The sequence below is a fragment of the Cyanistes caeruleus genome, chromosome 14 (assembly GCF_971803275.1).
Source record: "Cyanistes caeruleus chromosome 14, bCyaCae1.hap1.1, whole genome shotgun sequence".
Lineage (NCBI taxonomy): Eukaryota > Metazoa > Chordata > Aves > Passeriformes > Paridae > Cyanistes > Cyanistes caeruleus.
Window position 1 is genome coordinate 14901593 of NC_141714.1, and position 69920 is coordinate 14971512.

The window sequence follows — 69920 nt, forward strand, 5'->3', positions numbered from 1 at the left end:
CCCAGCTTTGTTGGGTTTCTTTGGGAAGTGGGAGCTCTGTGACAGTGGCCCAGGGCTGGGAGCAGCCAAGGGGCTGCCAGAGCAGGGTGGGGAATATGAAAAAGCGGAGCACTTGGAAAAGGGTCGGGAAGGCTTTAACCCAGGAGCAGTCCTTTGGAGGAGAACAGGGAGTAGCCTGAGCGGGGAGGGAGCACCGATGAGCTTTGACCTTGGTGTGAAATATCTTAGAACATATTTAGGGCTTGGTGATCAAAATATTCCTGCTGCCCCTGGATTCCAAGGGCAGAAACATGCTCATGCTTGAATTCCCAGCCCAGGGCTGTGGGCTGGCAGCTCCTGCACCCCCTTTTGCATGGAAGAGTCTCCCAGTGCAGGAGGCTTTGCCAGCGGAGCTGTCAGTGCTGGGTAATCTCCTCTTTTCCCAGGAAGCCAGCACGCATTAGGATGAAAACCCTTGCGGAGTCAGGTGAGCCCAGGTGTAATCCCATAAACCGTGTTCCAGAGCCCTTCAAAGCTGCTCATCCGCACTCAGATTTCCAGAGCTCTGCGGAGATCATTTACAGGGAGCGAGAGAGAACTGGGAACAGGGACTGGCATGTCCTAGCCCTGCCCTGCTTGCTGATCCCAGCCTGTCCCTGTCCCAGGCTGCCACTCCCAGGGTCAGGAGCAGCCCTTGGACGTGACCCTGCTTGGTGAGGGATGAGAGGAGCCCTGGGGTGCACTGGGCTGCCAGAGCTCCACTTCTCCCAGGAACGGGAGAGATCCCAACAAGCCTCTCAGTTTCCTCCCAGATGCCGAGCCCTAAACCTGCTTCTCCCCGTTCCAGACCTTGGCCCCAAGGTGAGGCTTTTCCGAGGACAGGGAGAGCAGCTGGCACCAAGCTGGACAGGGGGGCTGGACCTGGGCTGAGCTGGGCCCAGCACCTCAACTTGGGACCATCAGCAGCCGAGGGTTCCCAGGGGAGCAGCCAAATTCCAGTGGGCACCCAATCCAACTCCTCCCTTCTCCTTGGAGAGCAACTTTTTACATGGGCAGAGGGTCATAGGAAAGGGGGAATGTTTTCAAACTGAAAGAGGACATTTAGATTGGATATTGGGAAGGAACTTTTCCATGTGAGGGTGGGGGAGGCCCTGGCACAGGGTGCCCAGAGAAGCTGTGGCTGCCCCTGGATCCCTGGAGTGCCCAAGTCCAGGTTGGATGGGGCTTGGAGCAACCTGGGAGAGTGAAAGGTGTCCCTGCCCATGGCAGGGGGTGAGAACGAGATGAGCTTTAAGGTCTTTTCCAACACGAACCATTCCATGATGATTCCATGATGTTTTCCCCAGAGCTGCAGACGAGCCATCCTGCCTGCAGATCCCTTATGGAGAGCACAGCGGGATGTCAGGAACCTGCTCCTTCCCGGACAGCAAAGAGCCTCTGCTTCCCAACCACTCCACTTCATGGAAACTCTATCCCTGCAAACACTTGCTCCCTTTATATCTTCCTCCTTTATTTTTTATGGAGAGGCCTTGGAGGAGAGGGAATCAGAGGGGGGCTGGCACATCCCCCCTCCCCCGGCCTCTCGGAAATAAAGGGATGCAGCTGGAGGGGCAGGAGTTTCTGGAGCAGTATGGATGGGGTGAGAAAATCATTACCTGCCTTGGGTTTCACTGTGGGAATGGCTGCACCTTTCCCTGGGAATCGCTCGTGTCTGGGGGCACGGAGAGGGGGGAGAGGGGGAGGAGGGAGCAAAGGGGCAGAGAAAGGCCTGGAAGCAGCATGGGAAGAAAGGAAAAGGGAAAGGAGATTTTTTTTTTCTTTGCATGTAGCCATAGAGGGGCTGAAATGAATTACCTGTCTCCAAAGCTGGGGTGTTCGGGGAATAATCGATTGAACACGCCACAAACTCGGATTTTATGGCTTCAGGAGCCCGGCTGGGGCTGGGGGAAGTGGAGGAAGAGGGAAACTGTTCCACACTGAGGGGACACCTCAGGGGGATGGGTTTGTCTGGCATTTTCTTTTTTTTCTTTCTTCTTTCTTTCTTCTTTTTTTTCTCCCTCTCCTCTCTCAGTTTGGAGTTCTTTGGGTTGGTTGTTGTTTCCCTTTTTCCAATCTTCCCTTGGGGACTTTCCCTGTTGTTCTGCAGGGGGGGAGCAGAACTGGATTGTGTTTCTCCTGCTCTCGACTGCAAGGAATGACATCAGCCCGAGGTGTTCCAGCATCTCCTCCCTCTACACTCCTTCCCAACCCCAAACTGCTCTGGAATTCAGAGTTTAATAAGGAATTATTACTTCTCCTGATCCATGATTGGGCCTGGAATGGCAGTGGCTGCGAGGGAGCAGTAGATGCATCCAACTGGTTTCTCTTGGCAGCTTGCAGTGATCCTTGAGGAGCATCCCAAACCCTTGCTGCTCCAGCACCCCTGGATCCCAGCCCTTCCACAGGGACAGCTTTCCTGCATCCCTTGGCACCAGTGCCAAGTGTTCCTGGAGCTTTCCCTGGAGAGGTGGCAGCAGGAACAGGTCCTCAGGTGTTCCAAGGGCCTGGATTCTGCATCCCCATTCCCAGAGCCACTGGACACATCCCTGCCTCACCAGTATGTGACTGAGGAGCAGGAGGCAGCCCTCAGACCCCCCAGGCAGAGAACAAAGGTGCAGAAATTAAAAGACAATTTCCAGAGCCACAAATAAATTAATGGAAAAGAGCAGGAACACGGCAATGCTTGGGGGGACGTGAGGATTCCTGACAAGCTCCCAGTGATATTTGCCAGGAGAGTCATTAACTCCTGCCATGGGAGGAGGGATCCAGCTTTTCCAGAAGGCCCTGGGTCAATTCCTGGGGTTTCTCTACCTCCCTGGTGCTGTTTTCCAGCATCCCGACAGGCTGGGATCACAGCCGGCTCTGCCCCAGGGACGCAGGCTGCAGGAGCAGAGAGCCATGCTCCCGTGGAACCACCTGCAATCCCGATCCCTGTGATTCCAAGTCCTCTGGCAGCTCTCTGAGCAGGGTCTGGAGGCAGCAGTGCTCCTTTGGTGATTGTGCAGAATTCCCAGCTGCAGTGGAAATGCTCAAAGCAAATGGGAAGAGCAGAGACTGAAGGAAGGATTCCAGCCTTGGAGCAAAGCAGGGCTGAAGGTAGCACAGACTTCCCAGTTTTCTCAGTCCAAGGAGCCACAAAGTGGCCAGATTCCATGGAACCCAGGCAGGCAATTCTGAGTTGCTCAGCTGAGCAGGGATTTGGGGCCGCACTCCTTTTCCACTGGGAAGTGATGCTGCTGGTGCAGCAATGGGGAGCCAGGAGAGCTCAGCTCCCCCCAGGGCACGGGAGCCAGGCATCCAGCCAGCCTTGGCATTCCCAGCGCTCCACATCTCCCTACAACACCACAACAACCTCTGGGAGGCCCAAGGTCACATTGCAGACCTGGAGCCAGACACGCCAACCACAGGTGAGTCAGCAGCTCTGGGAAGAACCTGTGCCTTTGCCCCAGGGCTCTCCACAGGATTCATCCTTAACCTCCAGGATCCAGCCGCCTCCATCCCCTGCGTGTGTTCTCCATAATTAAAGCTGCACTGAGAAAATAAATCCTGCTCCTCACTAATAGGACGGAGGAGGTGTTAAATTATGGCTCCGTTTATCCAAGGATTGCCCAATGCAGCTCCTGCTTTAATAAGTGCCGATAAAACATGTCAGGAAATGATTTGGGAATTAATCCCTCCTGGATGAGGCGGTGACAAACTGCTCTAATATGTTTCACTCCGGGAAGTTGCGTCTTCCCGTTTCATTGAAAGGAGCTGCAAGTGGATTTAGGATTCATGGAAATAAGGGAATGATTGACAGGTGAGGGCTTAAGAGAGCCCGTGGGTGGAAGGAGAGAATTGCCCTCCCAGCCCTGCTGGCATTGCCTTCCCATGTGCCTCACTTCCACGCTTTTCCAGCCATACCTGGTGGATTCCAGCCCAGTTTCTGCCATGTGCCATCCCTGCATCCCACGTTCCCATCTCTGATAACCTCCGGGATGGCAGGAAATGAGTTCAGCCCCTCCAGGACCAGGCAGGGGGGATCGACCTACTTCATCCTGCAGTCCTGTTAATAACTGGAGGTTGATGCCATGAGCTCCACCTTGTCCTCACTTGGAAGTGTTTCCAAGTGGTTTGAAGGTCTTTGTCAAAATGCAGCCATTGGGAATCGCTTCATTTGCCAAAAACCCTCCTCCCCACTGTTTTTCATCTGGGGAGAGTTTGGAATTTCATTTCCCTGTTCCATTCCAGCCCCCTCCCTCCCGTGTTTGGATCTCAGGAGCTGTCCCAGCTCATCTGACACAGAGGATGAGTTTGGGAGCCCCCACCCACCCCTCATCCCCACTCCAGGCAGCCCCTGCCTGCCTCTCCACTCCTCCTCAGCAGCCTGGCATGTGCCAGGGCTGGGGAGAGCCCAAAAAGGGGGTTTTGAAGGAAGGGAGCTGGGATCCAGCAAATCCCCCTCTCTCCAGGCAGGACGTGGGGGTGTCCCTGCACATCCCACCCACCCCAGACGCTGATGCCAGGACAGGGAGGGTGCCCACAGGGAGGGGAGCTGGTGCAGAGGGGGCAGAGGGGAGGGACCCCTAAACAGGATCCTCAAATCCCACCAAGACCACATTTCCCCATGGACCTGCTGACCCCCTGTGGGTCTGGGGGCCCCCTGTGTGCCCACCTGCCCCTCAGAGGGGTCACTCCCTCCTCATTCCCAAGGCAGGGGGTGGAGGCACAGCCAGGGCAGCATCTCCACAGCTCTCACAAAAGGACATTTGAGCGTTGCCTAAGCCCATTTAAAACCTGCTCTGATCCCATAAACTCTGCCTACCTTAACTTGAATTAAAGGGAATTGTCTGGAACTGTGTCAGAGCCAAGGAGGGAGTCAGTTCATCCCAATCCTTCCCAGCTCCTCGAAATGGGGGCTTAGGGGAAAGGAGCCATCCAGGAGCTCAAAGCCTCATAATGGGGTTATGTTGCAGTGAAGAAAATGAAAGTTAAACATTAAGGAAACCTTTATAGCTCTGACAAGAGTTCAGCCAGTGGAACGCTGTGGAATTGCTTTCCCCGGAGATATCCAAGGATAAGGCTAAACACACGTCTGACAGGGATGGTTTACCAGCCTGATGTGCAGGATAAAGTGGAGCAGGTGAGCTGGGCGAGCTTCCTTCCAGCCCTAATAACCCTGGGATCAGTGCAGGGCCTCTCTGCACAGGATCATCCCAGATCATTCCTCATTTTCCACAGCCTCCTGGAGCACTTCCAGCACTGGTGACACAGGAACAATGCTGCCCTGGCAGGCACTCAGTGGCCGGTGCTCAGGCACTCCAGAGGCTGCAGGAAATGGAAAAGCTCAGAACAAAGGAATCCCTAACAATGCCAGTCTGAGGGAATTGCTGGACAACGGGAGTGCTTCCAGGAGGATTTGAAGCCTCTGCTCAGATGGCTGGACTGCTGGAAGAGCAGAACCAGAACCCAGTGTTTGAAGGCTTTCTTGTGAAAATCCATCATCCATCTGCCTTCGCATGGTTTTGTTCTTAAGCTGAAATCCATGGAGCAGGCAGAGGGATGCTGGAGTTGGGCCCTGGGAGGGCTTGGAGAGGCTCTGCCCCTCCTGTCCCAGTACAGGTCACCCCTGCCCCGGGGGCTGGCGGCTTCCTGGGCCAGCAGGAGCCACTTTGGAGAGTTGGGCTGTGCCATATTTTGGGGTGCAGAACATGGGAAGACTCCTCACCTCTGCAGAGCTGGGATGTTGGTTCCTCACTGAAACACCCAAAAAAAACCCCTCAGTGAGAGAGAGAGGAAAGAAGAGGAAGGAAGAAAGGATGTTTTCCAGAACCCCACGGAGGAGACAGAGGAAGCAGAGGGAGCGTGGATCAGGAGCACCAGGGGAGCCCCACCTCCATTCCCAGTAGGGATCCCAGAAGGGGAAGGGCTGGAAGGCTGCCAGGCTCCCCATCCATCCTCCCTGGCTAATTTGTAAGGAATTACAGATATGAGGATGGGACATTGGACAGTGTTAAGTCAAGTGGAAGGTTTGCTCCGAAGTGATTATCAGGAGGCTCCAGGGAAGGGGAAAAGCTCAGCAGATAAGGGCAGGGATCCGACACCACAAGTGCTGCTGACAACGGGATGAGGATCCTGCTCAGGATGGGGTCAGGACTTCTCTCATTCCTTCGCTGTCGCATCCCACACAGCCCATGGGAAACTTGGCTATTGATGTTTGCCCTGTTTCTCCCAGAATTTCACCCAGAGGGGGAGTGAGATGTGAAGGAAAGTGTGGAGCAAAAAGGATCCAGCTCAGGGGTTTTCCTTTCAGGCTGCTCTGGGTGATTTCCTCCACCAACAGCTCCCTGTCCCTGCTGTTCCCAGCACAGCTGGAAAACCTCTGGCCTGAGCCTGGGTTCTCTGCATCCACTCCCCTTCACTCTGACCATCCAGGAACCCTCTCTTGGATTTATCCCAGTGCTGTGGCTTTGAAACTCCGGGAGAAAGAGAGAGAGGAGGAGAGAAGTTTTTGCAAAGCCAGCAGATCCCTCCCAGGACATCAAAACCTCTTGGATTCATCCCAAAACAAAATAAGATTTCTCTAATTTTCCAGCAGGCTGGGGGAGAGGCCTCCCTGCCAACCTTCCCAGAGCCAGGAGCTGGACAGCCACACTCCCCCTTCCCACACCTCCTGAGGGAAAAGGACCTCGGCTGCTCCCACCTCGGCTGCGAGCAGGGGCAGAGGGTGGAATGCCAGAAAGACTGGCAGCAGGAAGCGGAATTTCTCCTTCATTCCAGCAATTTGATCCATACACGTGCGGCCGGCCTGGCTTTCGGTAGCACCAGGATCCGTCAGCGGGAGAGCAGCCCCAGTTCCAGCTGCTCCAGAGGCAGGAGGGGGCTCGTGTTTAATGGCTCTCATATTAGCACTTGCTATTTAATATTGCATGTTTAGTCTGCTTGGTCTGCTGCTCCCTTTAGGATCAGGTCTATCCCAAACAATCTCAGAGAGGAATCAGGTTCAAAGATGGACTCAAATTGGTTTCAGACCGGCCCAGTTAATGTCCCATTCCACCCAAAATTGGGACCAACTGCTATGGACTGGGGTCCTCAGGCCTCTCAGTGCTGCTGCAGGGAACAGACAGATCTGAGTCCAAGGTCTGGGGCTGTTCCATCTCCCCATCTGGAGTCTGTGAGGATGAAGAGGCCTTGGAATGGTTTTCCTAGAGAAGCTAGGCTGCCCCAGGATCCCTGGAAGTGCCTAAGACCAGGCTGGATGGGGCTTGGAGCAGACTGGGATGGTGGAAGGTGTCTCAACCCATGGCAGGGGGTGGAACTGGATGATCTGTAAGGTCCCTTCCAACCCACAGCACTCTGGGGTTCTGTGACACCACCCTTCCAGGGTGGCACCTGCTGCAGCTGCTGCTGGCAGTGGTCCCACTTGCCTTGTCCTACCTTTGCCAAGGAGTGACACCCACCCAGCCTGGGGAGCAGCCCCACATTGCAGCTCCTGCAGAAAAAAAATCACCCCTGGCAGGGATTTCCTCCAAGCTCTAAAAATCATTTCAAAAAACCCCAAAAAACAACCCAGGAATCCCAGCATCACTGGCATCTCCTTGGTGAGGTGGGGAGGTTTAACATCAGTGCGTGTTTTATGGATCCAGAGCTCCAGACAGCTGGAAAAGCAGTTAATGTTCCTGTTTGACGTGTTCCAGCCTGGTTTGGAGGGAGCAGATCCAGCAGCTGAGCTCTGCCAAGACAGGGAATCACAGGTATTTCACAGGAGAGGGACAGCTGGAGCTGGGAACTGCAGGTTTTTAGCTGGAGAATGAGAGCTGGATCAGGGACCTGCAGGTATTTCATGGGGGAAGGGAAGCTGGACACTTCTGCACTGAAATCTCTGAGGTTTCTGAGCACGGTGGAATCACAGGCAGCATCTGGCTCAGCCTTCAGGAAGAGATGAACCCACTGCTTTGTGATTAGGGTACAGCACGGGCAGCAGGAAATACCTGGATTTAAGGGGATACCTGGATGAAAGGACAAGAATGAGGGTGAGTGTGCAGTGTCCAGGCCCTCTCTGTCCTCCCAGCTCAGGTCCTGGGATGCAGCGAGGCTCCCGGCCACCAGGAAAATCCAGCCTGGCTCTTCCCAGGACTCCCAGCCTCAGTCCATCCCTTCCATCTGGTGGCAGAGGACATCCCACCTGTGGCTCACAGGTCACTCAGCCCACTCCCCCTTCACAGCCCAGGGGCTGGCAGAGCCAGATTTATTTTCCCTGGCCTAAATGAGGAGCAGAGTAACCCTAAGGTGACCCCAGATGCCTGAGGTGACCCAGTGAGCTCTTGGAGCCCAGAGCACCACAGACACCCCAGAGCCAGGGGTGGTGGGGCAGGGTTAGGAGCCAAAACACCCCAAAATATTCTTGCTGGGCCTCCCCCGTGATGTCACCGCTGCTGCAGGGCTCAGCTGAGGGACAGCTGTGGGGGTAGAACAGGGTGAGTTGTGGCTGGGTGGATCTGAGCACCAGCCAGCTCCCACTTGAAATGTGAAATTTGGGAGAGATCAAGCATCGTGGGAATGGCTTTTTTGGTATAATCCAGTGTCTAGATCCCATTTGGAGTGAGGAGGAGGGTGGGGGAGATTGGGTACAAGGCACCTTCCCACTTCTCTGCACATGTAAGTGATTTATGCTTCTACTGGTGATGCCCAGTGCAGGGCAGGAGGGATCCCAGGGCAGCTAAGCACAGGCTTTGGGCAGAAAACTTTGGGCAGCTCCCCACCTCTCCTTTGGGTGACAGATCCGCTGTGGGGGCATCTCAGCTGCTCCTCCTGCTGTTCCTCAGCAGTCAGGCTTGAGAGATGATCCAGCTGGAAATCATCCTGGTGAGAAAAAAATAATAGTTGATAAAGTCTGATCTTGAAGAAGGTTTGATGGGAGTGGTGAGGTCCTGGCACACAGGTTTCCCAGAGAAGCTGTGGCTGCACCATCCTTGGAAGTGTCTGAGGCCAGGTTGGATGGGGCTTGGAGCAGCCTGGGAAAGGGGAAGAGGGGTGGAATGGGATGAACTTCAAAGCCACTTCCAACCCAAAGGATCTTGTGATTCCATGATTCTATTCTGTCATCAAGTGCCCGACCCAGCTTTGTCTGCTCCAGTTCTGCTGCTGCTATAGGGAGGAGGGGAGAGGGGCTGGGAAATAGAACAGGTGGGATCAGTACTTCCAGCAAGGCGTGACGTCAGCCCTGTGCGAGCGCAGATTCCAGCTCTGGCTCCTGCTCCGGGCAGTGTTTCCTGAGTGTGGAGCTGGAGGTGACCTGGTGAACTCGGAATGTCCCACAGCCTCCAGCCTTCACACTGCCACCAGCCCCGCAAGGATGCAGCACGAGGAGAGGGAACACGAGGGTGGAATTTATTATCATATCAAACAACGTTCCTCGAGCAGCAGCACAGGGCAAATCAAGGGATGGATAAAAGGCACAAAGCGCCTGCAAAGCCTGGTTTAAAATAACCCTTGAAGTAGGAAGCAGCAGCATGAATCATAGTGCATTGCAAACAAGGACGGGATGTGTTTAATTTCCAGTTTATGAAGGCAGTTTTATTTATTTATGATTCTGCTCCAGTGTTTAGCTTATACACAAAGTCATGACTCACTGCTGAAGGAGCTCCAAGCCCTCTTTGGAACAGCACATTTCCTCCTTGAGGAAATGACACAAACCCATTCTGTCCCATCAGCTGAGCAGCACAGGAGGAAGGAGCAGGAGGCATCAGGAGACTTCCCTGCCACCAAACCCACTTGTGGGACCCACCTTCCTGTGGGAAGGAAACTCCTGTGGGTAGGAATCTCCTGGGTTGTTCAGTGGCCGTGCTGGGAAATGAGGGTCAGCAGCAGAGCTGGGCTCCAAGGCTGCAGAGCTGTCCCTTGACACATCAGCAGCTGTGCCACCAGCAGGGCAGAGCAGGGATTCTGAGGCAAAGCAGCCTGGTTTTGCTGGAGTGGATCAAATCCGCAGGCTTCGGCTACAGGGTCCATCCTCCTTGGCTCAGTGGGAGTGGGAAGTGCCCCATCACTGCCCGGCGCTGGAATTTGTTCACAGCTTGTTCTCTTTGCTACCCTGTGGCCTCAGAGCACTCCTGGTGTTCCAAATTTGCAACAATTAATGCCACAATTTCCCTGACAATTAAACTTCTCCCTTTGGAAAAATGATATTTTAATGGAAACAAATGAGGTCCTGGCATGAAGATGATCCTTCCCCTGCTCCATGCCACGGATCCAGGGTATGTCCCAGCAATGTGATCCACTGGGCTGAGCCCACCCTTCCCAGCCTTGTTCCCACCTCTTCTACCACTCTCTGGCTGCTCTGGGAGCACGTCCTGCTCAGGGGTCCTGTGCAGCATCAGGGATGTGTTTCCACGGGTCTGGATGTGTTCCTGAGGATGCTCAACTTCCACTGTGCACTTCCAGCTCTCTGCTGAGCAGGAGCGGCTGTGCCTGCTGGCAGGGATGAGGGTGGACTTGGAGAGGCTGGAGAAGGGCTGGGATGAAGCAGCAGAGCCCAGAAATTCCTCAGGCCGGGCTTGGTGAAGGGCTGCAGAGCTGATCTTCCTCTCCCAGCGGCTGAACCACCGGGAGCTGCTTCAGGCACGGGGAATGGGGACAGCAGAGCCCAGGTGGGAGCAGGACATGGAAGGAAGGAAGGACATCACAGTGAGGACATCACAGTGAGGACATCACAGTGAGGACATCACAGTGAGGACATGACAACCAGGACCGCCAAGCAACCACTGCTTTTCCTTTCTTTTTCCCCAAAAAACGGAGCCAGCAGCACCACCCTCCACAGGAGCACCCCGAACATCCCCAGCCCGGTCACTTCCCGGCCCGGTGGCCCCGAGCCGCTCGCCGGGGCTGGGAGGGAGCCGCCACAGCCGTGAAGGAAGCGCAATCAGCCGCTATTTAGGGCCGATTATCTCAGCCCTGCTCCGGCTTCCCAATAATTCCCTGAATTAGCTGCACGCTTTGTTCGGGAGTGTTGTTGTCAGATATCTCGGACTACAGGGAAGGGGGATGGGACCCAGGTGGGGGAGCAACAGGCAGCGCTGAGTGTTTACAAGTTCCCAAGCAGGAACTACAAGGCTAATTAATTTCTCATTAAGGAAGAAGTCGAAGGATAAAGAAGCATAAACCTCGAGCTTTGGGAGATGCTGCGGATCCAAAGACACGCACATCTCCCTTGTATCCCTGGGAATGAGGCCCCTTCATACCCCAAACACCTCATTTCCTGCTCTTCCCTCTATCCCCAACACTCCCCTTCACCGAGACAGTCAGGATCACCCCAGCCCCATGTGTCACACAAATATGGGGGACTTTTCTGGGAAAATGCACAGAATTTCAGTGTTACAAGGCGACAGCAGATGGGATCTGATCCCAGAGTTCTCAGAATGGATTTGCATCCCTGGAAGTGTCCACGACCTGGTTGGACAGAGCTTGGACCTGGATCAGTAGGAGGTGTCTCTACCATGGCAAGGGACTGGATGAGCTTCAGGGTCCCTCCCAACACAAACCATCCAATGTTTCTCTGATCCACATTTTGGGCACCACCGGAGCTCCATCCATCCCCCGGCCATGGCACCACCCAGCCCCATCCTTCCCTGCTGCCAGCTGTGGAACGGGGTCCCAGCAGAGACCCCACTGCAGAGCACCACGGAGGAGCTCGGAACTCTTCCCTGGTGGTGCCATCTCTGTTCCTGACACTTCTGTAAAGCCAGGAGAGAGGAGAGCTCCAGAATCTTCCCATGGCTTCCAGGAAAGCTGCCTGCTCAGGTTTCCCTGGGAGCTGTGCTGGCTCCAGGACCATTCTCTTTAATAAACAGGGGGATCTTGAAGGGTGACCCAGGTGGGAAACACCTGAGAAGAACCAGGTACATCCTCCTTGCTGGGCAAGGTTTTGGTTTTGGATGCTACAACAGCACCCAGGGGTCTGGAAGCCCGGATCCCATTTTAGCTGAGATCATTTCCTGTCCTCACGGGAAGACCCAAGGCCGGGGTGAGCTCCCAGGAGCAGGCAGAGCTCTGTCCCCTCTGCTGGTCAGGTCACCACGAGCAGCCTGGTGACAGGAATGGGTCACCCAGTGGGCACTGACCCCACAGCCCAGCCCCATCCCACCACTCCAGCTTGTCCAGGGAAAAAGAAACTCGTTTCCAAAGTTTTGTTTGGCCCTGCTGCTGCCAAGCCTCCGTGAACCCCCAGCTCCTGTGCTGTGGCTGGAGGCCGTGGGCTGCCACAAGCACTTCCACCAGGCATCTTTCTCCTGGATGGGAATTGCTCCAGGCCATCGATTTTAAATCCTGGGAAAATTGGCCCATTTGCTGTGCTCACTGAGTGTGTATTTTATAGGATACCTTGTCTCAAAGCCATTAACCAAGCAAACATTGCATTTTATAATCAAATAACAAACCAGAAGATAATGGAGGTGTGTTTCCTACCTTCACTGCTCGGAATGCACCAGGGTAAGGGGTGATTCCTCAGGGTGGAGAGGAGCTGGAGATGGGAGGGTTCTCCTGGAATGAGGGAGCTTCTCATACATGAGCTTCTCCTTCTTGGATGTCTGGTGGGGAGGAATCTCCATCAGCAGGCCAGGGGGTGCTGCCAGCCCCGGGCAGAGGGAAGGACCATGGAGCTTTTCCCTTCCCACAACCCCCAAAGCTCACGAGTGCTTGTGCAGAACTCATGAAGCTCTTTCTCCTCGCTGCTTCACAGGAGGGTTTTTATTTTCCCCCAGCTTGGAATTCAGTTAGCAGCCGTTTTCCTGCAGAAAGTGCAGGAATTGGCCAGCGTTGGAGGGGTGCAGCCCTTCCCCGCTCCCCCAAGGTGCTGGGGGAAATCCCACAGTTCATTTTTCCTGGCTGCAGAATGCCTTTTCCTTCGCATTCTTCAGCTCGCAGGTACTTCATCACCACGTTTCCTATTCACATGTCTGGTCATTTCACTCGTGTCAGGGCTCCTTAACTAGGAAATATCAAGATGTTTTCACCCTGGAAAGCTGGGAAGCGTGTAATTAGCCACCCAGGTAATAAATTACCTGTGCTGGCGACAGCCCACTGGGGAAACCTTTATTCTCCATCTCATCCTATTATGCTGAGCCAATTTAGCACATCTGTAGTTGTTTTAAAATAGTCATTTCAATGGACTCCGAGAAAAGGAGGCTTATTAACAACTTAGCTGCCAGGAGGAAAATGGGAGGGACAGCAGCTGCCATGGAGGGAGAAGTTTGGTTCTGGCTGGAGGACAAATCCTGCTGTGCCTCCAGCTCCTTTCTTGGACCACAGCTTGGACAAAGCTCTGGGATCCCCCTCCAGCCTTCCTGGAGCCCCCAGAGCAGAGGGGCTGGGGAACATTTGGCCATGGATGTGGGAGAGGAGTGGGGGATTTGGGCTCCTTCAGTCACCCCAGTGCTGTCCCACCCCTCCCCTGCTCTCCCCAGCACAGGACAGAGCTGACATTCAGCTGGGGAGGTTCCCAGATGTCCCCAGCCGGCAGAGCTGTCCCCTGTGCTTGTTCATCCATGATCCCCAGCTGCAGGGCCCCAGGGCTCTGCTCCTTTGGGAAATCCATCAGAGCCTGGCTGGGAGGGGCTCTGCAGGTGAGAGCTGGGCTGGGCAGCTGAGCCCGAGCGCAGAGCACCACAGGTGTTTGGGCTGGGGAGGAGGGAACAGCTCCAGCCTGGAGGGAGAGCAGAGAATTGATACCTTGTGTTCACAAACTCAGGCAGTTCCTGGCTCCAGCGCTGCAGAGCTGCATTCCCAACACACTTGGAGGGTGTTTGGGATGGGATCACACTCCTGAAGCTCACATGGAACAGCCTCAGACGTGGAGGGGCTGGAATAGGAATGTGTGCTCAGACACCCACCCCAGCCCACCTGGGAATCACCGGACGAGCCCTCGAGGCACGGCCAAGGGCTGCTTTGTCCAGCAGAGCTCAGGCTACTGGTGTGGATGCCAAGGGAAAACCAGGAGTTCTGGGCTTTGGCACAACCCCTGAGTGGATGAAACTGCTCATTTTAGCCCTTCCTCCTCATTCTCCTCCCCATCCATCATTGCAGCCTTGCTGGACACCCTCCATCCCTGCTGCAATGGCCGGGACCCTCTAGAGAGCTGAACATGAACTCTGTGCCTCAGGCAGGAGGGAGTTCCTGCTGGAGAACCTCCCCATCCCTCCTCCAGGCTCGATTTCATTCCCTCCCCACGCTGCTCTGGGATATTTCCCGGCTGTAGTTGGATCAGGGGGAACACACATCATTTTTAAGCTGAGCCTAAGTGACAGAAGAGCCCTGAGCCGCACTTAGAATCCCAGGCAGATGTTCCTGGGACATCAGCACCCTCCCTGCACCTCCATCAGGGAACAACTCAGGCTTTCCCAAGCACCTTTCCTTGGCTCCCAGCCCCTTCCATCCACGCACAGCTGAGCTTCCTTGTCATGGAATCACGGACTGCTTTGGGTTGGGAAGGACCTTAAGGATCATCTCATTCCGGCTCCCCGCTCTGGACAGGGAACAATTATCCTCCCAGGAACCACCCCAGCAGTGCCTGTGTCCTCCTCAGCACAGGGCTGCTCCAACTTTTCTAGAGCCCACAGAGCTCCAGGTCCAGCCTGGGGATTTTCCAGAACATGGAAAATCAGGTCTGGCAGAGGGAGCCCTGCCTGCTGCACACTGGGAGCACTGGGAACCCCCCCGGAGTCCCCCCCAGCTCCCTGCCCTCCCATGGCTCCAGCCATCAGGAGAGCTCCTGCTCCATGGCCTTTTTCCAGTGGGACAGTTAATCCTGGCCTGACTTCTTGCAACAAGGACCAAAACCCACATGAAAGAGATTATTTTTCTAATTTCCTTCCCTGTCTGGCAGCCTGAAGAGCACATCTACTTGGAATGAAGCATCCTGGCATTTCCCCTGCCATCACCTAACCCTGAGTGCTGCTCTGCCTGGGATGGAGGCAGGAATGTGGCCTGGACCAGCACTAACCCTTCCAAATAAATGGGATATCAGGACAGGCCAGGCTCTGAGCTTGGGGCATCCACCCAAAGCCACATATTTTTGGGGTTTTTCTTAGCATCTTTCAGTAAACCGGGAATAAAAAGGATTTAGGAACTATTCCACCAGAGCCCCCTCCAGAGCTGGCCCAGCCTGGCCTCTCCTGCATTGCTTTTATGCACAGATCCCTCATATCCCTGGAAACCAGCTCATCCCCAGGTGTAGCCTGAGCATGAACTGGTTCCTGGCTTGCAGGGACAGCAGGGCTTAGGGGCAGCTGGGAGGTGCTGAGGGCCAGCAGCAGATTTGCCTAAAAAAGGCAGAGAAAAGCGCCCGGGAGGAAGCTGCTCCCTGCAGTTTTATTTTTCCTTTCTTGTTCCTTATTTACACAGGTTGTTCCAGCTCCTCTCTCATATTTTCACCCTTTGCAAATGGAAAAGAGCAGCAGAACGTTCCAAAGCCCTGACCCTGAGTGACTCCCTGCAAAATTCTTCTGAAACCTCTCGCCAGGTCTATCTCCAGTCAGCCAGTTCCTGGAAAAGCAGGTCACACCCCAACACCTACACCTGCTGTTCCAAAGGATTTTTTCATGCCTCTGGAGGCCAGCAGTGGCTCTGCCACAGGGAATGTCCCAAGGAATGTCCCATTCTATCCCAGGGAACTCGCAGGGTGTGGAGCCAGGGGTGTGAAGGCGCTGGTTCCCAGGGCGCCCGTTCCAAGGCTGGTGCTCCCCCTCTCCCCTCTGGCCAGATGGCTCCTGGCAGCAGCCTCTCGTCACATCCCCAGCTCTGGAATCGCTCCGTGCATCCTCTGCCTTCTGCTTTTGTCAAACGGATCATTGACCCCACTTTCCCTCATCGTCTTTGATTATCCAAGACAATCCCTTTCACTGCCTCGAGGAGCTCCCAGGGGGATCCCACCCCTTCCATGCGTAAACCAACACAAACATCCCTGGTTTTCAGCAGGCTGCATCCAACCCCTGTGATGAATCATTCCTCTGTGTCCGTGTCTCACTGAAGGACAGGGAGAGGGGAATGGTTGTGGGATTTGTCAACTGTAGATTCAGGAAAACAGGAAAAAAAACAACCCTTGACTCAAACATTAGTTGGCAAATCAAATTATTCCCCACTTCATCTGTATTATTTAGGCCTAATTGTATTACTGGGGCTGTAATCCAGGGAAAACACAATTATTGGGAGAGATTGCAAGGATGGCATCTTTGGGAGGGCAGGAAGGAAGGGCCTGGCCGCTGGGTGTGAGGAGGGGGCCGGGAGCTGCCTGGTGTCGGGACAAAGCCTTTCCAGCCCCTGCTCCTGCAGGGATTTCAGCTGAGATCCCAGCTCAGGCTGCAGCTGCTGGCAGCTGGAGGCTGTCCCCAGTCCCCAGATTTTATTGGATATTCCAGTGACTCGGAGGCTGCCAAGGACCTGAGCAAGGATGGGCTTTGTTTTCCTCGTCTATTAAATCCCTCTCTTGCCTCTTAAATCCTGCTCTTTACAGCATGCCAAGGATCAAGGGATGTGCTGGTGGCTCTTCCATGGGCAGTTATTGAACTTTCCATGGATTTTACCAACCTAAAGAGCCCCACAAAACCTCTGTCTGCACAGCCAGGGGACACTCCCCGTTCCTTACCCTGCTGGCTCCTGCTCCTCCTGTAGGATCCCGAGGAACAGCCCACCTGCCGAGGAACAATGGAAAAGAGCTCTGGCCCTGGGATGCGATGTTTGTGACAGCACCTGCAAAAGGCTGCTGAAGTCAGAGGAGAATTTCCTGCTTGGAAGTTTAAAGACAAGAAAGAATAATTAAAGTCCCTTCTGCAATGTCATTAAATATAAATACAAATGGTGTTAATATCTCTGGGTACTACAGAGCATTCCTAAGCACCCTCTAATTGTCTAATTAAATCACTGAGGGCTGAGGTTAGTGACAGCAAAATCCTTAATGGGGCCTTGCTGGGACGTTTAGAGAAGGCTCTGTGCAAGGGGGTTGTTTATCTAATTAATCCCCAAGGTCACAGCCCCAGCTCCTGAGCCAGGTAATGCAATTTAGGTCCCTCGCATTTCGTCAGGCTGCCTCAGACCTACTTTACACCCGCTGGCTGTGCCGGGGGAGGGAAGGGATCTGGAGCATCCCCACGGAACAGGGAGATCCTCGTCCTTCTCTGGGCTCTGCTGTCCCTCAGCAGAGTGCCCTGGAGGGGAATGGGGTGAGCAGCACTCAGTGAAATTGGGGCAGAGGTCCTGAGCCTGAAGAGGGGCTGAGGAGTCACAGACCGGAGTCAGGAATTGTCACCTCCTGCAGGGACAGAGCTCACTGTGCTGCACTGCTCTTCGTGGGGTTGTGGGATGGGACCCATGGATGGATGGGTGGATGGGTGGATGGGTGGATGGATGATGGGTGGATGATGGATGGATGGATGGATGGATGGATGGATGGATGGATGGAGAATTATGTTCTGAAGGACAGCTGAGAGCAGGAGCAGAGATTTTTCTTCCAAAATGAGCTGCAGAGGTCAAACATCCCCTCAGCCCTCATCCCTCCCAAGGGCTGAGCAGAACTCCAGAGAAGACAGAAAGAAGAGGAAGAGGAAGAGGAAGAGGAAGAGGAAGAGGAAGAGGAAGAGGAAGAGGAAGAGGAAGAGGAAGAGGAAGAGGAAGAGGAAGAGGAAGAGGAAGAGGAAGAGGAAGAGGAAGAGGAAGAGGAAGAGGAAGAGGAAGAGGAAGAGGAAAGCCCCTCTCTGCCTCCCTGTCTGCAGGCAGGGAAAGGCTGGAGAGAGCTGCTGCCATGCCCTGGCTGCTCCAGGAGTGAGGGGACATTTAAGGGCCATCCAGGAGCAGAGGGCAGGGAACACCCAAAAGCAGTGCCCTGCCCTGTTTGCAGCATCCCAGCTCCTGTGCTGCTGCTCCCAAAATCCCTGTGACCAGATGAAGGGAGTCTCTGATGCCGCTCATCCCTAAATTCCAAAAGAAGAGGCAACTCTTCTTTTCTTTCCTTCCCTTTGAAATGATGATTCACCCCCCCTGCTTCCAGTGCTGGCTCAGCCAGTGCTGATGGCTTTGGATAGGAGCGGCTCGGTTGGAATTCCTGGGCAGGCTGTCAAATTGTCACAGCTCATCCGTGTGCAGCCAGGGGCTGGTGCTCCATTGTCCACAAATCGGGACCAGATGTGGATGTCCCGACAGCCATGGGCTCCCGCTGCCGCCGGGAGAATGGAGCAGCCCAACGCCCCCAGCCGTGGTCATGGCTCTCCCCCCGCTCCCCAATCCCTCCTCCCCATCCCGATTCCACAATGGAATATGCAAAATGGGAACAACAACGGGCATGGGATGAATAAAGATGTGCAGCTGGGTAAATAATCACCCGTTCCCAGCACTGCCAGCCTTGACCCCCGGATTGTCCCCAAACTGGGCTGGTGACTCTGCTGGAAAATCTGCCCCTGGAGAGGGGAAGGGGAACTCCTTCCCCAACATTCCCAAGGTAAAGGGTATTAATGGCAGGAAGGAGGGTGGTTTACGTTGGATATTGGGAAGAAATCCTTCCCTGCGAGAGTGGGGAGGCCTGGCACAAGGTTCCCAGAGAAGCTGTGACTGCCCCTGGATCCCTGGAAGTGCCCAAGGCCAGGTTGGATGGGGCTTGGAGCAACCTGGGACAGTGGGAGGTGTCCCTGTCCCTGGTAGGGGAGTGGAAGGAAATGATCTTGAAGATCCCTTCCAATCCAAACCTATAGAATTCCATAATTCTATCATTTCCATCACACAGCACTAAATCCAACCCCATCCTAACCCTGCCTGAATCCTGGGTGTGGATTCAGGTGGACTCAGAAGAATTCTTGTTCCACAAGAGGTGGAACAGACGAGCCTGGCCCAGTGCTGGTGGCCTCTCTCCAAAGAAGCCACTCCAGGCCCCTGCAGCCCTTCCAGGACATCTCTAAGGTGACCAGTTCAAACCCCTGGCCCCTTCCAGCGCGAGCCACTGAGCCCAAATTCATCCCAATCCAAAAGAAACTCAGACGATGCTTTTGGGAGCTGTGTCTTCATTTTCACGCTCGGGGTGTGTAATTCCCTCTGACATTCCTGGGTTTTCTGCTTTCTTTCCATTTGCACCATTGCAAATGAGTGTTTCCTCCACCAAAATCTACAGCAATGTAAACACTCTGCTTGCAAGGAGAGGGCTGGCCTTGAAACACTTCCCTGGGATCCTTTACCGGGATGCAGAAAGCTAGGAGCAGATTTCCGCTGATATTTGTTGCTTTTCAAACAGAAGCAAATGTTTATAGCCAGGCTGTAAACCACGCTAATGGGGGGCAGATCCGCTTCAGGAGCCGTGTTTGGAGACAAAGGAAAAGGAGAAGCCCTGGCTTTGCTTGGAAGCCAAACTTGGAAGTTCGGCTCCCGCTTCCGATGCGCTTCCTGAGCCTCGGCCACGTCCCACACTTTTATAAAATCACCCATGCAGGGAGTCAGAACTGACAGAAATACACAGGCACTGAGTCACTTTTCCGTGGAATTTCATTTGTGTTCGCTCCCACATTTATGGAATTTCACACACTCATGGATGGAGCTCCCGGCAGCTCCAAGTCCATCGCATTCCTCTCCAACATTCAGCTTCAGGAACCACCTCCATGGAGTGGGACACACATTTAGTCCTGCCTCCCCCAAACAGGATCAGAACCGGCAGGGAGGTGGCAAAACTTCACTGAAATCCCCTGGATATCAGGATATGGATGCAATTCTCCATGAATTCTCTTCTCCATGGAAAAGGTGGTCAGGCATTGGAACAACCCAGGGAGGTTTGGAGTGCCCATCCTCGGAGGTGCCCCAGGAATGCCTGGACATGGAACTCACTGCTCTGGTGAGGATCAGCCGCAGACTGGACTTAGTGATCCCAGAGATCTTTTCCTACCTGGATGAATCTGGGATCTGTGATCCTGGGAAGCACCACCAGCATCCCTCACACATCCCACCGGAGCCACGCATCACTAATTCCCGCTGTCTCCCACAGCCCTTCCCTGACAAAGCGTTTCGGTGACCCAGGAATGTTATCTTAGCAAATCAAAAATGTAAACATTTAGGTTCAGGACTGGGCTGGCTGGATTTGGGAATGAGTTATGGTCGGAGCCCGGCGAGGAGGCTGAGTTTGGCTTGGCAGTTCCTCCTGTGCCTGGAACCTGCTTTTCAGGATTAAATACGATCCCCTGCAATCCATCCAAAATGTCAATTACCCCGAGTCTCTCAGGTTTGCAATTACAGAATGCAAGTCATGTTCAGCGTTTTATGAAACTGCTTTTCTTGGCAGGGCCCATCTCTCTCTTATTGTAAAAAATAACTTTCAAATCAAAGCATTAAATCAAGGCACAAACGCTGGGAAGGACGCGGGGCTGAGGCTGGAAAGTTCCAGCGCCGGAGCTGGAAGGGAGCTGAGCTGAGCTGGTTTCTGGTGCGGGAACGAGAGTGGCAAATCAGGGGGAAAGAATGTGGAACAGTCTCGGCTGAGGAACGCCTAATCCCACCATCATGGATTTAAATCCCACAATCGCCTCGTTAGAACCCCCCGCGGGGCAGGGGGAGCGAGCCTGGAGAAAACACCTCTCCCATCCCGCTGGAATCCGAACAGTCCTGCCCCGGCTTGGGCTGGAGCTGCGGCAGCAGCTGCAGGGAATTGCTTTCAGGCCTTTCCAAGCTTTAGGACTCAGCTGCCAAAGGCGCTCTGACCCCTTTCTTCCTCCTCATCTGGAAGGTGGGGAGGGGAGCGCAGGGAATTTGGGAACGCTGACCCCACCGTGGACCCGCAGCGCTGAGCCGGGGCAGGACCCTGTTTGTGAGCGGCTGGATCCCTGGAGGAGAGGGCAAGGTGTGCTTAGCAGGCAGCAGCTGTTGGTGGGGACACGGCCTGTGCTGGAGAGAAAAGGGAAATTCCCCTGGAAACCTTCCCTGGGATTTACAGGGAGTGCGTCTGTCCCTGAATGGGTGAGCCGGCCTTCCCGGGGATCCCCTTGCAGGGTTGGCTTCAGTTCCCAGCCTTCCGAGTCACATCAAATCCTCCAGGGTCAGGGAGAGCCCTCAGATTCTGATGGAAGCCTTCATTGGTGTCACTCCCGACCCAGCAGACCCGGTCCAACCTGTGCTCCGGGTGAGACGCCTCAGCCCCGGCCCTGTTAATGAGAGCAGGACTAATGAGCTCAGGGACTAATGAGGGCAAGGACGCGACGCCCTCCCACCTGCCAGCAGCCCGGCCGCATTCCTGGCTGGGCAGGACATTCCTGGCTGGGCAGGACATTCCCTCTGGTTTCGGGATGTTCCTCTCCAGCCATTCCCACCCCGCTGCCGTGTGCGCTTAAGCCGGGCGGGCTCCACGCCGGCGCCCAGCGCCACATCCCGGCCTCGGGATAAGCACTTTTTCATCTGTCTCCACGTTTATTTCTTCCTGACGAGGAGCTTTGGCATGGGATAGCGGGAGAGCTGTGAGATGCCGGGTTTGATGGATCCGGACTGGATTTGGATGCCAGAAGCCCCTCGGCAGCGTCGCTCTCTCCAGGTGCCAGCCGTGCTCCAGGAGCTGAACCACGGGGGCTTTCCTGCAGGACACCCAGGCGCTGCCAGCATCCCACCATCCCAGTTTCCCTGTGCTCCAAATGGTGCCAGCTTCCACAATCCTTCCCAAAACCAGCTTCCTTTACCACAGGATGAGGAAAAGGAGAGCGCATCTGGCAGAGGCACAGGGAGACAGGAACCAGAAGCCGAGGGAGGACTGAAGTTGGCCAAATAGTCTTAAAAACTCCAGGCAGTTGGAGTCGGGAGCGCCATTCCCGCGGACCCTGCCGCCGGCTTGGGCCCCTTTTGGATGCTCTTCCCGGGATGCAGGTGCACGGTGTTAAGAGATCATTTCCTGCCTGCACCGCAGCTCCAGGGATGGATTTACCACTGGGCTCACTTCACCCTGCTTTGCTCTCTTCATCCCTTTTTTTCCTCTTTCCTCGACTCCTCCTTTATTCCCTAAAAGCCCCTAAAAACCGGGCAGAGCTGCTGCAGCCCCGGGACCATCCCGTTCAGTGGGAAAAGCCAGCTGCTCTCCCAAAGCCATGGAGCTCATCGAGGGGGGAGACAAATGGTTCAGCGAGGGGCTTTTGCAAGAGATAAGGAGCTGAGGGAATATTAGGAAATGCAAAAGGCAGAGCAAGGCAAAGGAGGGAGGGACCTGCTGGAAAACAGGGATAATTCTCCCTGAAAAGGATTTAATTACCGATCACACTGAGGTGTTCAGCAAAACCAGCCTGCAGTGGGGAGCTCGTTCCAAACAAACGAAAAGACTGCAGGAGTTGCCAGTGGAAGTGCAATTAAGGCCAGGCTCAAAGAAAACTCTCTCTAATTGCACAAGTGGAGGGAAAGGGAGAGATTTCCCCTCTGCTCTGGCTTTCCTTTATTTTTTTCCCCTGGATGAATGTGAATCCTTCACAAAATAGGTCCCTTGGACAACTTTGCTCACAAAATCAATGAACTCAAACATCAGCAGAGTCTTTGGCTTCCACCGGGCAGTGAATTCCTGCACTTACCTGCTGGGACAGGGGAGAACATTGTTATTCCCAAAAAGAACTTGGGATATTATAAATTCAGTTTATATTTTTTATAAAATAAAATCATGATTAACCTGTGTGTCAGATGGATAAAGTCAGTGCAGTCACACACCGGTCACAGACTCCAGCCACACACTCCAGGATTTCTTCTTTTCCTCGGATTTAATTCCCTCCAGTGCCTTCAGTTCTCCTATTGGGAACCAGTTTCATTCCTCATTAGCCAGACATTTGGAATGCTCAGACCCGGTCACTTGTCTGCAATAACGTCTCAGCATTGCAACAGCAGAGTGGTTTAACAGGAGGATCTGATGGAAAACAAGGAATAATGAATGGCAACAGATCCTATCTGATTTTATATCCCACTGCAGTTTAGGGCAGAGGTTAAAAACTGCATTAGGAAGGAATAAATATATTCCATTTTTAACAGTAAAGCTCAGCTGAGCGCTCTGTGTGTGCAGCAGTGCAGGGAGGGGTCATCCCAAATTCCCATTTTTGCCAGGGAAACCTGTGTGATGCAGTCCCAGGGCATCCCCTCGGGTGTTTGAGACCTTGGTCTGTCCCTGGGCCATTCCCACTGTGGGAAAACCATGTCCCAGCACTTCCCTTGGAGAAGAGGATGGAGCCAGGAGCTCATGGAGCCAGGAGCTCATGGACCCCCCTGCCTCGCTGAGCTCCAGGGAGCAGGACCAGACTGGCCCACAATGAGGGAGAGGGGATGACCTCTGGAATGTCGTATTCCTGTGGGCTCAGCCTCCATGAGCAAAGGTTCAAGGCTTAGTGGCAGATGAGTTATGGTCCCAGAAAATCAAAATTTGGGATTTTCAAGCACCAAGAGGGATTTTTTCCCTTTTGGATAGCAATTCCTCCACACAAGAATAATGGATTTAATCCCAGAGTGGTTTGGGTTGGGAGGGACCTTAATGCAGGGACATCTTCCACTATCCCAGGTTTCTCCAGGCCCTGTCCAACCTGGCCTGGAACAACTCTAGGGATGGGATAGCCAAGAAGTCAGTGCTGGTACAGTGACAGAGCATTGGGAATCACTGCCACCCCCCAGACCTGCACCCACCACAGGGAAGAACCACATCCCAAGGATGCTTGGATCATTTTCTCCTGAAATTACAAAACCAGGATGCAAACAAAACCAACCCCTCCAACCACCCAGTGCTGCACAAACTGAGGGCAGCATCCACCTGATTCCCAAACATCTCCCTGCACACAGCTGGTGATGCAAAGCCAAACCTGGAATTCCAAGGCTTTATTTCTTAAATCTGGCTTTCCCCAGTTTCCAGTCAGAGCTTGCTGCATCTGCAGGGCAGCAGTGGTGCCTTGTCACCCTGGGACCACAGCCTCGCAGCCTGGGGAGGTGCTGGGAGAGCCTTTTCCTTTGGGCCATGTTCCTACAGCTCAACCCAGCTTCCACACCAAAGTAGTCAGCTCACACTCCTCTCCAGAAAACCCAACTCCAGCCCCAAAACTGTGCTGAGGCAGCGAGGAGAGTCCCCTCTGCTGTCACAAATCCTTCCTTGGCACTGCCATCAGCCCCTGGGTGCAGTCCAGCAGCTCCCAGGGATGCCGAGAGCTGTCACTGGCACCAGGTGCTCCTTCTCAGCCACTGCCCAAGGGAGATAATTGTGGCTGGAGTGGAAAAGCTTCCAGCCAGGATTTGGGGTTGTTTTCTGTACACACGGTCTGGGTGTTTATACTGGGCTGGAGAGGGAGGATTAAGCAGCGGGATGTGGGATGTTCCTTAAGGATCTCATCACTAAAAATATATTGAGACATTGAGAAGGGTTGAAGGGGAGGCTGTAATGATCCAGAGGCCGGAGAAATCCAGGCAGAAACGTTTTAAGAGCAGCATCTGCCTACTCCAAGCAAGCAGCAGCTAAATGGAGGGATGACAGCATCCTGCAAATAGCTGGAATCCATAAACACCACGGAGCTCACAGCACAGCGATCGCGTGAATGAAAGAAAACTTCAGTGAAACCAGGCTGAGATCCCATCTCCCCGAGGGAGAGCCACAGGAGAGGGGATTTAGGGAGTTTGTCTGTCCTTGGTGCGTGGTTTGGCCCTGGGAAGAGCCCTGTGGGCCTCGGAAAGGAGGCTGAGGGTCTGGGAGGGGGCTGAGGGGGTTTGGGGGCATTCCAAATCTCCAGCTGGAGGTGGAGCAGGGTTTGTGCCTGAAGTTCTCGCTTAAGGAGGTGGCATAAGGTGACATCATCACTGCATGGGATGGAGGGATACTCTATTCCTGCTGAAAATCCACAGAATCCCGGCATGGTTTGGGTCCAAAGGGATCGTAAAGCTCATCAGTTCCACCCCCTGCCACGGGCAGGGACACGTGCCACTATCCCAGGCTGCTCCAAGCCCTGCCCAAGTGGCCTTGGACACCTCCAGGGATGGGGCAGCCACAGCTGCTCTGGGATTCTGAGCTATATTTTAGTTCACAGTAAAAAGTTGCAGTTTCTTGGAAATCTCCACTGCCAGGGCACGTCCCGAGTTTTCTTTGCCTTTCAGATGGACATTCCCAACATCCCGGTCTCTCCCTGCTCCAAGGAAGGGTAAAATTTCCTTTCAGAAAAAGGTGTGAAAATCCCGGTTACCGTCGCCTCTTCAGCCTGTAGAGGGCTTTGTTCCGAATTGCCACCAATTCCCTGGATGGGAAAGGGCAGGGCCAGAGCCAGGGGTGGGAAGGTGCCCGTCCTGGGAACCATCCCAGGGAATCCCAGGGAATGGGCAGGAGGCCCAGGTGACCCTGTTCTTTCTCTCTTCTGCTGACTTTTTCTATTTTCAGCCCCAAAATTTTTAATAAATGACGAGTTCAATTCAAAAAACGTGGAAAGGAAGATTTTACACACTTGGATTAGAGAATCCCTTCCACTTCCAGAGGTGATCAATAGAAATTTGCATTGGAAAAACCATCAGTCCAACAGCAAATCCACCTGAGAGCATCACCCTGAGCCCCCACTGGGTTTTCCTTTGGCTTTGCAATCCCAGACTCTCCAAACCCCATTAAATGCAGACACCAACATGGAAACAGAGCTGCTGATGGCACCAGGAAGGGATCTGGGGCCATTTTGGCCTCAATTAAATAAATAGAGGGAAGGTAGAGAGTCATAACCAGGTCATAAAAAAAGGCATCAAATGATTTTTTTTTATTGTATATGCTACCAGAAACCTTCTGTTCGTCCCAGCACCAGCGCTGCTCCCTGAAGAGGCAGGGATTGCTGGAGAGGGGGACAGCTGCTGTCTTTCACAGTTAATTATGAAGATGAGTTAAGAATTAATCAGGTGAAGGGAGAGATGTGAAAACAATCATGGCCAGGAACAACGAAATTTGTCCCTTAGAAGAAGTTAAACCGGCTATTGGAACTTGTCAGAGACCCAACACATACAGTCCTACACAGATCCACAGCTCCCAAAATGGGAATTTTCAGCTCATTTTCTAATTTGAGAGTGCACAGCACAGATGAAACCGAGATTAGGGAATGTACAGGACGGATTAAACCAAAATCAGGCTGTACCCCCGGGCAGATTCACGGAAGGCAGGAGAAAGCTGTTCCATGGGGAATGCTGGAGAAGGCAGCTCCTGGAGGAGAGGAGAGGGACCTTCCCCTCTGGGCAGTGACAATCCAGCTGTGCCACCCCTGGCTCTCCCCTCCTGCTGCCACAGAACTGCAGGAGAGAGGGATCTCAACCTCCAAAGGCTGTTGGGGCACCCACACCCACCTCTTCCTTCAGGAGCAGCATCCACGGGGACCCCGATGCTCCTTACTCGGGTACGATGTCCCAGGAGCTGTGTCCATCCCATCCCATCCCATCCCATCCCATCCCATCCCATCCCATCCCATCCCATCCCATCCCAGGGAGGAGATGCCTGCGGATCCTTCCCCAGAGGCTGCAGGCGTTGCCAGCTGGGCTGGGAAGCTGCTCCTCGGCAGCCAAATCCAACCCAAATTTCCATCATCAGCGGAGGAATCAGCCCCATCCCCCTGGCAGGCGCTGCTCAGCGAGATGGGATTGATAAGATCCCTGGGAGGCACGGGAAGACCGCGTGCCAAACACAGCCAATTAATGTCAGCCCTTTCCCATGCCAACCAATTAAGCTGTGTGCGCTTGTCACCAGCGCCGGGAAGGGGGTGGAGGGCACGGAGGACGCGATTCCAGGGAAGCCTTGAGGATCTAAAAACCTCCTTAATTTATAGGCGGGAGGGGGAGGGTGTAGACACCCTGCTCTAACCCGAACGGGCCTGATTAATGGCTCGGCTAATTTAGGAGCTGCTTGGCTCTGCTGACCTGGGGAGGCTCCATTTAACAGGAATCAGGCTGGCATGGGAAGCAGGGAGCAGCTGAACGATCTAAGAAGCAACAGATGGGCTCTGCGGTCGCCTTGCCAAGCACCAACACTGTTTTCTGAGCACTTGCTCTTAAACCTCCTCCAAAAGGGAAGAAGTGATAATCAGAACCATAAAACCCATGTGGCTGATCCAGGAGTGGGGAAGGAGGCAGCTCCTCTGCCCAGCCAAGAGCTCCTGGGCTGGGAAGTGGTCCCAGAGGTGCTGAGCCACCTCCAGCCCTGTGGCTGCAGGGATGGGGGAAGGAGGAAAAACATCTTCTGCCCCACCTGTGCCATGAAAAATCACAGGATGTTGGGAGGCAGAAGAGGGAGGGAAAAGCTGGTGAAAGACTTGGAAAAATTGAGGGGGTCCTGCAGCTTCAGCTTGGTCTGGATGGGGAAGCTCCACAGGCCCTGGGCATTCTCAGGCTCTGGAAAAGAACCGCTCTCCAAGATAAGCAATGCTCCAAGCCACAGGGACTGACTTTGGAAGAACTTACAAAACCAAACTTAACGGGGGCAGGGGAGGGAGTTTCCCAAAATCCAACATTTCTGAGGGCAGATTGTCCCAGCCAGCTGTGGCTTGGGTTCCTTGGATGGCGAGGAGGCAGCAGAGGTGGCAAAGCACCCACCTGGCTGCGAGGGAGACGGGAGAATAAAGCCATGGAGCTGCCAGAGCTTTGCAGGAGGAGGATGTGGGAGACCTGCAGCAATCTGGGAGCAGATCCAGGTGGGATGGCTTGGAAATACACTGGAGCGATGGAAATGTTGGGTTGTTTATCCCAAAGGTGAGCAGAGGCCCCAGGAAGGCACCAGAGTGACTTGTCTGGGGCTGGAGTTTTTTAATAAAGAAACAGTAAAAAAAAAACAAATAACAGAGCAGCTCCTGCTTGCCAAGGGCTTTGGGAATCACACCTGGCACAGGAACACAGCACAGCTGAGCTCCTCAGAGCCAGAGCTTGGAGGAGAAAAAGGGATCGCTCTCTACACCCCATATGGGGTGGAGAGGAAAAAAAATCCCTCAGACTAATAAAATCTGGATTTTTTTTTTAAACTGCCTACTTTTCCCCCAGGAGCAATATCTGTCTGCACAGATCTCGTGTTGTGGTACTGTTTGCATCCAAATAAAAACGAGGAATCACCACTGACCCTCTCATCCCTGTTCTGTTTTGTGCATAGGGTAACGTGCCTGAGGAGCAGGAGATTATCTGTAGGTGATGGTTTGCAAAGTTCTCCTGGAGCCCCACATGGCCTAGGAGCACAGCAGGCAGGTCTCACACAGGGGTTTTCCACCTTTTCTTATGGATGTTCTGTGAGAGAAGTTTCTAAGCAGGTCCCTTTCAAAGGCTGCAGATTCCCAGCTCTAAGCCAAGAGCATTAAAAAACAAGATTTCATTTTTCCCTGGGTATAATGACCACGGCAAGATGTCCCTGAGCTCCCTGGTGTGGCTGACACAGTGATCCCATGGCCCTGCCAGATTCTGGAGATGGGATGATTTGAGGGCTGCCAGAAAATACCAAAAACTCCTGGAACTTCACTACCCAAGGTGTTTTTGTCTCTGCTGGTGGATTGGCTGAGCCCCAGGAATCTGTCCCTTCCCCGCCCAGACTCTCCAGCGTCACAGATCTTGGAATGATTGGGTTGGGAACGACCTTAAAGCTCAGCTCATTCCACACCCTGCCATGGGCAGGGACACCTTCCACTAGCCCAGGCTGCTCCAAACCCCATCCAACCTGGCCTTGGACACTTCCCAGGATGGGGCAGCCACAGCTTCTCTGGGAAAACCATCCCAAGGCCTCAAAGCCCTCACAGGGAAGAACTCCATCCCAATATCCCACCTAACCCTGCCCCCTGGCAGTGGGAAGCCATTCCCCCTGTCCTGGCATTCCCCTCCCCTGAGTCTAAACACACCTTTGAGCCTCTTTGAAATCCATCCTTGGGATTTGCCTCTTCCCTGCACGAATCTGTGTCCTTTGGCCCCAGGGTCCTACCCCAGCTGGAGCTGCTGCATTTCAAAAGCCTGGAAAAAGTGAGGAGCAGCAGCTGGCACTGCTGGCTTTGCTAAAAGCAAGGGGGGGGCCTTTCCCTAATCCCAGAAGAGAGGGATGGCCAAAGCTACCCTCCCTGGAAAAGGGCTTTGCCTGGATGGGAGATAAGGATGCTGTGGAAAGAAGGGAGTGTTGGCCAGGAATGAGGAATGGGCTGCCCCTTCCTGCTCAGCTCCTAATTGATGAGGAGCAGCTCCTGGCAGAGACGCCCTCCCTGGGAATTACACTCCCCCCCAGATTTATCCACAGAGAGGAGAGCACATCCCAGCACAGCCACACCTGTACCAGCAGAGAACAGCCAGAACTCATTCCCAACCCCCTGCCCTGGATTTCTGAGCTGTAAGTGGTGCCTGTTCCATCACCAAGGGCTTTTTAGGGCAGCCAGTGGCATTTCCCAGCACACGGGAGGCAGTTTATTACCAGTGATTTATTAAACTGCTCCAACTTGTCAGCAGCCACTTGAAACATTCCCCTTCCCTTTTTTTTTTTTTTTTTTTCCCCTTCAGCTTTGCTAATGTCTTTATAAAGAGCTGGATAAATAGATTTCCAGCACTTCTGACTGCCACGGATCAAACCTCAATCGATATGGCCCAGATTAGGGATGAGGTGAGACCGAGCCTCCCCACCTCCCTCCAGCCCCAGCTGCGGAGGTGAATTGATGGGAATGCACCTCCAAGGAACAGATAAATACATTTTTGCCTGCTCACAGCAGAGCTGGACTTGACAGTTCCTGATTTCTCCCCGTTGTTGCCTGTTCCGTGGGTGGGGGAGCTCCAGGTGATTGCTGCTCCTGCCAGACTTCTCTCCTGCATCCTTTCTGTTCATGGATAGACTCTCCTGGCTTTATAATCTCCTGAACTCATGGAGTTCAGAGGCTTTCAGCTCCTGCCTGATGAATCTTTCCAGGACAAGACCCCCTTCTATCATTAAGTTTGATCAGTCTCAGCTCATCAACCTTAATTTATTTGCTGCAGAATCACCGTTTAAAGGCTTGCTGAGCTGAAATTAGTCCCGTTCCCTCCCCAAAGGGCCCAAGAATTACTTCTGCCAATGCCAGCACACCCAGAGCCACCCATCCCAGCTCTCAGGTGAGACATCAGGAGGAATTTCCACATGGAAAGGGTGGTCAGGCGTTGGAAGGGGCTGCCCAGGGAGGTTTGGAGTGCCCATCCCTGGAGGTGTCCTAGGAACACCTGGATGTGGCACTCAGGGCTCTGGTGGGGATCAGTCAGGTTGGACTCGATCCTGGAGGGCTTTTCCAACCTCAGGGACTCTGCATCACACACCTGGCACAAACCAAAAGAGAAATTGATTTTTTAACCCTTTCCACATCAGAGGAACCCTTAAAAAAAAAAAAAAAAAAAAAAAGATAAAATGCCTCACTGTCCCCTCCTCATGCTCTTCTCTGTCCCCAGCTCTCCGTGAGCCCTGAGCTGCTGCAGCCCCTGGGAGCTCTTCCCTCCATCCCTTCCTCCATCCCTCCTCCCGTCCGGATAATTGATCTCCGAGCCTCAAACCAGATGCTCTGGCTGTGCCTCTCTCCTCGAGCTCCGGCTCCTGCTGAAGTCCGGGGAGATCCTCGGGAAGAAGCCACTTTTAATTTGTAATCTGATTAAGCCATTAGAGGCGAATGGAGCAGTAAGTAACACAAATTGCCGATCGTTTCCATCAGCAAATCCCCCCAATTAATCCTGAGATTAACCCTGATTACACGCGGTAATGGTGATCAATGCACCCTAATGGGGGAAATCCGCCCACTCCGCTTTCTTCCACATCCCAGAACGATCAATTTGGAATCAGGGTGATTTATCTGGCAGGATCGAGCGGGGCCAGCGGGGCTGGGGCATCTCCAGCAGCAATCCCAGGAGCCGGAGCTCATTCCCCCTTGGGAAAAGCAAGCCGAACTGGGAAAAAAGAGCTGGAGAGAGTGAAACAAAGAGCAGGGGAATGCAGAGGGCAGCAGGAATGGCAAATTCCATCTGCCTGTCGCACTCCTTCCCCTTTGAATCCTCCCAGTGATGCCCTAAAAAGCTCCTGTGAGGTGATCAGACCAAACAGCTCGGAGCAAGGCTGCACTTCTCAGGGATTCCTCCGTCAAAGGGAGGAAGTCAGGCTGGAGAAGAGCTGAAAAAAGAGAAAAAAACCCTTTCCTACTTTGTGATCCGAGCCTCTGTTCTTCCCTTTGCTGCTAAAATGGGAAGTTACCCCAGGACCGAGCGTTTCCAAGGATCCCCAAGCACTCGGCGAGCTTCAGAGCCGGGCTCAGCTTCCCCTTGGTCCTGTGTTATTTATAGAGCAGCTGAGACCCCAGCGATTGCTTCAAGGGGGATTCTGCCTTTGTAGGGACTAAGTCAGCACTAAGTCTGGAGCTCAAGGCTTGACCTTTGGAAGGCAGGGATGGATTCATCCCGCTCCGACCGCAGCCAGCTCTGAGCTGAGCTGCAGCAGTGCCTGGTGATAAAGCAGCTTGATTTATGGAGCCTTCTCTCCCAGAGCTGCTCACTGCTCTGGGAACACCAAGGAGGAATGGAAAAAGTGCTGGAAGATGGGCTGAGCTCCCACCGGGGGCTCTGGCACCTCCTGGGGCATTGGCTCCAGGACAGGAGAAAGCACACAAGTGACATCTCACAGGGTCCCCAGCTCCCACATCAGCGGGTCCTACGTGTTCCTGTGCCTTGGGAAAGACCACCTGGAGGGCTGCAAGCCCCTCATGCTTTGCTCTGACCAGGAATAATTCAGGTGCATCCTTCCCAATATTCCCTTGAGGCTGTTTTCCTCTCCTCCCACACCACGTAGACTAATCCTGTGTCACTTTGTCCCCAGATCTGTATTTTGGCAGCAAGGTAATATATTCTAGATGGGAACAGTGACATCACCCTGTCCTGCACAGACATGCCCTGTATTCTCCACAAATCCATGAGATCCTTTGGGCTTTTTAGTGGAGCTGTAGTACCCAAACCAATCTCCCTCATTCCTGGGGTGGGATCCTGCAGCTCCCCTCCCCTCAGTGGGCACTCCTGGCCTGAGAGAGGAGTCACAGGGTTGGCACTCACTGGAACAGTCCTGCTCCAACATCCCTCACCCAGGGAGGAGATTCCAGGCAGGTACACGCGGCACATCCCAGACTGCAGGGAATGGATTTCCCCCCACACTGAAAGTTGCCTCCGAGGTGTTTTGCAGCACACGTGTTTGGGGGTGACACGTGGGGGCCCCATCCTTCAGCCACCCCCTCTCCCCAGCTCCTGCGGCCGCCCGAGGGGCTCGCGGTTCCCTTTGATGTGCAGATGAATCCGCCTGGCCAGGAGAAGCCCCGTGGATTTATGAACTCCTCCTCTATGATGTCTTTCCAATCGTATCCCCCAGAAGAGCATTTGCTCTCCCCTTCCTCCCCGGCTCCTCCGAGCCAAGCATTCCTTTCTCCTCCTCCATCCCAGGCTTGGGGAGCGATGCTGCTCCCCCGGAGCAGAATTCCCTCTGCAAACCAGGCCACTGGTCAGCCCCCCGTTCCCTATTCCAGCAAGGCTTGGTGAGTCCCGACTGCAGCCCCATGGAAGGGAGCTCCGAGCCAGAGATGAAATCCTGCAATTCAATCTACTCCCAGCCCTAATCGTGCCAGCTCTGCAATTCCAGAGCAGTTGAAAAGAAAGGGACAAATAACTGTGATGGAAACCACTCACTGGAGACTTCCAGGGGAAATTATACACCCGCGAGGGGAAAAAGGATCATTAAGAGGTGACGGGAGAAAACATTTGCATTGCAAGTCAGAGCAGCTGGAGGCCGGGGGAAGCTCTGTGGTCACTGCCCTCCCCAGTCCAATCCAATCAACTCCACCACTTGGCAAACCCTCCCAGACAGGCCCTTGAGCTGTTTGACCCAGATTCCGCCCAACACCGGAGTCAAGCTCTGCCCAGGAACAGAAGGGGAGCCTTGCAGAGGTCTCCCGAAGTTCATTCCTGTGTTAAACCCCCACAAATAATAAAACCGGTGTGCTTGTCTCCTCTTTAGCAGTCACCTCCACCTCGCCAGCTTCCCAGAGCTGCGTGGGGAGATTGCTGTGCTCGGCAAACAAGAGGAGATTAACGGGAGTTCAGCGGGAACATCTCGATTTAGTCTCGGCTGAGCACGCTGGGGATGCGACAGCAAGTTAAACCTGGTGGCACATCTAAACCTGGTGGCACATCTAAACCTGGTGGCACATCTAAACCTGGTGGCACGTCTAAACCTGGTGGCACGTCTAAACCGTCACAAAGCAGAGGGGATGGAGGAGCTGGAAGAATAAAGGAGAGTTTATTTCTATGCTAAGCATCACACCAAGAATCCTTGTCCCTAAATGCCACCAGGGGAGGGCAAACAGGGGTCCTGCACCCCCAGAGCAGGAGCAGCGGGCAGGGAAGGGAGAGGCAGGAGCGGCTCCAGCAGGGAAAGGGGAACACGCTCCCCCAGGGAAGCCAAACCTTCACACCCGCCCCTCCTTTCCCTGCCAAAGCATTAGCACAGCTCCCCAAAACCCCCGAGAGGAGGTTTGAGGAACGGAGTGATGAAAGAGGGGTTGAGACGGGCGATCTTCCAGCCAGCTGGAGCCAGGACCGCTCATCAGGAATAACCGGCCTCTCCCGCATCCTCACAGGATGCGCTCCAAGCTCTCCCTGACATTTGTGTGTCAGCTTGAGCCAGCTGCGGCTGCAGCTCTGCCTTCTACTCCAGGCTCGGGCTTTAAATCCAGGGCTGGAAGTTTGCAGAGCTGCCGAGGTCCATCCTCAGCTGGCCAGGGCGAGTCGGGAGCATCAGCAGCTCCACAAAGCTGGGCCAGCCTGGAAAAACCACTTTTCCCTGGTGGGCAAACACCAGGAGAGGGAGGCAGTAGCACACTGCGGTGACATTTGCACCCGGGTGCAATGAGGTGTCACTCAGCCCAGCCAGACCAAACAGCATCTCTGGGGCACCAAAATTACACAGCCAAGGAAATCCGGCAAAATCCATCTGCCCTTTTCAATATTTGGAGATAATTAACTCCTCCAGGCTGCGATATTACAAAAGAAAGCTGTTAGTGAAGCTGTTCAGCCCCAGGTCAGGCTGGATGCGGAACTTCCCCAGCATGGGGGATGCTGAAAGGGCAAGGAGGACATTTCACATTTCCATATATTCCCAGCTCCCTCATAGGAAGATTACAGGGATACATGTGTAATGCAGAAGGTCAGAGGCAAGACAGAGCAAGGGCAGGCTTACTGGGAGAGGGAAAACATCTCTGCTCCTCCGTTGGTGCCCTCTGAGCTGTATCCCAGCCTGTGCATCCACCAAAAACTCTGACTGCAGGGCAGCTCGGAAAAAACAGGATCAAAGCTCATCTAAAGGCAAAGAAATCAGGGAGAGCTTCTCCAAAAGGCCCGAGTCACTCATCCAGGAGTCTCACACCGGCCCCACACCTCACCTGCAGCCCTGAGGTGACCCAAAGCATCCCAGCCCTCCCCTCCTCCCTGCCCTAAATACAGGACAGGGGCTGGTCCAGCCTCCCACCAGCAAATCCCAGCTGGGCCAGTTGAGTTTGGCATTCCTGAGCCGGTGGGGGGCAGTTAACACCTTCCTGTCCATGATCACCCAGAGCTCCGTCCCCACCCCCCAGGGACGGCAGGGAAGGCAAAGGGCAGCCTGGCTCTGCTCTCCAGTCCCACCAGCTGCTCCAAGATCAACCTGCAAATCCCCAAAGGAAATTGTTCCCTGTGAGGATGGAGAGGCCCTGGCACAGGGTGCCCAGAGAAGCTGTGGCTGCCCCTGGATCCCTGGAAGTGTCCAAGGCCAGGTTGGATGGGGCTGGGAACAATGTGGGATTGTGGAAGGTGTTCATGGCAGGGGATGGATGATCCTTAAGGTCCCTTGCAACCCAAACCATTCCAGGATCTGCTGCCTGTACTGCCTGCACAGGTCACCAGGGCAATAAATATTTGTACAGGCCGGACAAGGAGAAAGCAAACAGAATTCCCTTATTTATGGGCCTTGGCAGCTCCTTGGCCTCAGCTCCGTGGTATTTCCATCCCCTCTGCTCCCAGCTGGGGCTCTGTGCACCCACAGCTGCTCCGTGGGGTGCTGGGCCAGGAAGCAAAATGTTGGGACAGGAATGCGAGACCAGAGGTTGGGAGGATCAGAGGGACAGACAGAGGGAGGGTGTGAGAGTTGGGATGTGCAGGATCAAGTGGAGTGACCCTGCCAGGTGTTTTTGCAGCCATGTTTGTTTTTTACCTGCAGGCAGAAGGTGATGGATCTGCTTCCCTGGCAATCCAGGGGCCCTTCCCTGGCACTGCATGAAGCCCCCAGAGGGTTAAACACCATCCCTGAGCCCTCCTTTTCAGCAGGGGTGTGTCCAGGCTCTGAGGGACTTCCAGGGAGCCTGGTGAGACATCCTGAATCCCGAACCCTTCCTGCCTGGACGTGCTGTGCCTGTCAGGACACACACACATGTCCTGTCCCAGACCGAGGTTCACTCCCTGCTGCTGCTGCCCTGCCTCTGGCTCCTTCCCAGGAGAGGAGCCCAGGAGGAAGTCGGGATGTGGGAGTGCTCCCAGGGTCTCCGGGTGGGAGGTCTGTGTCTCCTCCCGGAGCTGGGTCCGGTGCCTGCTCCAGAGACACAAACCATGAGTGTACCTGGGAGCAGCCGGGTGTCCTCATCTGCTTCCCATCATCCCCCCAGACGGAGGGCAGGAGGCAGAGGGGAAGGAGCCCGGGGATCACTGACCCCTCTTGGTGCTGAGTGTCTGGCTTTAGGAAGGATTCAGCCTTATTACCAACCTCCTGAGCTGCTGATTTCTTGGATTGCTGTCATGTCAGGAGGAGCTTTCACTGAGCTGGAAAGGGCAAGGGGATGGATCTCATTCCATAAACTCCTCGGAGATGGGGAGAAAGACACTGGGGCAGGGGTTAAAATCACCCAAAGCAGGCTGGGAATCAGCACATGAAGGAGCAGGGCAGGAGGGAATATGTGAACAACAGGGTCCTGGTGGCTCCTGAGGAGGGGCGTTGGTGGGGGTGGGTGATTGCTGTCATGCTGGTGTCTGGCATGAGGATGAGTCAAGCCTCATCCCTAAATTTACTGGGATAAACTGTCCAGGCCTGTCCCATCACTTTCTCCATCCTGGCTGACACGAGCTTTATTTACACTCTGTGACCAACACAGGCTCTGGTCACTCCAGCCATACCTGCCACAGGGCTTTTCCTGCCAGGCATTGATGGCATCCAGCTGGAGATCTCCAGCTCTGGGATTCCTCTCCCAGGTAATGCCTGCTGCAAACTGCTTCTCTTTCAGACACTCATTCCACCATTTGTGGGAGAGCAGAGCAGGAAGGGCCGTGCTGCAGCCATGGGAGGAAAAGCTGTGCCAGGAGAGGTTTGGGTTGGACACCAGGAGGAATTTCCCCATGGAAAAGGTGGTTAGGCATTGGAAAGGGCTGTTCAGGGAGGTTTGGGGTGCCCACCCCCGGAGGTGTCCAGGGAAGGCCTGGAGGTGGCACTCAGTGCTCTGGGCTGGGGACAAGGTGGGGGTTGGACACAGTGTGGACTCAATCCTGAAGGGCTTTTCCAGCCTCACTATCCCGTGATTCCAGGCAAAAGGCTGAGGGTGTTTGTCAGGAGGCTGAGGGAGATAACATCCCTGAGATAACAGTGAAGCAGAGCAGGCTGTGAGCAGGTTTGGGGCTGGAAAACATTCCCTGCAAACCGGCAGCGCTGGCTGGCTCTGACTCCTGCTCTGCTCCTCGTGCCGTGATTTATCCCGCAGCAAAGTGAGCCCAAACGCTCTCCATATGGATCTCATACGGGCTGCACCTGCTTCCCACCATGCATAAACACATGTGGGATGGAGCAGGAGAGCTGGGGGTGAGTGTGGGAATACAAATCAATCACCTGCCAGCCCCAAGCCCTAGAGGGACTGCTGCTCCCTCATCTCAGACCAGCTCCTCGCTGCTGGAGCTGCTGGAGCTGCTGGAGCTGCTGGAGCTGCTGGGCTCCCAGGGAAGTTGCCCTGACTGTGCACAAGTCCCCAGGGTGACACTGATGAGCCCTGAGTGCCACCAGGATGCAGCAGCCAGGCTGGGGTGTCCCATGGGAACAGGGACTGTGCCACAAGGGAAAGCTGCCTGGGTGAGGCCAGGGGACCCCTGTGCCCCCACAGCAGAGGGAGAGCCGAGTGCTCCACATCCAGGGGAGGGAGTTCAGGAGCTGCTCTTCTCTAGCAATGTTTACATTTCCTCACATGGAACATGAAATTCCCTAAGGAATAAACTGCTACCAAGCTCCAGGACCATCTGCCTCAATCCCCTAGGGATGCCTGGGATGAGTTTACAGAGCTTTCCATAAACACAGGACACGAGGCACAGCCCAGGGTCACGGCTGCTGGCCAGGGAGGAGCTTCTGCTCCCACATCCAAGTGTTTTGGGAATGTCACTGTCCTGCATCACCTCCCTGGCTTGGAAAATCCAGGGCTGTGGGCAGAGGAGCCGAGCAATGCTCCGTGGGTGATGCTGGAGGATTCCAGCCCATCCCAGGGGGGACCCTGAGGTCCCCAAGCCCTGGACATCCTGGGGGTGAAGACAAGGATGCTCCTGCCCATGAGAGAGACAGATCCCTGGGGGATCTCCCATCCCACTTTGTCCTTCTCCCAACACTCAAATATTTATGTCCAAAGTCGACATTAAAATTCAGGGGAAGCTAAATAGAAATTAAATTGTGTATTTGGAGAGGAAACAAGTCCCGTAAGGTGAGCGCTGCCGGGCCCGGTGATTGACGGCTGTTTATTTATCTGCTACTGCCAAATCCTGCAACCAGGACAGAGCAGGAAGGGAGAGGGAGCCACTGGAGATGGGCTCTGCGGGTGGAACAGCCCTGGGAATCCTGGAAGTGTCAAAGAGGGAAACAAACAGCTCCAGGAATCCCCAGTGTGTCCAAGGGCAGAGCTGGGCAGCCCTGCCTGGCTGCAAGGACTTGACTGTACCACACAAACCTTTGGAATCCAAGTGTTTGGACCAACACTGGGCAGCTCCCAGCTTCTCCTTATCCCACTTGCTCATGCTTCCATGGCTCTGGAATCATCCCTGTGCATCTGAGAAGAGGCTGAGAGGAGCAGAGGCCTTGCTGCCATCTTATTTTTCCTTTTCCTTTTTACCTTTTTCCTTCCCTTCATTTCCCTTTTCCTTCTTCCTTCATTTCCCTTTTCCTTCTTCCTTCTTTGCCCTCTCCTCTCCCTCTCCCTCTCCCTCTCCCTCTCCCTCTCCCTCTCCCTCTCCCTCTCCCTCTCCCTCTCCCTCTCCCTCTCCCTCTCCCTCTCCCTCTCCCTCTCCCTCTCCCTCTCCCTCTCCCTCTCCCTCTCCCTCTCCCTCTCCCTCTCCCTCTCCCTCTCATTCCAAGGTACCATCCCTCTCTCCCTGCAGCCCTTTCCCTGCCTCCATCCCTGCTCCCTCTCCCTAATTTGTGTAATGGTGCCCAGGATCACTTGAGAGGGAAATCATTTCCTTTCCGTGGAACCGAGACCTTTCCTTGCATTTCTTTATCTCCCCCGTTCCCGAAAGCCGTGTGCTGATGGATGCTGGATGCAACCAGACACCCCCAGCCGGCCCTGCCCGTGCCTCCTTGGGTCTCGGCCATCCGGGAGAGGTTATCCAGGCCTCGTGTCTCCCTCATTCTCTCTCTCTTCAAATCCCGCTCTTCCCTGTTTTACACTTCCTCGGAAAGAGATCGGTGACACGGGATGTTTGTCACCCGCGGAAGTGTTGTCATTGCTTACGCGTTGCTAGGTGACAGTGTCCTGCTGCTGCGGGCTGTGCGGGGCCACCAGTGTCCTGGGGATGCCATCCCTCCCCCCGGGATGCCATCCCTCCTTCCCTCCCCCCGGGATGCCATCCCTCCTTCCCTCCCCCCGGGATGCCATCCCTCCTTCCCTCCCCCCGGGATGCCATCCCTCCTTCCCTCCCCCCGGGATGCCATCCCTCCTTCCCCCGTGGCCCGGAGCCTCCCTGAGGACTCTCAGGAGCTGCAGGCGAGCGCTTGGACCAGAGCTCATCCTGCAGCTCCACATTTCCCGCGGAGTCTGGTGGCTTCAGCCTCCTCCCGGGACAGCCAGGGTCATTCCCTGTGCTCCAGTATCTCTGGCACACGCTGGGATCGGTGATGGAGAGCCCAGCCCAGCCCCTCCCTCTCCCGGGACAGCAGCAGGGCAGGGAAGCTCAGAGCAGGAACTGCCATGGGCTTTTCCAATCAAACGGACAAAGTTTGGGGTTGGTTTTGTTGTGGGAAAAACGCTGATATGTCAAAATAAAGGGTTTGGTTTTTTTGGGGGGGTTTTTTGTGTTGGTGGTTTTTTTTTTTTGTTTTTTTTTTTTTGAGGAATGTGCTTGTTCCAGCTTTTCAGGAATTCCTGCTCAAAAGTGAGAAAAAAGAGAGTGCTGGCATTCCATTCCATTCCATTCCATTCCATTCCATTCCATTCCATTCCATTCCATTCCATTCCATCCCATCCCATCCCATCCCATCCCATCCCATCCCATCCCTGTCATCTGTGTCCCCATGAGCTGCAGCCCCAAAGGGCACAGACCTGGGGGACCAAGGACAAGTCCTGCCAGTGCCCTCCTGACTATTCCAGATCCTCCTGACCACTCCAGTGCCCTCCTGGCCATTCCAGTGCCCTCATGGTCATTCCAGATCCTCCTGGCCTTGCTGACATCCCAATTCCCTGGGCATGGGGCTGGGGGCAGGCTCAGGGCTGCTCTCTGCAGATGTGGTTTTGATTAGGAGATTTTTTGGACTAAAAATGCGCAAGTAAAGCACAACCCAACCCCAGCGCCATCGCCCCCCGCTTCCTGTGAACGTTCCTGTTCTGATTAACCAACATTCCTCTGGAAAAGCATCTCCTTCCCCAAAAACCCCAGGCAGGGCTGGCCAAGATTGCCCTCGCCACAGAGAAGGGGGTTCCACATCTCAGAGGGAAGGTGGAAGGTGTGGGTGGAAGGTTTGGGTGTCAGCAGGTTGGCTCCTGGCCAAGGAATTCCAGCCCCACGGAGCCTTGGAGCCCTCATGCTCAGAGGGCACAGGCTCAGCTCCAGGGGGCCTTGCTGAGAGTTCTTTCCAAAGGGAATGTTCAGTGGCCATTCCCACTGCAGGGAATTCACTGTGCCCAGGGGCTCCATGCCCAGTGCCTGTTGCCCCCATCACAGGGAATCTCCAGCCCTTCCAACTCCACCTCGGAGCCTCCAATCCTATTTAATGAATGATCATTAACTGGGGACATTTCAGATGAGGAAATTGTTTTAGGAACGAGCAATTAAGTCCTAATGCTCAGCTCACGTAACTCATTTCTAATTAAACTCGCTGTAAATTATAGCACCACTATTTATTTTTAATGAGAAATAAAACTGGAAAGGAATTGCAGCCCTTCAAAAAACCGGACTGAGTGGGAGAGAGGAAAAGAGGGAATGAGCGGTGGAGGGGAAGGAGCAGAGAGCAGGGAGAGAGTTCAGAACAGGCAGAAAAGGGCTCTTAAAGCTCTCCCTGCCATTCCAGAAGCCATCTCCATTCTTCCCGGTGCCTGAGGACCTCCTGGCAACAGCTATTTATATTCCTGACCTTTCCCAAAGGTGGGCAAAGCTCCGGAGTCCAGGCTCTGGAGGGTTTTGCCACTGGGAAGCGGCCTCAGCTCCCTCTCTTTCCAGATCCAGCTGTGTCGTGACAAGGAAAAATGGTGCCCATATGGAGACATTAATGATCCGAGGTTCAAAGGCAGCATGGGAGGATCGAGTGCTCTCCGAGCAGATTTTAATCACATCCATCATGGAACGGCTCTGGAAACGGCAGGAGAGGCAGGCGGGGTGGGGAGGGATGGAGCTGGGGATGGACAGGGGTAACAGCACCAGCTGGGTTTGGCCAGAGCTGGGCAAAGAAATATTGGGATTGCTCAGGCCATGGGTCCAGGATTGTCCTGTCATGGAGCCAGGAAGTGCCAGGGATTGTAACCCCCCGCCTCATGCCTTATGGGAATTCTCCTCAGGGCATGGAGGAGGAGGAGGGGGGGGAATATTGAGTTTCTGAGTGTCCCAGGATGCTCCATGAGCTCCCTTCAGCCTCCCAGACCCCCAGGAACACTTGTACCCCCTGGCACCCTGTGGAGCTGGGGGCTGTGCTAGGGATAGCCGCATTCCCTGGGTCAGGAATCACAGGGTGGCTTGGGTTGGAAGGGACCTTAAGGCTCATCCAATCCCACCCCCCAGGATGGGCAGGGACATCTTCCACCAGCACAGGCTGCTCCAAGCCCCTTCCAACCTGTCCTTGGACACTTCCAGGGATCCAGGGGCAGCCACAGCTTCTCTGGGCATCCTGTACCAGGGCCTTCCCACACTCACAGGGAAGAATTCCTTCCTAATTTCCCATCTCATCCGGCTTTCTTTCAATTTAAAGCCATTAGGTGTTTGCTGTTAGTGGAAAACACTCTGGCTCATGTCCAGCAATGATGGATTTAACCCCACAGTGTTGAGTTCAGGCTGAGCCCACTTGGAGATCTGTAGAAGTTTAACATTTACAGCGGTGTTTCCACTCTCTCAGCACCATCTGCCCTGGGATGGAGCCAGAGGAGCAGAGGAGGGACCTTGTCTCTCATCTGTCCCCCCAGCTGGAGCAGGGCAAGACCGGGGCCACCAAGGCTCCCACATCAGCTGAGCCCAGGTGAGCCCTAGGAGGGCTCAGGTGAGGTTGGAAAGGGTCCAGGGGAGTGATGCCATCCCATCCCTGCCCTCGTGCAAGGAAAGCAGGAGGAGAGATCCTGGTTCTCAGCCCTGAGCTGGAGCTGATGCTGTGGAGGGGAAGGAACAACAGCTGCTCACAATCCCAGAGCTCCCCATTCCTAATCCCATATCCCAACATCCTATATCCCACCATCCTACACCTCACCATCCCATATCCCAACATCCTACACCCCACCATCCCATATCCCAACATCCTACACCTCACCATCCCATATCCCAACATCCTACACCCCACCATCCCATATTCCCCAATGCTACCAGCCTGTTGCTCCCTATTCCTTATCCCACCATCCCATATCCCACCATCCCATAGCTCCCATCCCACTCTGGGTCTGTCCCACTGCCCCAAGACAGAGGTCAGAGCTGTCTCTGCCAGTTCACCCACTGTAGGACAGGGAGACACTGAGAGCACACCAAAACCAGAGCCAGAGCCAGGAGCAAATTTCACCTTCCCAGAAACATTCCCAGGAGCTTTTCCTCTTGCTCTGGCTGTTCTGAGCAGTGAGCAGTGAGTGCTCCTTTCCAAAAGCTTCAATAATGATTTTGGGCAGCTAAACTGGGCCTGGATTTGGGATGTGGCTGTGCCATCCCAGCTGTCTGCACGAGGATTTAAACCTGATCCATGTGGAACAGCGGCAGCTCCTGCACAGGACAAAAGTCCTGATTATTCCCTCTTCCCTACAAAGCCGCCTGTGTCCAAAGGTTTCCAGGCACTGTGCTCCCTGTTCCCACTGGAATAGCTGCATGTGGATGCTGACACTGCAAGTTCTTCCTTCCATGGACACGTTCCGGTCACACCAAGCTGTGACCAACATTTCGGCAGTGGCGGTGGCCGTGTCCAGCCAGGAGATGTAGGGACGGGGGAGTGATGGGAATGTCTGTCCTGCCAGCTCCTGCCTTCCCCCCGTTTGAGGAGAGAGGAGAAATGCGGGATGGAGAATCATGGGGTCACAGAATGGTGTGGGATGGAAAGGTTCCATACAGCAGGCTGCTCCAATCCTTCAGCACTTCCAGGAATGATATCTGGGAAGGAAGGGAAATCCTGGGGGATCCTGGCCCAGCCAGGTCAGTGTTGAGCACAGGCCCCTTCGGAGGGGTTCTGTGGAGCCTGTTCTCCATGGCTCTGCAGGATCATCCGTGCCCTGACGGAGATCTCCTGATGGAGCCCTGCAGAGTCCTGACCTGGGCTTTAGGCAGGAGGGGAAGGAACAGAGTGAGGATGTTGTGGAGAGCTGCAGCCGAGGGAACATTGGCTCCTGTCCTTACCCGGATCCTGCTCCGGGCCGGGGCAGCACCCTGGGGTGGCAGTGATGTCGGGAAAGGCCATTAGTGAGGGATTTGGGTTCCTGTCCTTGCCGTGGAGCCCCTGACCCCCCCAGAGCCCGGCCCGGCCGTGTAACCCGAGCCCAGGACAGCTCGGAGTTAATCACTTCCAATCCCAGCCTAAGGAAGTGGCAATTAAAGAGCTCGTTAGTGCCAGAAAGAGCTCCCGTGCTGCCCTGACACCTCCAGCTCCCGAGCTGCTCCAGCACCTGCCTGCGGAGCAGGGAGAGCCTTCGGAACCGGCTCTGCCAGTGGGATGCAGCATCCCTGCTCCACATCGCAGCATCCTGCTTGGAATGTGGGCTCCCCCCTGCCACCGGCCACGCCATCCTGCAGGGTGAGGACCGGACAGCTCTGCCAGCAGCGGCTCCCCGGGGTATTCCCACCTTCTCCTCCCGAGCCTGTTCATCCCCTGGGCCGTGCTCCCGAGGACACGGCAGCTGGGATGCGGAGGAACGGGAACGTGTGGATGCAGAGCTCTGGGAAGGGATCCGGGAGCGCTGGGGGAGGAATTCCTCCCTGCAATGGATGAGGGTTTTAGATCCAGATCATCGCGGGAGCTCCAACATCCACAGCTCGGGCTGCGGTTTGGAGCGGGGCCCTGAGGAGCTGCAGCATTAACACCCACAGCCCCTTCCCGCTTGGAATGCCTGCCCATCCGCACGGCTCCCTGCAAGGAGGCACAAGGGCCTTTCCAGCTGCAGGGAGCTGCCCCGGATAAACACCCGACAGCTGGAGCAGAGAGAAATGGAGCTGCTTCTCCAACTGCCAGCACGAGCCAATCCATCACGCTGGTCCTGGCACCTCTCCTCGGAAGGGAATCAAAGGGCTCCTTAGTGAGAAGGGATGGAATGACAGGTAGAAAGGCCAGAGGATAAATCCTGCTGCCTACTGGGACTGTTAAATATTAGGAGAGATTAGTGTCTGACAGGGGAGAGTAGGGCAGCAGCTCTGCTAAACAGCCAGAGAAATGCGTGGAATTCCGGCTCCTTTGTCAGTGGCAACTGCACAACACTCAGGGTGGAATAAAAGGAAGAAGAAAAAATACCTTTCCCTGATTTAGATTAAGGAAGGAGACTGGACAGGAGCCTGGAGCTCACCCAGCCCTTTCCGGGGCAGCAGAGGAGAGGGGGAGCTGGGAGAGGGTTTGGAGCCGGATCATCCGCTCCCAATCCTGCTCCTGCAGAGCCCCTGCCCCACTGCAGGGCACCTGGCTGGGGAGGTGTGACAAGGAGGGGACAAGGGAAGTGATGGAGGCACCATGGAAGTGTTCAAAGTGGGGACATGGGTCAGTGGGGGTTTTGGCAGTGCTGTGGGAACAGTTGGATTTGATGGGCTCAGAGGGTTTTTCTACACTAAATCATGATTCCATGATTTTCCTTTCCCCATCTGGGCAGCAGAGCTGGGTGTAGGGAGGGGTGTGCTGGAGGAGGAGGGTCTGGCTGGGATCAGCAGGTCAATCCAGCTCAGGCAGATTATCCCAAATGATAGTTCCCATTTCCTTGCTAAGGCGTCCTAAAGCGCTTTTCTCTGCCCAGCAAAGGCTGTGATGGGGCTTAAAATATTAAAAAATTGGCCAATTTTCATAGTTTCCATGTCTGGCATGTCAGGGCTTATTAACCAGGAGAAAAGCCTCTGTGCCAGGGACAGGTGAGTGGGAGTGGGAGTGCAGGGCTGCCCATGGAGCTGTGGCCAGGCAGGGTTTGAGGAGGATGTTGGTTTTTGGAGGGATGAGCTCCATGGGGAGCAGAGGGACTCCCCACCCTACACAAGTGCAGAGTCCTGGGCTGAGGCAGGACACAGTCAAGAGGGGCCAGACTGTCAAATCCAGCCCCATCCTAAACTGAAATTCCGAAATTTGTCAGCCTCCCATCTTGAACCAGTTAAGTTTCCTCCCTCAATTACCCCGCTGGAAAGTTATTTTATAAACTCCCTCATCTGATGATTGGGAGAAACCTCCTTCAATTTTCAACTGACATTTATTCACGACAGGTTTCTACCAATTCATGCTTGTGCCAACAGTGTCCTTGCAGAGTTCCATGCATTCCTGGGTGTTTCCTCTTCCATGTCTTTCCAGGCAGCAATCAGAACCATCTCAGCCTCTGATTTCTCTCCAGACTACACAAGCAGAACTTTTCCAGGACCACTCCTCCTGTCTGTGCCCACTAAACCACATTTGTTCCTCCATTTGTGAAAAAGAAAATCCACAGAGGATTTGTGTTAGCCTCAGGAAATTTCATCCCAGCTTTTTATTTGCAATAAAAAATCCCAAGTCCGTTGGCCTAAATACTCTTTTCAATCCAGAAATCCATGATATCCAGGGTCCTTTCCATGTGTGTCCAGTGCAGGACGGGAGCTGGGCAGATCAGCCAGAAGGCAGAGTCTGGATCCAGTAAGATCCCGGGGCTGAGCTGGAATTTAGCCCATCCACCCTGGAGTAACCAGGATCACCAGAAGGAAAACTCTTGGAAATGAACCCCTCTGCCATGGAGCCAGGCTGGGAGAGCTGGGGGTGCTCACCTGGAGAAGAGAAAGTTCCAGAGAGATCTCAGAACCCCTTCCAGTGCCTAGAGGAGCTCCAGGAGAGCTGAAGAGAGACTGGGGACAAAGGATGGAGGGACAGGACACAGGGAATGGCTTCCACTGCCAGGGGGCAGGGATAGATGGGATGTTGGGAAGGATTTCTTCCCGGGGAGTGTGGTGAGGCCCTGGCACAGGGTGTCCAGGGAAGCTGTGGCTGCCCCTGGATCCCTGGAAGTGTCCAAGTCCAGGTCAGTGTCCCTTCCCTGAGCTGTCAGGAGTTGCTGGAAGCTGCAGGCAGGCTGCAGAAAGCCTGGCCTCATTCCAGCCCGGTCCCAGCAAGGATGCTCTTTGGGACCGGGATTTCTCGGTGCTTATGGAGCCCTGAGCACGGCCATCCACAAACAAAAAGCAGCTTTTTCCAAGCCCTCCATCCCTGGCTGGGCGGGCTGGGTCGCAGCGAGGGAGCAGGTAAAGCAAACCCTGGCAGCAGCAGCCCCGGCAGGGGCTGAGCACCGGGCTGGCAGTGCCCCATCCCCGCCTCTGGCATCGCCAATGTTATCTTTGGATGCAAAACCAGGGGAAAATTGAGTGCTTGAAAGAGGACAGGCTCTCCTGGGTCAAATTAGTCATTCCTCGTTAGAAAAGCCCTGCTGGTTTCTTTGTTTCTCTTGCTCTCCAGTGTACCCAGATAAATACATTTGTAATTCTCCGAGTCCCGCTGAATAGGAGACTGGCAAGGTGAGAATATTAAAGCTGCAGATTATCAAGTGCTTCCCAGGAGCTGAGACTCCAGCAGAGGAATGATGGGGAGGAAGGCTGGGGGTGAACTACAGAGCGGAGAGAAGCTGGGGAAGAGAGTGGGGGAGGCAGGGGAAGGAGGAAGAGGAGGATGGAGGGAGAAATGCCAGAGCAGGGAATGCTGGAGAAAACGGAGAGAGGAGAAGGCTCTGGAGGAGAGGAGAAGGGGGAGAGCAGGGCTGCGGGGAGGTTTGGCAGCTGCTGAGTGTGCCGCATTTCAATATTTAATGACTCCAAAATACAGCCATTAACATGTCAGAAGCAGAGGGAAATGGCCCGGCTTTTCCCCAAGCCCTGATGGCTTTGAAGCACAAATGCCATCTAAAAGGGAGCCTTTTAAAGCGTTTTGGCATGGCCTGCTGCCGGCCCCCTCTCTTCAGGGCAGCGCTTCCCTCCGGGAGTGCCGGGGGTTGCATCCATTTGGTTTGGCTGCCATTGTCCATTTTATTTTCCCCTCTCCCTGGGATCTTCCCGTTCGCAACACAACCCTGTGAAATCAGGAGCGTTCTGCTCCTTGCTCCCAACATCCCCCGGCAAACGGATTTGCATCAGGTGCAGACGGTGACAAACTTGGAGCTGTTTTTCCCAATTTCAGCCGCTCCGTTTCCCTCCTGCCGCGGTGATTTGCCTTGCTGCTCTCTCTGCCTTCTCTCCAGGTGTTCCTTGTTCTGTGTCTTCTCATCCTCTTGTCCTGCCCTGGAGACACAGAGGGAGAAGCGAAGGAGAAAAGATCATGGGAAGGACTGAATGGTCCATCCCTGGAAGAGTCCAAGGCCAGGCTGGATGGGGCTTGGAGCAACCTGGGGTAGTGGAAGGTGTCCCTGCCCGTGGCAGAGGGGTGGAAATGAGATTTAAGGTCCCTTCCAAGCCAAATCATTCCATGATTCCACGGTGCTGTTCCTTGTCACCGTTGGTGCTGGCACCGCAGGGAATGTGAGGGCAGTGCCATGTGCCAACTCCAGCCCATCCTTCCATGCAAAATGAATGCAAAAATAAATGACAGCCTGACAAGTGTAATAAGGAAAGAGGTGGCTGTGCCAACCCTGTGGACAAGGTTCAAGTCACTCCCATTTAGCTCATTAGGAAGCATCAGGCTGTGGGAGTTGTGTGTGGAGGTGGGATTGAAACAGCTCTGGTTTGGGTGGGGAAGTCGTTGGATCCTACAAACGATCTCCAAGAAATGCTGAGATAGGGACGAGGGCACCGGGAAAGAGCCCCTGTACCCGTGATGGCACCAGACCCACGTCCTGCTGCTGCCCATCCAGAGCTGTGTCTCTGGTGTCCTGTGAGCAGAGCTGTCCTGTCCCCAAGGGCTGCTGCCTCCAGCCCCAATGTCCCAGTCCCCGGGCATTCTGCTGCTCCCCACAATCTGGGCTCAGCATCCCCCAGGAAAGCCCAGCCACGGCAGAAATCCACGCTCCAGGTGGGAGCAGGGAGTGAGCCCCTCTCAGAGGGCAGAAGGAAGCCACCCTCTTCCACCTCCCTCTTCCCCACCAACAGCTTCGTATCCCCCCTGCGCAGAGCCGACGTTTTCTGATCCAGCTGGAAGCCTCAAACAACTTCCGAGGGTTGTTCTCACAGCATTCCTGCCCCACTCAAACACGGCAGTGAAAGGAGACTTGGGACAGAAACTTCCTGGCTGGAGAGCCCTTCGCATCCTCGTTGACCTCGAGGCTTCCAGAAAGCTGAGGGGTCTCTGAGGGAACCCACCACTGGTCCCTGGCAGGCCGCAGACGGATGGATAATGGGATCTTTGCACCTCGGAGAGGATTTCATCACTCAGCCTTAGCCCAAATCCATATTCATCATCTATGGATTTCTTTTTAATGGATAAAATGTCTTCTTTTGAAAGAGCAGCCCCACTGCTGATGGCACAAACAGCTGTGCAGGGAAATCGCGTCAGAGCAAACCCAGGCAATCTCCCTCCCCGAGCTTTCAGGGAATCTAACAGCTTTTGACTTCCAAAATAACCCTGAACGCAAAGGAATTTCAAAGAGGAGACAGAAAACTCCCCCGTCTGCTCAACCACATCAGCCGGGCAGCCTTCCCACGCCTCTTCCCAGCCTTCCTGCCCCTCTTCCACGGGTCAGGCTCAGGCACTTCATCGCCATCCCTCTGGAGAAGGTGGGATGGATGCTCCTGGGCCGGGAAGGGAGAGCTGATGCTTTCCCTGAGCTCTTGACTCCAAGTCAGGCTTCCCAAGCTCACCCCAGAGCAGAAATTTCTGCATCCTCCCGCCACCATCCCTGGCAAACCCTTATTGAGCTTGACGTGTGTTGTTCTATTCCTGATGGATCCCGGCCACTGGAATATCCATCTGAAAATCAAATAAAATAGCCAAGCCCCCTGCGTGCTGCATATTTTATGGGCTGCTCCCTGACTTCCATTGTTTCCCATTGTTTAGACTATTAGTCAGAACAATTTGTCATCCTACCCCTGCTGCCTGCTGGGATTCTGGGATTCGGCGTGTTCAGGAGATGGAGCCCGTGCTTCTGCCACGCTGGGCTTCAGGACAGCCCAAACCCCCTCACACTGCGGGGCTGGGGCAGGAAACCTGGAGTGGGGCTCATTCCCTATCCCCAAAAACTTGCAGGCTGAGAAAAACAAACGGTGTGAGCTCCAGGGTGGGAGGAAGAGGCTGAGGACTGTGGGCAGAGCTGGCTGTGGAGAGGCACTGCTGGAGCAGGGAGAGCGTTTTTCTGGGGCTGCCAAGCTCCCGGTGCTGCAGGAGCTCCTGTCAGCTCCATTTCTCCCTCCCCTCCCGGGCTGGGAGCCCGGAGAACAGCAGTGCTGCAGGCAGGAGCTCAGCCCAGGCAAGGGAGCTTCTGTTCCCATTCCTGCTCCGATCCCTTCAGGAGCTCCTCACATTATAAACACCTCCTCTGGACACGGGGATTGCTCTGGCTGCTGGGATTTTGTCCTGACCATGGAGTCAGGAGCGGGAGGGTCAAGTCTGGCTCAGGGGGAGCAGCAGCAGGGAGCTGGAGCCTGCAAATCAAGAGGATGAGTTCTCCTGTCCTGCTCCTGAGGAGCCAAGGGGATGATTTCCATGCTTGCACCGCTCCTAGAGGAGGCACTGGGAGTCCCCACTGCTGAGAGCTGCTCACCAGGGCAGCCAATCCCTCTGCCAAAGGCCAGCTCTCCACTCCCAGCTGCCCCAGGACTGTCTCCGGCCAACAGGCACCGACAACTTCTCCCAAATATTTTTTGCTGCCTCGACTCTGCCCATCAGGTGGCACCTGGCAGCCAGAGGTGTTTGACAGAACCTGTCACTGCTGTCCCCAGCCTTTGCCTGCCCGCAGGTCTCAGCGTGTCGAGCTGCTCTGGGAGTGCCCCTCCATCCCTGGGAACCAGCTGGGGCTGCTCCATCCCTGGAAGTATTCCAGGCAAGGTTGGACAGCGCTTGGAGCAACCTGGGATAGTGGAAGGTGTCCCTGCCCATGGCAGGGGTAGCACTGGATGGGCTTTGAAGTCCCTTCTGGCCCAAACCATCCTGGGATTCTGCATTGCTGTGGAAAGGAGCAGCAGGGACTGTCACCCTGAGAATCAGGCCTTTTGATATTGAATTCACAATTTCTAGCCACCTTCCCAAGAAAGTAACTATAAACATAGGTGTTTATAAATTCCATTAAAGATATACCTTTTGATGGACGTCTCTCATGGCCAGTGTGGTTAGGAAAGTGGTGACCTCACTATCCAATCCCTGGTCATTGTCAAAAATCTCTAAATACTGAAAGGACAGAATAAACCTTCTTCTTCTTTCATCACACTTTGAACTGTGTGTGTGTGAATCATTTTGTGCCTGACAGTGACAAGGGACAGCCTAGGCGTTGCTTCCCAGACAAGAAGGGAGAAGATTGTCTTCATCATGTTCTGCCCAAACTTCCATGACTTGCTGTGGCGCCAGCAGGTTCTTGGACCCGGGAAGAGCCTGGGGAACTCCAGGTGGCTGAAAAGTTGGGATTTTGACCAACCCCCAACGCCTTGGAAGATGCCATAAAGTCAGTGGGGCTGTGAGGATCTGCCTTCATTCCCAAACATCCATCTTCCAACAAAAACATGCTGTCCAGATCAAACTCTTCCTTTCAGCAGTGCTGGCCTCCCGCTGTCACCCCTTCCTTATCTCCAGGCTGCTCATCAAACCCAAGGGCAGCGTCCCTTGGAGCTCCATCCTGGAGCACGCTGGAAATTCAGGCCTTGCCTGGGAGGGAGAGCAAATTCCCATAAAAGCCTTGAATGGAAACAGAAGTGCCTGTTATTGGGGGGGGGGGGGGGGGGAAAGAGAGGAGAAGAAAGGAAGGGAGGGATGAACGTGGAACCTGCCTCCCCACCCATGCGTGGAGATGTGTCCCTACACAACAGGAGCCGTTTGCCAGGGGGGACAGGGCCATGTCCCCATGGCCAGCTCCTCCCTGGGGGTGGCCACTCTCCAGCCAGCTGCCCACTCCTCTGGCTCAGCTCCCCTGTGGCAGGGAAGGGGTTAACTCCCAGCAGCTGCTCCCCAGATGCCGGTTCTGGAATTCACATTTGTGTAATAATAAACCTCGGGGAAAGCGCTGCTGCTGGGGGGTGGCTTTGTCCCCCCTCGCTCCCCTCTCGGAGCCAGCGTGCGGCTGCCAAGGGGCGGCTGGAGAGGGGTGGCAGCCCAGGTGCTGCGGGATCCTCCCGCCGGACTCCCAGGGAGATGAATTGGGGGCCGCCGGAGGAGCCCGCCTGCTCTCCACAACACTTCCCATTTTTCCTGCTGCTCACCCCCACCGTGCCGGGACATCCCGCGGGAGCCTGGAGGGGGCAAAGCCGAGCGGGTCCCCCCGAGCGGGGCAGGACTGGGGTGTAATTGGTTTCAGGAGAGAGGGGTGAGGAGAGACGGACATAAATTTCCTTGAGAGGCTTTCTCCCTAATGGCTCCCATCGCCCGGCAGGGCAGCACACCTGCTTCCAATAGCGGCTCCGGCTCCTGCCGCGGCTGCAGGAGAGGGGCTGTGCTTCCATCACCTCTGCTGGCCACGGGCAGCCCGCTTCAGCAGGGAGAGGGCTTTGCCCGGGCTTCCAAAGGGATGGCCATGGATTTGAACCCCGTGCTTCCCCCTTTCCTGCGGTGTCCAGGTTTTACCCTTCCTTGGGGTGTCCAAGTTTCCCCCATCCCAGAGCAGCGGCTCCGCTCCTGGCACTTCCGATGAGCTCCTGCCCACCTGCCCTGCCCAGCCCAGCTCATCCCAGCCCGGTTCGGCTCAGCCTATCCCAGCCCAGCTCATCCCAGCCCGGTTCGGCTCAGCCTATCCCAGCCCAGCTCATCCCAGCCCGGTTCGGCTCAGCCCATCCCAGCCCGGTTCATCCCAGCCCGGTTCATCCCAGGAGGATGCTCCGGAGCTGCACAGCCGGATCCGAATAGGTCACGGACCCCGAGCGGAGGCGGGAAGAAGACTCCAAACGCTGCCGCCCCCGAAGCATCTCCGGCTTCACGGTCCCGGCTCTGACCCACCAAAACCTCAGGAGTTATGTGGAGAGCTGGACAGGGATCAGAGGTTTAGCTGCGAGCGGGGGCAGCGGCAGGAAGAGTTCGGGGGGTCCGGATTGAGCTGATCTGTCTCTCCATTTGGAATGAAACCCTAAACCGGGTCAGCTTCCAGGCGAGCGTTCCTGCTTTTTTTCTGCTCCCGGTGCCGCGTTTCGCACGGCAGGACAGGAGGTGGCACAGAGGCAGGAAAGCCTCTGCTGGCCCGGGCTGGCTCCCTGCTGAGGGACACCCGCAAGAGCCGTGTGACACAGGGGTCCCAGCTCCATCCCTGCCCCCAGACCCTCCCCGAATCCTCCAGCATTGCATCCTCTCGGAGATGAGCAGGATGCAGGAAGGGACAGGTGGATTTCGCACCTTTTCCTTCTCCAGCGGATTGGGGGGGGTCCTGTCCCCACCCAGGGTCCTCTGCAGGGTGAATGCCAGCTGTGACATCCTTGCTGTGGTATCCCAGCGACACGGGTGGATCCACCTGCTCCCATCTCCAACGTTCCGGAGCATCTCTGATCCCCCACACGGGCGGGGGTGTGGCAGTGAGGGGTTCACCCCTCTCCTTCTCCCGGGGACAGCCTCACAGTATTCCTGCTGTTTGGCAGCGCTGTCCCAGCCCGCCCGGTGGAGAGGGGTGTTCGGGGAGCAGCTGGGAAGAGCGGTGAGAGTGGGAGAGCCTTTGATACACGAAGAGCTGGAGCCGGGGGACAGAGGGGGCAGTTGTGCTTTTGGTGCAGGAGCCCTGGCTCTCCGGGAGGGTGGCCATGGAAAACATCCTTCCCAAAGATCTGCGAGGGATCAAAGATCCCTGTCTGTGGCCAGCTGGCACCTGCTTCCCTTTGGAAAAGCATCTTCTGGCAACAACTACAGACGATCCCAAGTCACCAAGGATGGGAAGCACTCTCCTTGTGGGCAGCTTGTGCAGCTCCAGGAGCTTTTCCAGAGAGGTTCCGTGCACCTGGAATCTCCAAGAGGGATTATTTCTAGACCCACCCTGATTTCTGTGTGTCCCTGGCCCCTGGGAATTCCCCACGGAGCCCAGCAGCACGGCTCTACCTGTGCGTCCACCACTGGAGGGCTCCAGGATTGCTCCAGGAAAACACATGGAGCCAGGAAAGGGGCAGGAGGTAATCCAGGTAATCGGTGCCTGAATCCATGTCTGATCCTACACCAGAACTCATTCTCTGGCCATGTACTTGAATCCCCTCCTGATCCCACACCTGAGCTGGTGCTGCTGCACATCTGGCCAGGAGCAGCTCCAGGGGGAAATGGTCCTCATGGTGACCCCACGGAGCCGCTGCTCTGGAGCTGCTGCCGTCTCTACCGGGTGAGGGGGTTTCTCCACCAGAAGAATAAAAAATTAAAACAAAGCAACCCCGGCCTCCAAATTTATCTCCAAAGGCCTCGTTATGACCATTTTATTTGCTGGCTTCAGGCCAGGAGCTCACTGGCCAAAGCTCCTTGATTTTTCCCTCCAGCATGCCGGGGGGAGCAGCCTGGCTGAGGTCCCGAGCTCAGGATCCGAAGAGCACGGTTTGCCTTTGGAAAGCGCCGTTAATTGACATGAGAAAATAATCCCAGGCTCTTTCTCTCTGGAGCAGGAAAGGTTCTCCTCACAGCACGGCTTGAAAAGGAGCGCGGCTTTTGGGGGACTGCAAATGCATCCGTCAAAACAATGTTCCCTGGGCCAAAACTCTTCCCTGGGGCAAGGCCATCTGCTTCCAAAGGCTCTGGAGATGCCTGTGGCTGCTGGTTTCACACTGGATGTGGCTCCAGCCCCTCAGCACCGTGTCCCTTTCTGCTCCCTTTCCTGCTCCCGCTGCCACCCTCTGACCTGTTCCCCGGGTGGGTGCAGGACCCCAGTGCCCCTGCTCCCTATCTCTGATGTGAATCCGTGGTGAGCATCCCTTGGGAAGATTCCCAGGAAACAGCCCAGCATGTGCCAAGATCTCCATGGAAATCCACAGCCAAAAGCAGGAGCCAGGATCCAGTGGGAATTTGGGATGTGCTGAAAGATTGTGGCACAGGGCAGTTCCTGTGGATCTACAAGGGCTTGGAGTGACAGAATACAGGGAATGGTTTCCCACTGCCAGAGGGTAGGGTTGGATGGGATATTGGGAGGAAGTTCTTCCCTGTGAGGGTAGTGAGAGGTTGGGATGGAATTCCCAGAGAAGCTGTGGCTGCCCCATCCCTGGAAGTGTCCAAGGCCAGGTTGGATGGGGCTTGGAGCAGCCTGGGATAGGGGAAGGTGTCCCTGCCCATGGCAGGGGTGGGATGGGATGGGCGTTAAGGTGCTTTCTAACCCAAACAGTTCCAGGATTTTATGATTCTGTTGCAGAGGCAGAACTGGATCAGGGAGCCCCTCCAGCACTGGAGAAAAGCACAGGGCTCTGCCATCATCTCTGGGAGCTGGGAATTTCCAGCAGCAGTAAAACTGGCTTTTCCATTTGTATAAACTCCCCTGAAGTGGTGCCAAAAGCAGAGAGGATGAGACAGGAATGGCAAATGGAGCAGAGGCCGGATTGATTATCGAGGATTCATTCCCTGAGGTTCCTGAGGTTTGCCAGAGACACAGCTCTCTTTGCACAGGGCTGGCATTTTAACACTCGCAAAATCAGCTATTAATAGTTAATGGCCAATTTAATAATTAATCAGTGTTTAACAAACGGGGGTGGAGGAGCCGCCTGTCTGCCACCAAAGTGGAATAATAAAGAGGAAAACTTTACAGTGACAGTGTCCAAGTGGGATTTTGGCTTTCTTTTCTTACTGTGAGGGTGGGGACGCCCTGGCACAGGGTGCCCAGAGAGGTTGTGGATTCCCTATCCCTGGAAGTGTCCAAGGCCAGGATGGGGCTTGGAGCAGCCTGGGATAGTGGAAGGTGTCCCTGCCCATGGCAGGGGTGGCACTGGATGGGCTTTGAGGTCCTGCCAACCCCAACCACTCCAGCGATTCCAAGGCTGTGAGGTGACCATGGGCACCCCCTGCCCTGGCTCATCCCCAGGCTGCTATGGGAGCTCTCCTGACCTTGTCAGGGTCTTCCAAAAGTGAGACACCCCCAGTTCCTCCAAGCCCCTGTCTGCAGGAGCGTTGGAGCCAGGACACACTCCCGACCCCCTGCCTGTGCCCATCCCCTGGGATCCTTTATGACCACAAACGGACCCAGTGCAAACTTGCCCCATATTTGTGTTAAACTGGCACTAATGATCCCCTAAATCCTGGCATCTGTGGGGGTGATGTGGGAGGAGCTGAGCCATCAGAGAGGTGCCACAGAGGGTCACCACCTGTGGGAACCCCAAAGGGCAGTGAGTGCCCCAGCTTCATCTGCAGCATTTGGAGCAGCAGAGACTGTCCATCCCAAATCCCAACCGTGTCTGGGTCACCACCCTGGGACTGACAGCTGAGGAGCTGGGGAGGGACCCCTGGCAGGTCCTGGCAGGGGCAAGGCACCAACTCCTCCACCACGGAGGGGCTGCGGAGGCTGCGAGCCAGCCCTGGGCATTTGTAAAATAAAGGCTGATTATTAACAGTACTTGAGATGTTCATGTTCCATCTCCCTCGGGAGGCTCATTCCGTGCTGATTATCATATTTTTAAAATGTAATGAATTTATGGAGATAATTCAATCCCACTGACTAGGGATGTGCCTCACTCCTGCCACGAGGAAAGCTGCTGCGTGTGTGAAAATGGAAATTGCTGCGGCACTTTCCATGGCTTTTGCCTGTCCTCCCCTTCCAAAGGATCCCAAAATGCTTTGCAGACTCTATCTGCTGGTGGGATCGACCAGAAGCTCATCCCTCCCCAGGAACGTCCTCACCTCTGGGCTGCAACACAGAAACTCTTTAACTAGAAGCAGAAATGTAATCAGATTAATTAAGTAAGTACAATTCTGAGGCAAGAAAGTCAATTAAAGGAATCATAAGTCAATATGGAAATAGAAGGAGCTGGCTTTGAAGCAGGATTAGAGATAGCGAGGCTGGAGAGCGACGCTCCTTCAAACGGCTCCAAGAGTGGCTTCTCCACGGTGTTCCAGCTCAGAGACGGCTCTGGGAGCAGCACCGGGTGCTCATGGAAGGATGGATCCAAGAGTGCAATAAATGTGAACCAAACGTGCTCCAAATGTGTGCCAAAAGCGTGCCAAAAGCGCACCAAGCATGACCCAAGCGTGCGCCAAACACGCACTGCTTGTCACCGAGCGCGTCCCAAGAGAGCTCTGAGCGCTCACCAGGAGTGCCCCGAGCCCCACACGCACACAGAGGATGGACGGAGCGTGTACCAAACGTGCACCGACTGCACACCAATTACACACTAATTACACACCGATTACACACTAATTACACACTGATTACACACCCATCGCACCCCAAGCATGTCCCAAGGGCACACCGAGCGTGTCCCAAGTGTGCCCCAGGTGTGCCCAAGCGCGCCCGAGCCACGGCAGCTCCTCTCCAGGCCATGTCCCTGGTGTCACTGGTGCCCGAGGCCACCCAGGGGTGTCTGTGCTCCCTCCACACCCCACACAACCCCAGCACTAAACCCCTCCATGCCCACACCTGTCATGCACGTGTCACCACACGTGTGTCACCTGTGTGTCCCCTTGTTCCCTCACTTCCGTGGATACTCCCTGCTTCCCAGCTCTGGGCATCCTTTGCTTTTCCACCACATTTCCTTCCCCTCCTTCCTTTCTTTCTCCTGGCAAGACCTCCCCTCCACGGGTGTCTTCCTGCCCCCATAAATCTCCTGCCAGGGCTGAAATGGTGGCATTGAAGAAGGATCTTTTTTTGTGCAAATTTCAATAAATGCCACTGGAACAATATGGGAAATGATCCTGAAAATGCAGGAGCAGAAAGGAGAGAAAGAAATGGCAGCCAAGGGGGAAAGAGAGGGAAACGCTGGGATTTGAGGCTGCCAAACAATGCATTTAAATAATTCAATTTGCAAAAGCAGGGAAGAAAAGGAAGAGAAAAGCAAAGGGGAGGAAAAAAATTCAACTTGTGTAGCAAGCCCATAAATAACCTTGGAGAGAGGGAGGCTGGGAATGCAGGATGGGATGAGCCTTCTCCTCCTTGGATGAGTCTCCATTAAAATGCCAGGAAAAAATACATATTTTAATAGATTCATCTGTAATTTCACTTTTAATTCCTGAAATCCTCCCAGAGCCACAATTGTGTCTTCTTCCCAGCCTGAGCTCTTGGATCTCTCCCCCACTTGGATGCTCTGTGCAAGGCTCCCAGGAGAACTGGAGGCTGAGGGCCTCTGGAGCCCTTCTATTCCATGGGAAGATCCCTCTGGAGTGACTTGTTAGCCAGTGGTCCCCAACCTCCTGGAAAAAGTGGAATTTTGTGGACGTAGAGGCATCCTTGGGCTCCGGCGGGTTGGGGACACAGCTCTGAGGTGTGTGGGAATCTCATCCCCCTTGGAACAAATGCTTCCCCCAGAACTGATGGATTTTTGGCTCAGCTCCCTGTTCTTGCCCCGTGGTGACGGTGGCTGGCAGCTGGGGACGTCTCTGGGAATAAAGAACTTGGATTTGCCAATGGGAAAAAGCCTGTCCCTGCTGTCAAGACCGGGCTATAAATCCCTGTTTTTGTCAAAGGTGTTGGGAAAAATATGGATCAAAATATTGGTCCCTCATCACCTTTTAGTGGTGAGGGCTGACCTTGTCCTGCAGCAGCCCAGTCCTCTGGGAAGGAAAACAAAGGTCATGGAATCTCCCAAGCTGGAAGAGATCCACAGAGATCATTCAGTCCAACCCCTGGCCCTGCCCAGGGCACTCCAACAATCCCACCCTGTGCCTGGGAGTGTTGTCCAAACACTCCTGCAGCTTTGGGATCATCACCATTCCCTGGGGAGCTGGATGTCAAAGTCTCTGGTGGGAAACCATCCAGGAACATCCCAAAATGGGATGAAGAGCTGGAGAGGGGTGTGTTGGATCAGCAGTCCCAGGGAATCTACTGATCCCTCTTAAAGCCAGCGAACACCTGGGCATCCTTTGGGCACCTGTGGCTGGGCACTGTCTGCTCTGCTCCCTGTTCTGCTCCAGAGCCACCCACGTCTTCCTCGGAGCAGCAGCTCTCAGCTCCCAGCCCAGGGCCCACAGGGGTGGCCGGGGTGTCCCAGGCTGGGCAGGAGGGAGGGGGATCCCCTGCTGATGGGATCCTGGGGGTGAACCAGCAGTGGCTGTGAGGAGGAGCAGTGAAGGCTGAGCCATGTCCAGCCTCCTGCAGAGCATTCCCTGAAGAGACCAAAAGGCTTTGTAACTTGGGAAAGCCACATTTGATGGGAATGCAGAGAGAGGCCTCCCTTTCAAAGGAGAGAACTCAAAGCAAGCAGGGAACAGAAGAAGAACGAGCTGCTCCCACTGCCCTCCGCTGCTCCAGGGCACAGCCCTGCTCCCACACTCAGATTCAATTAACCAGGACTTGCAGAGCTGTGGAAAACTCTGCCAAAGCCCCTCCTGAAGGTTGGGATGTCCCCTGCACCTGTGGAGGCTCCTGGTCCCCACACCCACAGCACCTCAGTGCACCCTGAGCCCTCTCTGCCGTGCCTCATGCCCCACCTGGGCTCTGGAAAAACACAGAGCAGCTCCATGGGAGTGACCTCGGGTGAGGAGCACGAAGGTGACACCTGGACAGCCACCTCCTGTCCCCGAGCACTCTGTCACGCCGAGCCTTAGCCCAGCACATCACACACAAAATTCCCAGAGCCCTTTAAATAGGTGACACAGGGTCATGGATCTGAGAAACACTAAAGTGGGAGGGAATGTTTAATTATCTGGTTAATGGTGCTGGGAATCTTGATCTGCAGAGGAGGCAGGGCTTGGCAGCTCCTCTCTGCAGCCACTCCAGCCCTGCATAGGTTTGTGTTAATCACGGGATTTTGGGTCTGCTTTTGTTCCTATTCCCATTCCAATGGATTCCTCACCATGTCCTTGGGAGCTCGAGGATGCGTGTGGGTCTCGCAGGTCCCTGAGTGCCAGGCCTGTGTCCCACGGGTGCCCAGGAGCTGAAGGTGTGCTCCGTGGATGTCTGGGAGCTGAACACAGCCTGACTGAGACAGGGTCTCCCCCTGAGCAGATGCTGGGCTCAGGTGCCGGGTTCTAGGGGCTGGAGGGAGCCTATTCCTGGGAAGGACAAAGTGCCACTTCCTGATTTATTCCTGGCTGCAAAGTCCTTTCTGGAGGTTGATGGGGAGGGCAGAGGGATTAACCAACAAACAGCTGTAGTGCCTTCATCCTAAAATACTCTCTGAAAGGGGATCCTGGTTCTACAGCCGAGCTCGGTACAGATCTCCCAATTTATTGTTGTTTTTTAAAGCTCCTGTGCTGGGAGATGTCACTTGGCTCTGCAGAGGGGACAGAACATCCTGATTTAGGTCCCCGCTGCTGGGCAGAGAAGGGGCCCTGCCCATCCCCTGATTCCTGCTGGCCACAGGTGCAGCTTGGATGTGTTCCTGGCATCGATCCCAAGTGGAGCTGGAATTGAGATGGGAGAGAAGGGCTGAGGTGGAGGGTGGGACCCCCCGGGACCCCCCCATGCCCAGAGGGGCTGTGGGTGGGGCAGAGCCCTGTTCCCACCACAGGGATTGGGCTTGCAGCATTCCCAGCACATCCCACAACCTTTCCAAGCCTTTCCACACCGGTGCCTCTGAGTTTGCTGTGGGGTCAGGGCCCTGACAGCTCCCACCCAGCACAGCCCAGTGACACCACAGTTGGGTTTGGGGGCTGCCAGGCACCTTGTCCCCAAAGAGGAAAGGTCCCAGCAGCCGGGGCTCAGACCCCAGCCCCAGCCAGACGCTTCAGGGCACTTTCCTGTCTCTGGAAGGGTTTCACAGTAATGGAAGTGAAGGAGAAAGGACCATCCCTGTCACACTGTCCTGCCAAACCCAGATCAAGGTGTACCACCACAACCTGTCCTTAAAGGGCACAGCCTGGAGTTTGGTCTCCAGCTAGTCTGGAGTGAGTCTGGAGTCAGATTTCAGCACATTTGTTGGGTTCCAAATGTCAATTCTTGTCTTTTCTTCCCTCCTTATTTCCTCCTGGGATCCTCAGGCTCTGAAGCAGGTCTCTGTCACTGAAGGGGGAGGTGTGGAAGGTGGGGGGAGCAATTGTGGTCTTGCACAAATGTTCTTCCCCACTGCCACCCAAGAGGATCAGCTTTGCAGGGAGAAGAAAACAGAGACATCCCTGTGCACTTTCCTCATGCTTAGGAGAGTGAGCCTGGGCTTGCTTTTCTTCCAAACCCCTCCAACACTCAGATTTCAAGGTTAATTACTGCTTTTCCTTCAGCAGCAGCATTAATAAGGTTCCTTGTGGGGAATGTTACAGCCCTGCTCTCCTGGGAGCATCTCTGGAATATCAAACCCTGCTGGATGGTCTTGGTTGGGGTGACCACAGCCTGGTGGGAGCAGATGGGAATGTCATGGGGAGGCTGGGCTGGGCCAGGCTGGATGGGACATGGCTCAGGTTCTCCTGGAGCATCTGGCCTGCAGTTGGCAGACACAACACTCAGCAACTTTCCTGGAGCTGAGGAAAGAAAAACGACGGAGTAAAAAATAGTCCTGATCCCCCCGGGAGTCTTGTTCATTAAAAGACAACGTGGTTTATGGCTCACACGTCCTTCCCTCGCTGCTCTCCCCCGAGCAGGACTCAGCCAGACAATAACTGAGGCTCCAGGAACCCTCCAAAGCATCTCTGGAGCCATAACTCAGCCTCTGTCAGCGGCTCCGTCAGTCCCACCCCGGGACCACCCCAAGTGCGGGATCCCCCCACCCTCCCCTCGCTGCTGACCCTGTCCCACCGCAGCCGTGGGGAATATGAGCTCACTGATTAGAAATCAATGGGATTTCAGCTCACACCTGAGCCTGCTGCATGGGAGGCTGCTCCCTACCCTGAGTGGCCTCTCTGTGCCCGCTCAGCAGATTCCGGCAGCTCCGGCGCGTGGAGCTGCTGTGGAGAGCCTGAGGAAAATTCCTGCTTGGGAAAGGGAAGCCCCCGGCCCCCAGAGATGGCATCTTTCCAAGTCTCCCCCATGGGTCATGATCTGCTGAGCCCCAAAGTCCTCCATTCCCTGCAGGGATGGGCTGGCCCATCCTCAGGGATTTTCAGGGACAGGGAAAAGGGCAGGACCAGGGAAGAGGATCTGTCGTGCAGTACAAAGGTGCAGGGTGTTGTTGGCAGTCCAGAAGGTGGGAATGCACAGCCTGCTGTGGGTGACATCCTGGGGAGGTGACAGCAACCACCAGCTCAGCACTGTCACCCTGCTCTGCTCCCTTCACAGAGGCTCCTCCAATGCCCAGTGATGCTGTTGGAAGAACCAGGGAGCACATCCATCCTCTCCAAACCACTCCTCTTCCTCCTGCCACGTGGGAAACTCGCCTGTTCCAACCCCACTGTTATTGCTGAGCTCTGGGAAGACCAAAACCGTTCTGTGCTCACCTCATGCACCTTTGGACATCTCCTGCCTTCTCCTCCAGCCCTCTCCATCCTGCAGCTTGGGGGCCAAGCTGGAACATCCAGGCTGAATCCAGACCCTCCACAGGGTTATCCCCACCTCTGCACGGACCAAGAAGGCTCCCAACAGCTCATTCCCACCTCTCAGCTTCAATTTTTCAGCAACATCTTCATGTTTCCTGCTCAGAGGTGGCACCTGCCCTCCAGATCCAGCGTGGGGAGAGTCTGCCTCATCCTGGACTTCCTCCAGTTTAACTGGATTTGCATTCCAGGCTGACAATGTGCCAATTGCCTCTCCAACAGATCTTCCCCCCCCAGATCTCCCAGCTTGCCAGTTGGTTCCTGTGCCTGGTTGCAGGAACACTCTGGAGCTGCTGCAAGCCCTTCTTTAAATATGTTTTGAATGTTTCCGTTGCATCTCACTCACATCCCACAGCCAGGCTGGGAAATCTAAAATACATCTGAAAACCCGAGCCATGATCGTTACTGAACATTAGAGAGCATCGCTGGAGGATTAAATCCATATTTCCATATGGAAGCAGAGGCTGGGTGCCCAGCACGAGGCTGCACCACACACATGGAGAGCTGCATGTCCGGCTCCCATCCCACGTGGAGCACCAGTCTGGGTTTCTGCTGCTCTTCCTCTGAGGAGGATCCCAAAACTCTTCTTCCCAAAGTGTGCAGCCTCCACTTCCCCACAGAAATGTGGATTTTCTGCTCCCAGATTTGGCAGCTCCATCAATGGCTCAGGAGAGGGTGGCAGAGCAGGAGATGTTTCTGGAATCAGCCCCACATCCATCAGCTCAGTTCCCAACCCCTTTAGGCACTGGAAGGCTTCTGGAAGGTTCTCCACTCAAACCTCCAGGTGCTCGCTTTTGAATTTGTTCTGTGGCTTCCCAGAGCTTGCTCCAAAAGGTCTCCCATTATTTTGTGTCCAAGGGAGCAGCCTTAGAGCCTTTGGGGATTCCCTCTGGGATCACCTCTGATTCTTGCTGATGTCGCCTCCCTTCCTGACTCTGCTTCCATCTCATCTTTGCTCAAGAAGCCGATTTAGTCTGGTTTGTCCACCTGGAGAAGGGAAGGGTCCAGGGAGACTTTAGAGCTCCTTCCAGTGTCTAAAGGGGCTCCAAAAGAGCTGGAGAGGGTCTTTGGACAAGGGTCTGGAGGGACAGAACACAGGGAATGGCTTCCCATGGCCAGAGGGCAGAGTTAGATGGGATATTGGGAAGGAACTCCTGCCTTTGAGGGTGGTAAGGGGCGGGGATGGAATTTCCAGAGCAGCTCTGGCTGCCTCATCCCAGGGCCAGGCTGGATGGGGCTTGGAGCAACCTGGGGTGGTGGAAAGTGTCCCTGCCCATGTCAGGGAGTGGGACTGGATGATTTTGAAGGTCCCTTCTAACCCAACCCATCCTGGGATTCTATAATTCCATAGAACATGTGCTTGAGAAGCCCCTCAGAGCGCTCACCCTCTGCTTTGCTGGGTTTGCTGGTTCCATCCCACCCCCACACGAGAAAACAACTCCTGCAGCCAGGCAGAGCCTTCCCAGAGCCAGCCCAAATTCCCCACGTGATTAGTGCACGTATTTAACACTGCAGATAATCATAAATGCAGGGAGAACCTGCATTAGTTCCACCCAGGGCCCTGCAAACCCCTGGAATTAGGGAGTTAATGCCAGACTGGAGTGTGCCACTATTATTTCCCCATTCTCCAAATCCTCCCTCTCTGATGGATGCACTCCAGGGAATCTCTGGAGTGTCTCTGCAAGACACTTCCGTAGTAATTTGACTGTGAGGGTTTTGCTTCTGCGCTCCCGAGCAGTCGGAGCAGAATCAGCACTTCCCTTGATCCTGGGAATCTTTGATGTCAGCTCCAGCCCTGCATGACCCTTGTGTCTCGCAGTCCTCGAGGTGGAGATCCCGGACCCCGTCACCTGAGGACATCACCCACAGAGGGACGCTGTCACCAGAGTCCCTTCACATGCCAGAAATCCAATCTCCAGGGAATTAAAACAAGGTACAGAGCAAGGCTGGGCCAGAGTCAGTGGCTGGGAGCTTTTCCTGGCTTTTCTCTGAGCAGGAATATGGAATCACAGAATCCCAGGATGGTTTGGGTGGGAAGGGATCTATAAAATCGGTGCCACCCCCTGCCATGGGCAGGGACACCTTCCACTAGCCCAGGGTGCTCCAAGCCCCATCCTGGACACTTCCAGGGATCCAGGGGCAGCCACAGCTTCTCTGGGCACCACCCTCATAGTCAGGAATTCCTTCTCAATATCCCACTTAACCCTTCTCTCTGGCAGTGGGAAGCCATGCCCCGTGTCCTGGCACTCCATCCTCTGTTCACAGTCTCTCTTGGAGCACCTTTAGGCACTGGAAGGGGCTCTAAGTTCTCCTCAGATCCTTCTTGTCTCCAGCTTGAGCATTCCCAGCTCTCCCATTTTCCTTCCCCTCCACGGGGTGACCCAACAGGTCTGTTCTAGGTGGGCACTTCTGTGGTTCCCCACAGAGCACTGGTTTAGGTGGGAATCCAACCCCACACCTGCATTTCTCCATTTTCCCTTTCCTGGGACAAATTCATTCCACAGAGAAGAACAAGGAGCTCACAAATCCCACATTTCCCTGTGTGAGGACTGTGCTGGGAGCCCCGGACTCCCTGGAGTCCTTTAAGGTTAATAAATTGGCTTTTCTCACAAAGGCAAGATTATCCTTTGGGATTTATCCCCACAGGGTTTTGCAGCAGCACAGCTACAGATGGGCTCCAATAGGTGCTAGAAGTCTGTTCTGGGCTGGAAAATGTTCCAGCCTGGCTGTTCCCTCTGCCAGAACAGCCTTAGATCAGAAGGTGAGAGAGCAAAGCTCATCCTATCCTGCCAGATTCCTCATCAGTGGATGTGGCAGAAATGGGGGTGGGCAAAGGACACCCACAGCCTGACCCAGCAACAGCATTTTCCTGCTTTTTTTTTATCCTGGAAAAAGGAAAACCGAGACACAACATGTGGAATTGTCCCTAAGAGCTAGATCCCGGCCACCCAGCAGGTGACAAAGAGGGACCACGTCCTTTGGTGTGGCATTGTCTTTATTCACCAGAGCTCCCAGCCCTGAACAGCGGGTGGAACTGGGACAGCACAGCCCAATCCTGCCTGGCAGATCCTGCCTGGCAGATCCAGCCTGGCAGGTGCAAGAGAAGCAGCAGCTTCGGTGCTATTTCAGTCCAAGCAAGAGCTGCAAAATCCATGGAAAATAGAAATCCTTGACAGCCAGAAACAAACCTCGCCTTTCCCAAGCTGTTTGAAATCTGGGGTTGGTGCCTGGGGTTGGTCCCGTCACTCATCCCTTCCTGCAGCCCTTGGACAGCCGGACCCTGGAGCAGCCCCCCTGTGCCGGGCATTCCCTGCTCGTTCCAGGCACAGGGTGGCACTGAATCCCGGGCTGTCGGAGCCGGTCTCCAAAGCTGTCAGGGAATCTGAGAAATCCAAGTGTAAAATCAGCAGGTTTTGTGGGACAGCGGGCACAGACTGTCCATATGTTCTCCACACACATCACCAGTCAGCTGGGAAATGCTCACAGCTCCCAGCCTCACATTTTGCCATTTTTCCCGGTTGGATTTGTCAGGGAGATGTCGCTGCCAGCCCCAGACCTCAGGAAAAGCTCAGCTCCGTGTGTCCCAGATGGACTTTCCTCCTGGCTGGGCTTTGATCAAGGCAAGGAAGCAGCAGGGGGGTGGTTATTGCCTCAAAATGTGGCTGTGGAAGAGTTTGGAATCACTTGCCAGGGTGAGCTCCCGGCAGCCAAGCTCCTGCCTCCCTCCTCCCACAGGTTTCTGTCCTGGGGGACACACCAGGGACCAGCTGCACCCCAAAACTTCTGCAGGGGCACAGCTCAAGTCCTGGCTTCACTCCAGGAGGAAGAGCATGGTCCATTCCCAAGCCATTCCTTCCCCTGATTGAATTCTCAGCATTGCTTTCAGGTCTGGGTTTTCCATCAGATGTGGGGTGCAGGGATCCACTGGGGATTGGGGTGCAGGAGGATGAGGGGAACTGAGGCACTGAGTCTGATGGGAGCAGGAGTTGAGAAGCAGCCACACCTCCAGCACTTCTGGGAAGCACAGATTCCCAGTAACTCTTTTTTAGCTTTATTTCCCTCTCATCCCTGCGAGGGAGGAAAGACAATGAAAAGACGACAGCCAAAAGTTTGCCAGAAAAGAAATACTTTAAAAACACAGATCTTCTCCAGTGCTCCTCTGTTCAGGGGCAGCTGAACTAATGTAATTCCTTTTCACTCTGCTCATCCTTCCATCGGGAGCTGGAGAGGATGGAATTGTTCAGCCCAGTGTTTTTACCTCTGGGATTCCTCATCTGTGTTACCTACCCGGCTTTGTCTGTGGGCTCTGAATTAAGGGTGCCCAGGAATACCCTGTTAATCCCAAAAGCTGGAGGGAAAGCTCATCCCTCACTGGTGAACCCACCCAGAGGCAGCTCTGCTGGTACCCGGTGGGTGAAAAAGCCAAAAGGGTGGAAAAATAAGGGGATCTAAACCTTGGCATTCAGATTGAGATAAATTCCTGCGATTTGAGAGTTCTTGGAGGAGAGGCTTGGACTTGTTGGCTGAACCAAGGGCATGACAATAGGAGCAGCAGAGCCGAGACGTTGAGCCCAGCTTTGCAAGGGAGAATTAATTCCTGGGCCACTACAAAGTTTGATTTAGAACTCCCAGGAGTGAAGGCTGGAGCTGGTTATTTACCAATCCCTTCCAAGGAGAGCCCTGCCCAGCTGCTGCCAGCCATGTCCTGGCACTGGGGACACCAGTGAGAGACCCTTTGGCACGAGAGTAGCCCGGGGTTGGCACCCTGAGTGCTCCGCAGGGGAGCCTTCCCTCGTGCTGGAAGGAGGCCTGGGGAGCTTTGGGATGCAGCCACCCCTCTCCATGGATCCAGGCCGGCTGCTGGGCTGGGCAGCGCTGGCACTGCCAGCTCCGAGCTGGCACCTGCTGAAGGCTGGGGAGAGCCGGCGCCTTTGAAATGGAATGAACGGAAAATCAGCCGGAACCTGGAGTCTCCACAGGGGAATGTGGCCAGGAAAACAACAACAAAACCGAGGGACAGATGAGAGTGGAAAAGGCTTCAACAGCTTAATTTGCCGTTGTGACACCGCTCCGTGTTTCGGGAAAGCAGGAGCAGAGCGGAGCCTCCTGCTCTGCCGTGCAGGTTGAGGTAAATTTCAGGGCATATCTCAGAGGGAGAAAAACAATTTAAGGGATGAAATAACTGGAAAAAGCGAAACACAGAAAAATAAAACCCTGAGAGTGATCCCAAGGGCTTTGGGTTTATTGGGCTGATAACGGCCCCAAATTCCTCCAATCTTTTTGAGGGTTGTGGCAGCCCAGTGCCGAGGGTGTGTGGCCCATGTGTCCCATGACATGATGTGCCCTGTATCCTGTCTGTGACATGTCCTAAGCTGTTCCATGTGTCCCATACTGTGCCACCTGTCCTGTGCCATGCCATGTGTCCCTTGCCAGGTGTCCCATGCCGTGCCACGTGTGCTGTGCTGAGGGTGAGTGTCCCATGCCACGCCATGTGTCCCATGCCATGTGCCCCATGCCACGCCACGCGTCCTGTGCCATGTGTCCTGTGGTGTGCCACGTGTCCCATGCCATGCCGTGTGTCCCATGCCATGTGTCCCATGCCATGCCATGTGTCCAGTGCCATGTGTCCCATGGTGTGCCATGTGTCCCATGCCATGCCATGTGTCCAGTGCCAGGTGTCCCGTGGTGTGCCATGTGTCCCATGCCATGCCATGTGTCCAGTGCCAGGTGTCCCATGCCATGCCTTGCATCTTGTGCTGTGCCATGACCTCCTGCTCCTTCCCATCTCCCACCCGGAAGCAGGTTCAGCTCCACCCATCCCCTCTCCATGCCCAGCTCAGAGCCCCAGGCAGCTGGGCAGAGCTGGGAAGCCAGGCAGGAGGCAGGAAATCCCCTTGGCACCGTGCACAGGACTGGGCACAGATGCTACACGTGCCCCAAAAGTGACCACAATTCCTCACCTACCGCTGCCAGTGCTGTTGAACTCCCCTGCTCCCATCTCCACTGCCACATTCCAGCTCATTAATTTCCATCCAGAGGCTCTGGAGGGACCCGAGGAACTTGGGGATGATTTTTCTTCCCGGTTTTCAAGCCTGAGCTCATGTGAGAAGAACCACGCGCAGGCCCCGGTCCCCCCGTGCTGACCCCGCTGCTTTGGGCCCTGATTCCCAAAGAATGTTCCCAATTTGTCACTGGCCCCTGTCATTCCTCCAGCCGGGATCCACTTGAAGGGACGGGAAGCAGAGCCAAAACAAACACGGTGCGTGGGATCTACCCCGGGAATGCCGGAGCTGCCCCCACAGCCCTGTGCCGAGCCCATCCCTCCTGCCTGACAGGGCAGCTCCGAGGCAGCCTTGGGAGACAAATATCCCAGGAAATACCCCCCAAAATTAATTCTTCCATGTTGCCACCTCCAGAATTAATGAGATCACGTCTTCAGCTCTAATTGGGCAAACGGAAACTCTCTTTTCCACAGGGAGTTGGGCTCTGGTAAGGAGTCATTAATCAGTGGGAGCAGGGAGTGCTGGAGCCATGTGGGTCCCACCAGGAAATGTCCTGGTGCCCCTGGAATTGGGACCCCCCTGGTGTTGGTGGCTGCCAGCCCACCCCACAACCCCATAGGGGCATGGCCTCATCCAGGGCAAGGAGGAGGAGATGGAACCCCAAACTGGGACAGGCCTTGGAGACCCCTGGGAAGGGGCTGGGATGGGGGGAGCAGGGAGGTGCCACCCTCCTCACAGGGATTCCAGGGATAATCTCCTTCCCGCCCCGTCTCTTAGTCTAAAGCAGGGGTGGATTTGCATCCTAGGACTGGCATCACTGGTAAATTTTTATTTATATTTTCTTGAGAGGAAACTGTGGAGAGCCCATGGAAGGCCTGGAGTGCCACTGGGCCCCCTGAATCTGCCATTTCTCTCCTCTCTCCCATCACCTGGTAACTCTGGGCACCTTGGGAGCTGTGCATGAGCTTTGTGCCCACTACTCCATCCCATTGTCCTACCATCCCACCATCCCATCATCCCACTGCCCTCCCCTCCCACACCACACCACCCACCAGCCCATCCCAGAGTCTCCCAAACCCAATCTCATCCTCACCAAGGCCCCCCAGTCCTCTCCCTCCCCTGGGCCAGGAGCATTAATTGGATCCTGCCATCCCATCTGGAGCTGATCAGCTCCGGCTGCCTCAGGATGTCCTGGTGGAAACTCCAGTGTTTGATTTCCAGGGGCTTCTGTCATTTCCCACCAGGACAAGTGATAACCAGGGGGTGACCTCCTGCCACCCCACAAGGACAGCTTTCCCAGGACATCTGGGATGCTCAGAGATTCCCAAGTGAACCTTGCAAGTCCTTCTCATCGGGGTTGCAGTGTTAATCTGTCTCCTAAAGCCTTTGGGATGTGGAATGTCACCATCTTGACCCCCCAGCACCCCTCATGCTCCCTCCTCCCCCAGTCTGGGATTCATCCTCACTTGTTTTGGGTGCACACACAGCCCTGAAAGATCCTGAAGGATCACAGAGATTCAAAGGCACCATTCCGGGAGTCAAACATAAATTCTGCTTTTATTAAGCAGAGTAAATGTCAGGGGTGAAACAAAGCAGAGGAGGACGGAGAGAAGAGGAGGATTTCATGGATTTCATTCCAGCTTCCCTTTCCTTTGGCTCCTGCTCCCAGCTCTGGCTCCCTGTTTATTTAAAAGCCCAGTAGGGAAACGTCAGCTTGTGCCTGCTTTCCACAGGGATTTTCTGCACCATCGCCATGAGGAAGAGCAGAGAATCATGGAGTCTTGGAATCCTGGGATGGTTTGGGTGGGAAGTGACCTTCAAGATCCTCTCATTCCCCTGCCATGGGCAGGGACACCTTGCCCTGCTCCAGGTTGTTCCAAGCCTCATGCAGCCTGGCCTTGGATACTTCCAACCTATCCAGTGCCAGTTTGTCTGGAGGCTGAAAGCCTCGGTCACTGCTTAGGATGGACTGGCAGTGCCTTGGACCTTGATCCAAGAGGATTCCCTGCAACTCCCTCCTGCTTCACTGGATCCAGAACATTCCCTGGCAGACAGGAGGCCTTGGCACTGCCCAGCAGACCAGGCAAAGCCACCAGGTAAAGGCTGTGGTGACAGAATCCCTCCTGGCTTCCAGGAATTCCCCGGCAGGAGGGAATGATGGCAGGAGATGCAGGATGACCCTGTGGGGATGGAGATCTGATTCCATCCTCGGTGTCCCAGGCCTGGGGCTCCAGGAAAGAGCCAGGCTCTGGTTCAAAGGCCAAACCCCCCCAGGTGAGCTGGGAAGTTTCCCTTAACTTGACGAGACAGCCCCACATTTGTGTCACATTCCCGCCTGCTTTAATTGCTCCAGCACGGCTGCTTTTCCACCGAGCCTGGAGCCAGCGCAGGCCTCGGAGATTCTCCCAGGAATTGCATGCCTGGACAGGACACCCTGCTGCTCTCAACACCCCCTTGGCTCCATCCATGCCCCTCTGCAGCACAGGGATGTGCTGAGAGCAGCAGAGCCA

The 69920-nt window shown here is 54.9% G+C and overlaps 3 long non-coding RNA genes across 3 annotated transcripts; all 3 read right to left on the reverse strand.

The window, feature by feature from the left end:
- Positions 1-9361: 9361 nt before the first annotated feature.
- Positions 9362-21819, reverse strand: LOC147650581 (uncharacterized). Its single transcript, XR_015276296.1, has 5 exons — positions 21678-21819; positions 16634-21152; positions 13723-13852; positions 12460-12581; positions 9362-10608 (listed from the first exon to the last, which is right to left on the reverse strand). It is a non-coding gene; the product is annotated as an uncharacterized LOC147650581 (long non-coding RNA).
- A 7546-nt stretch (positions 21820-29365) lies between these two features.
- Positions 29366-30528, reverse strand: LOC147650582 (uncharacterized). The gene is made up of 2 exons (XR_015276297.1): positions 30475-30528; positions 29366-30243 (listed from the first exon to the last, which is right to left on the reverse strand). It is a non-coding gene; the product is annotated as an uncharacterized LOC147650582 (long non-coding RNA).
- A 15548-nt stretch (positions 30529-46076) lies between these two features.
- LOC147650583 (uncharacterized) lies at positions 46077-51224 on the reverse strand. Its single transcript, XR_015276338.1, has 3 exons — positions 51127-51224; positions 50015-50605; positions 46077-47070 (listed from the first exon to the last, which is right to left on the reverse strand). It is a non-coding gene; the product is annotated as an uncharacterized LOC147650583 (long non-coding RNA).
- Between the last annotated feature and the right edge of the window lie 18696 nt (positions 51225-69920).